We start from the raw sequence: 71035 nt of genomic DNA, 5'->3' as shown, positions 1-71035 counted from the left end.
CAGACATCACCGGCAACAACGTCGCTTATGGACACAAACCCATCGTCACTGGCAGGACTGGCAAAAAGTGCTCTTCACTGATGAATCGCGGTTTTGTCTCACCAGGGGTGATGGTCAGATTCGCTTTTAGTCGAAGGAATGAGCGTTACACCGAAACCTGTACTCTGGAGTGGGATCGATTTGGAGATGGAGGGTCCGTCATGGACTGGGGCGGTGTGTCACAGCATCATCGGACTGAGCTTGTTGTCATTGCAGGCAATCTCAACGCTGTGCGTTACAGGGAAGACATCCTCCTCCCTCATGTCGTACCCTTCCTGCAGGCTCATCCTGAAATTACCCTCCAGCATGACAATGTCACCAGCCATACTGCTTGTTCTGTGCGTGAATCCTTGCAAGACAGGAATGTCAGTGTTCTGCCATTGCCAGCGAAAAGCCCGGATCTCAATCCCATTGAGCACGTCTGTGACCTGTTGGATCAGAGGGTGAGGGCTAGGGCCATTCCCCCCAGAAATGTCAGGGAACTTGCAGGTGCCTTGGTGGAAGAGTTGGGTAACATCTCATAGCAAGAACGGACAAATCTGGTGCAGTCCATGAGGAGGAGATCAAATCAAATCAAATCAAATTTATATAGCCCTTCGTACATCAGCTGATATCTCAAAGTGCTGTACAGAAACCCAGCCTAAAACCCCAAACAGCAAGCAATGCAGGTGTAGAAGCACGGTGGCTAGGAAAAACTCCCTAGAAAGGCCAAAACCTAGGAAGAAACCTAGAGAGGAACCAGGCTATGTGGGGTGGCCAGTCCTCTTCTGGCTGTGCCGGGTGGAGATTATAACAAAACATGGTCAAGATGTTCAAATGTTCATAAATGACCAGCATGGTCGAATTATAATAAGGCAGAATAGTTGAAACTGGAGCAGCAGCACAGTCAGGTGGACTGGGGACAGCAAGGAGTCATCATGTCAGGTATTCCTGGGGCATGGTCCTATGGCTCAGGTCAGTTGAAACTGGAGCAGCAGCACAGCCAGGTGGACTGGGGACAGCAAGGAGTCATCATGTCAGGTAGTCCTGGGGCATGGTCCTAGGGCTCAGGTCCTCCGAGAGAGAGAAAGAGAGAAGGAGAGAATTAGAGAACGCACACTTAGATTCACACAGGACACCGAATAGGACAGGAGAAGTACTCCAGATATAACAAACTGACCCTAGCCCCCCGACACATAAACTACTGCAGCATAAATACTGGAGGCTGAGACAGGAGGGGTCAGGAGACACTGTGGCCCCATCCGAGGACACCCCCGGACAGGGCCAAACAGGAAGGATATAACCCCACCCACTTTGCCAAAGCACAGCCCCCACAACACTAGAGGGATATCTTCAACCACCAACTTACCATCCTGAGACAAGGCTGAGTATAGCCCACAAAGACCTCCGCCACGGCACAACCCAAGGGGGGGGGGGCGCCAACCCAGACAGGATGACCACATCACTGCACTGCAGTACTTAATGCAGCTGGTGGCCACACCAGATACTGACTGTTACTTTTGATTTTGACCCCCCCTTTGTTCAGGGACACATTATTCCATTTCTGTTAGTCACATATCTGTGGAACTTGTTCAGTTTGCGTGTCAGCTGTTGAATCTTGTTATGTTCATACAAATATTTACACATGTTAACTTTGCTGAAAATAAACGCAGTTGACAGTGAGAGGACGTTTCTTTTTTTGCTGAGTTTATTTGGAATAATGAAAGGGGGTTGTCTCTTGCTTGCTGGGTTCTCATTTGATGGGTCAAAGCGCACTGGGCTCTCCTCGTCATTGACGCAACAGCAGCTGTCCCACCTGCAAAATAAACCAGCAACACAACTAGATTGTTGTCATGTCCTATGCTATACAGTTATAGAATGTAATACAACTTGACTATGTCCTTCCCTGTCCATCCCCCTCCCCACCAGTGTTCAGCCTCCAGGACCTGTGTTGCCGCTCCATCGTCTCATGCACCCCCGTCCACCTCATTGACAAGCTGCCTCTCCCCGTGGCCATCAAGTCCCACCTCAAGTCCTTCTCCATGGCCAACGGAATGAATGCTGTCATGATGCATGGACGCTCCTACTCCGTGGCCACCAATGCGGCGGGCGGCAGCGGCGGCCTGAGCGGCAACAACAGCAGCAGCAAGGGAAACAGTCTCAAACGCTCCAAGTCCTTTAAACCGCCTCCGAGCCCCCCCAAGACTAGTAGCAGCAAAAGTAACTGTAACATCACCTAGTGAGGGGCAAAGGAGGAACTTCTGAGGCCTCCCATTGGGCTTAATGCTATCGCTGTATGGGGCGCTCAGGGTTCCCAATTTGGAGATGCATAAATGCACAACAGGAACTGTAAGAGCTGTGAGGGAGTCCAATATGGCTTTCACTCTTTCATAGCCCCCCATCGCCATCTTGTGGGTCGCTGTTAAAACCCACAGCTACCACCCACTGTGACCAGTAGAGCTCGCTAGCTTGTAGTCCTAAAACCCGGAAGTGAGTTACCTCTGGTTCGTTCAGCCTTTCCTATGGGGAAGGAATGGGGTTTGGGGATAACCTCTGACCTTATTTTCAGTGTTTAACACAGGCTTAGGAGATCTTATACAGTACACTTTGTTCTATGAGATAATATCAGTCAGTTAACATGACCTTTATTCATGTGCTTTTTTTATTACATAAATGCTTCAAAATTCACAAAGTGACATTAGCTGATGAAGATTATCTCCTAGAACAAAACAAACAAGATCTCCTAACCCTGTGTTTACCACAGACCTTATTTTCAGTGTTTATCTAAAAACTACAGTCATTTTCCCCATAGGCTTTGTTCATCGAACCGTGGCGGAGTTAGTGCCTACAAAAAGACATGACTATTTCTCCATACAGCCTCTTGGACTTCAAGCTGTGACTTCATCACTCACCTTACTGTCAACACTACAAGAGAGTATGAGGACTCTGAACAGATTCACTGGGTATATTTAAGTCAGGACTTATTGTACATACGTGGTAATAGGTCAGCTTGTTTTCCAGCTGATTTTTTTTGCACTGACCTCTTACGTGATTTGTCTTTAATGTTTTGGGAGTTTGTGTTTGGGATTGTGTTATTATGCCTGTCCGTTGACTTTGTCCCTCTTCAATACTTATAGCCTATGTCTGGGTTGTGTTCATTAGGGCATGCGATGGAAAACGTTTTGCAGGGGAAACCGAAAATTTGAGTTTTTTTTTTTTCTTGAACAAGCTCATGTTGTCCTTTCTTGTTTGTCTTTTTTATTTTTATTTGCTGCTTACTGAACATGACCCTGGTTTGATATGGCTCAGAAACACATTGAGTGATTATTATTTTCAAATCTCACACAGATTTGCCAACAAATGTAAAATATTGAAAAGGCAGCTAATTTTTTACATTTTATTATTAGCTCTCTGCACTCTGGCAAAGTATTTGTGTGTGTCTGTTTTAATGATTTTATTAGGAAGGTTAGTTAAGAACAAAGTCTTATTTTCAATGACAGCCTAGGAACAGTGGGTTAACTGCCTTGTTCAGGGGTCGAACGACAGATTTGACCTTGATTTGACCTTGACAGCTCGGGGATTCGATCTTGCAACCTTTCGGTTACTAGTCCAACGCTCTAACCACGCGGCTACCTGCCGATCATCCATCTGTTGGTCTTCTTCTGTGTGTTGCTCTGTCTGTTGACTTGGGTCCTTGTCCTGTTTGGCACCAGAATGTATAACACCAGTCTGGTCTGTGCTCATATGATTGATTTAAAAGCAAATGGGGTCAAGCTGTTATAGCAAAGAGTCATTGTAGATTACACTGGTTTCATTTCAGAATACCGTAATGGGTGCAATATCAAACTGCTCTCCCTCACTTTGCAGTTTAAAGGTATACTCAGCAATATGACGTAGATGCAGAAAGTAAACCGCATGGGGGGGGACTTCCATAACAACTAAGCGTGAGGCTCTACTTCTATGCTGTTATTGTCCCGTGGCTACCAGGCTGTGAACAGTGTGAAGTGAAGTGTGAGAGTGAAGTCTTGCATCATGATCATCTCTATATCTGCCGTGCTGCTCGTGGCAATGTCATTTAGCTGAGTCTACCTTTTAATGCTGATCAGAGAGCCAATGGTGTGTTGATCCAAGTCTGTTTGCTCATTCATGGCCCTTTGCCCTGAGTGACCCTATGAGTAACCAATAGGTGCCTGGCTTTTTACCGGTATCATGATTTATCTTGAAGTATCAGTAGGATTTTTGGGGGAATGCCGCAAAGGGCTAAAATATCTTTCATCTGAATCACTTTGAGGAGTGGTTATGTTAACTTGTGACTTACTAACTTTGGACTCCAGTAAACTTAAATGTATCCACATAAAGCAAATTCCATACAGGCTTAATAAAAAAAAGTTCATATTCACAATTATATTTATACCCATTTGTTTGTAAATAATATTCTGTTTTTTGTTGTCTTATATTTTTGTAAAGGACAAAATTCTTAGAATGTATTTACAGTGAGACATTCCCTATGCTCACTGCAAGAGAGAGGAAAACCAATGCATGACATTTCTCTCTGTTTCTACGCCCTTTTATTAAATAAAAGGTCAAGGAAAATAATCATTATTCAGGGTATTATAAGCACTACCTGTATGTGGTATAAGCTGCTGAGTTGATTGTAAGGATGATGAACGGTTTTGCAAATAAATGTGGCTGCATAGTTGCCATGGAAATTAAACTGGTGTACCTTTTTATTCAAAATTATTTATTACTGAATAACTGTATTGTATACTTTTGATTAGTTGATTAAGTTGTGTATATTTAGTACTTACCCTACTCTTCCTGGGAACCAAACAGGAAACAAACGCAAAACACAACAAATAATATACACTGCTCCAAAAAATAAAGGGAACACTAAAATAACACATCCTAGATCTGAATGAAATATTTTTATTAAGTACTTTTTTCTTTACATAGTTGAATGTGCTGACAACAAAATCACACAAAAATTATCAATGGAAATCAAATTTATCAACCCATGGAGGTCTGGATTTGGAGTCGCACTCAAAATTAAAGTGGAAAACCACACTACAGGCTGATCCAACTTTGATGTAATGTCCTTAAAACAAGTCAAAATGAGGCTCAGTAGTGTGTGTGGCCTCCACGTGCCTGTATGACCTCCCTACAACGCCTGGGCATGCTCCTGATGAGGTGGCGGATGGTCACCTGAGGGATCTCCTCCCAGACCTGGACTAAAGCATCCGCCAACTCCTGGACAGTCTGTGGTGCAACGTGGCGTTGGTGGATGGAGCGAGACATGATGTCCCAGATGTGCTCAATTGGATTCAGGTCTGGGGAACGGGCGGGCCAGTTCATAGCATCAATGCCTTCCTCTTGCAGGAACTGCTGACACACTCCAGCCACATGAGGTCTAGCATTGTCTTGCATTAGGAGGAACCCAGGGCCAACCACACCAGAATATGGTCTCACAAGGGGTCTGAGGATCTCATCTCGGTACCTAATGGCAGTTAGGCTACCTCTGGCGAGCACATGGAGGGCTGTGCGGCCCCCCAAAGAAAAGCCACTCCACACCATGACTGACCCACCGCCAAACCGGTCATGCTGGAGGATGTTGCAGGCGGCAGAACGTTCTCCACGGCGTCTCCAGACTGTCACGTCTGTCACATGTGCTCAGTGTGAACCTGCTTTCATCTGTGAATAACACAGGGCGCCAGTGGCGAATTTGCCAATCTTGGTGTTCTCTGGCAAATGCCAAACGTCCTGCACGGTGTTGGGCTGTAAGCACAACCCCCACCTGTGGACGTCGGGCCCTCATACCACCCTCATGGAGTCTGTTTCTGACCGTTTGAGCAGACACATGCACATTTGTGGCCTGCTGGAGGTCATTTTGCAGGGCTCTGGCAGTGCTCCTCCTGCTCCTCCTTGCGCAAAGGTGTAAGTAGCGGTCCTGCTGCTAGGTTGTTGCCATCCAGGTTCTCCTCCACGTCTCCTGATGTACTGGCCTGTCTCCTGGTAGCGCCTCCATGCTCTGGACACTACGCTGACAGACACAGCAAACCTTCTTGCCACAGCTCGCATTGATGGCCCATCCTGGATAAGCTGCACTACCTGAGCCACTTGTGTGGGTTGTAGACTCCGTCTCATGCTACCACTAGAGTGAAAGCACCGCCAGCATTCAAAAGTGACCAAAACATCAGCCAGGAAGCATAGGAAATGAGAAGTGGTCTGTGGTCACCACCTGCAGAACTACTCCTTTACTGAGGGTGTCTTGCTAAATGCATATAATTTCCACCTGTTGTCTATTCCATTTGCACAACAGCATGTGAAATTTATTGTCAATCAGTGATGCTTCTTAAGTGGACAGTTTGATTTGTGATTGACTTGGTGTGATTGACTTGGAGTTACATTGTGTTGTTTAAGTGTTCCCTTTATTTTTTTGAGCAGTGTACATAATACCATGTCACCTGTTTCTGCCTCATGCTCCTGCCCTATGAGCCGTTCTGGCTCCTGCCCCATGAGCCGTTCTGGCGCCTGCCCTATGAGCCGTTCTGGCTCGCACCTACATAATACATACATACCTACATAATACTGTGCAAATTACAATACAAAATATATAAAAAAAATATGTCTCTCTTCACAGTCCCCGTTGTGCCATAATGTGATCTTTTATCTGGTTGTATTGCTAGCTTGAGTTTTGTGGTGATATTATTGGCTATTCAAAGCTTTGGCAATGTCAGTGCGCGAGCGGTGGGAATTTTTTGTTTGTCTTTGTCCTCTCCGACCCCTTGGCTGTCGGTATCAAGCTCAAGTGAAGTAAAACGGTGGGGGGTCTGAATTGATTAGTCGCCCCGGGGTTATTGGCTCCGCAGCCCCTAGCTCGCGGCCTCTCCGCAGCGGCTCTGAATGCCGGCGGTCAAAAGTCACGCGAAGGTTGAAGGGTCACGTTTAATGAAAGCGAAGGGAGTTTGCTTCTCATAGCCCTTTGAGCCGTGTGGAGACAAAGATGAGTCACACACCATTGAAAATGTGTCGCTTTACGTCTTGCCACCTGACCGTGGCATCTCTGAGCTTTGTGTGAATGATGGGTGTAAACTGACCGACGTGTCTAGACTTCGACTTGAACACAACCAAACGTAAACAACATGTTTCTATGCATGCACTATCAGTGTCAAGTTGCGCATATTTCTTGCGCGCCTCCTCAAAATGTGATTATTTCTCATTCAAATAGCCTATCTAGTCGTATTAATCCCACATTTAAAAAGTTGTCTATGTTCATGACATATTCAATATTTAATATCAACATTTTACACGTTCTCGATAAACTAGAATTACACCATAGTCTACTCATTGCGTAAAAGTCGATTGCGTAAAAAACGGAATTAGACACTTATGTCAACTTATTTATCAGTGTGCATTTATTTTATTTGTTTTATTTCACCTTTATTTAACCAGGTAGGCCAGTTGAGAACACCTTTATTTAACCAGGTAGGCCAGTTGAGAACACCTTTATTTAACCAGGTAGGCCAGTTGAGAACACCTTTATTTAACCAGATAGGCCAGTTGAGAACACCTTTATTTAACCAGATAGGCCAGTTGAGAACACCTTTATTTAACCAGGTAGGCCAGTTGAGAACACCTTTATTTAACCAGGTAGGCCAGTTGAGAACACCTTTATTTAACCAGGTAGGCCAGTTGAGAACACCTTTATTTAACCAGGTAGGCCAGTTGAGAACACCTTTATTTAACCAGATAGGCCAGTTGAGAACACCTTTATTTAACCAGGTAGGCCAGTTGAGAACACCTTTATTTAACCAGGTAGGCCAGTTGAGAACACCTTTATTTAACCAGGTAGGCCAGTTGAGAACACCTTTATTTAACCAGATAGGCCAGTTGAGAACACCTTTATTTAACCAGGTAGGCCAGTTGAGAACACCTTTATTTAACCAGGTAGGCCAGTTGAGAACACCTTTATTTAACCAGGTAGGCCAGTTGAGAACAGGTTCTCATTTACAACTGCGACCTGGCCAAGATAAAGCCAGTGCATGGGTTCACTAGCAAACAAAAAGTACCTCCTGTTAGGAAACTTCTCAATCAATGCCCATTTATATGAGCATTATGAGCAACACTTCTAGAGTTTTTGTCTGGACGCATGAAACATTGATGGATTTCTCACCGGAATGTTTGGCCCAGTGCATACTGTTGTTGGGACAGCTTGACAACACCGCCCTATCAAGATTCCTTTGATGTCTTTACAATGTTTGTCCAGTTGCTTAGCGCATGGTGCTGCTTCATAAAAGTTTCAGACACTGGACAACCATGGGGGCGGTCAGAGGCGCTGCCCTTCCTACCTCTAGTCACACCAAAACCGATATTGCGACTCTCTCTCTATCTCTTTGTGTAGTGAGTTGACTCCGCACGCATTGGAAGTCAGCGTAGATATAGCCAGATTTTTTTTGTTGTTGTTGCAGTTCTCTGTTTTAGTCTAACGGTTTTGCGATTTTTATCACAGATGTTATTTTTGTCCTCTTATTCGAGGCTACTTGTTGAATCAATGTACAGCGCAGAGGGAGATATTTTTGTTGGACAATGGTTTATTCATCTGAAATTTGAGAACCGTTTCTCTTGCGTGGCGAGCGACAAATTGGCACTTGTACCCAGATTGGTTACGCACAAACTGGATGGCTGCATTTGAACAAAATGGAGGTATTTTCCTGAGGGGCTGCACGGAAGTTATGGAACTTGTTGATGGATGACTTTCATGAAAGTTCCTTTTAAAATGAATATATCTTCCCTCAGCTGTCGAGGGGTTGGGGGTGGAAAGAACGTGGACACAAACCAGCCAAAAGCACTTATATACCCAAAAGGACTCTTATCAGGACGCGTTGGTTGGTCCTCTCTTGTGTTTTTGGTTTGCCTCTGCGTCTTCCCACAACAGACGTGGAGTGCAAGTCTAGCTGGTTCCAAAGTGGAACATCCAGGAGTTTGTCCCAACAAGCTGAATGCTAACCTTTGGGTTGATGCACAAAGCACCTGCGAACGGGAATGTGAAGTTGACGAGGTGAGGCATTTATATGTATTCAATATTTAATTTCACAATCCATTGTCTGTCATTTGTTTATGACGAACTTAAACAGTTGTAAGGAAATGTGTTATACTGTGTGACTACACATCCATTACATTTTCTTTTTCTTTTATTAGGCCTACCACTTGGTGTTTGTTGTTTTTAAATATACTATGTATTTTTACCTCAGTAAATGCCTGTTGTTATTCTCCAGGACTGTGCTGGCTTTGAGAAATGCTGCACCAATGTGTGTGGACTCTTCAGCTGTGTGGCCGCCCGTTTCTCTGATGGCACCCCTGCTCAGCCGGATGGCCAGGGCGGAGGAGAGAAGGGCCCCGGCGGCCAGGGCTCCATCGCCACCTGCCAGGGCTTCATCTGCAGCCAACAGGGGGCCACCTGCGACATCTGGGAGGACCAGCCCATCTGCAAGTGCCAGGACCACTGCGAGAAGGATCCCAGCTTCACCTGTGCCTCCGACGGACTCACCTACTTCAACAAGTGTTACATGGATGCTGAGGCGTGTACACAGGGTGTGACACTAACTGTGGTGACCTGCCGGTTTCATCTATCTGGGCCTCAAACAAGTCCACTCCCCCAGGACACAACAGCCAATCCGACGCTGACGTCCTTCCTGGAAGACCCCATTCCCCCAACGCTCTTCTCCAACCCCAGCCACCAGTCGGTCTACATAGGCGGCACGGTGAGTTTCCACTGCGATGTAATGGGTGTCCCGCGGCCCGTCGTGACCTGGGAGAAGCAGAGCGAGCGCCACGAGAGCCTGGTAATGCGGCCCGACCGGATGTACGGCAACGTGGTCATCACCAACATTGGCCAGCTAGTCGTCTACAACGCCCAGGTGTGGGACACAGGCATCTACACTTGCGTCGCCCAAAATGCAGCTGGTGTCCTCCGTGCCGACTACCCTCTCTCTGTCATCCGTCGGACCGAGGACGACATCTTCTCAGAGGACCCCGAGATGGCGGGAATGCCCATGGGGCCCCCATTTTCGCCCGCCGACTGCCTGGCGGAGCTGGACCGGCGGGAGTGCTCTGCCGAGCGCTACGTTGACTGGTATTACGACGCCGAGCAAGGTACCTGCCTGGCCTTCTCCAACGGGGGCTGCGATGACAGCCGCAACCGCTTCGAAACCTACGAAGAGTGCCAGGCATCCTGCCAGAGGGAGGGGATGGGGATCTGTTCCCTACCTGCGGTCCAGGGCCCCTGCAAGAGCTGGGAGGCTCACTGGGCCTGGAACTCCCTCTTGAAACAATGCCAGGCCTTTGCTTATGGCGGTTGCCAGGGCAACAGCAATCGCTTTCGATCCAAGAAGGAGTGCGAGGCAAACTGTCCGCAGTCCAAACGACGAGTCTGCAAAACATGCCGGGTCAAAGGTAAAATCGTCCCGAGCCTGTGTCGGAGCGATTTTGCCATTGTCGGTCGATTGACGGAACTGATCAAGGACCTCGATTCTGGGATCGCCCGGTTCAGTCTAGAGAAGATCCTCCGCGACGAGAAGATGGGCTTGGCATTCTTTAACACCCGCCACCTGGAGGTGACCCTGGCTAAGATGGACTGGAGCTGCCCCTGCCCCAACATCACCATGGAGGAGGGCCCCCTATTGGTCATGGGGGATGTACAGGACGGCATGGCCGTGATACACCCCGACAGCTACGTCAGACCCATCTCCGATAAGAGGCTGAAGAGGATTCATGAAGTCTTGGAGAAGAGGACCTGTGAGATGCTGCAGAGGTTCCGGGACTAGGGGCTCTATTCGATTCGTATCTCGGAAGTTCAGCGTTGCAGTGCGATTTAAAGGCAATTCTCCCGCATTAGAGGAGACTGCATTCACGGTAAACACTGCAAATGTCGGCTCAATAAGAAATGACCTTCACATTTCTATCACGCAATCTAATGCTTCAGCGAGACAGATTGAATAGAGCCCTAGAACTGATCACCCCAACTTGGGCTGTTATAGCAAGACTAATATACAATGGCATAGCCCTACAATGACATTTTCTGAAATGGAACGCACCCTACAGGTTGTGAGTAACTCTTGGGTGGAGTTTGTGCCATGATGTCCTGTATCAAATTACAGTGCATTTCTTTCTGACACTGTTTTCATTGTCCAGAAAAATCAAGCACTGACTTTTCAAACAATGCCAATGTTGTACATAACACAATCAAATCGAGATGTGTAAATACCATTATTCAAATAGGTTTATTCAAATGTAATGTTTCATGTGTAAGATAACTTGTATTCAGTGTAACGTGCCGTACTGTTTTCTAGTGATAATTCTATGCTGAAGTGGTGTAATGTTTCTCCTTTTTTTGAAATCCCATAACTTCAATGCATACTTCTTAAAGGTAAATTAATACTCCAAGTTGATTGAAAAAAATGTAATACTTTTTTCCTACACTTTTCTGATGTGGGTGTCATGCAAAAGCACCTTCCTACAACAATCCTATTCATTTTAATCAATAAAAGCGAGTGCCATACATTTTGAAGTTACCAAACAGATCACCTATGAGGAAATTACTTGTGTAGATCGGAGCTGGAAGGTGAGGAAATGATTGGATTTGGCATTGATTCAAATAAGGTATCAGTTCAGGTTCATTTTCAACCAAGTGTTAAATATCCATTACTGGTCATGTTATACCCTGTACAGACAGGAGCGCGATGGTGCATTTGTGATGTTGGAATGGAACCCCAGAGAGGGCAGTGGACTTCACACCAGACTCTCCTTCCGGAACAGAAGGCACTTGTTGTTAGCTGGCATGTCAACCTAACGTTACAATGACAAGAGAAAGTGGTTATAAGCTGACATCACAAAGTATTTCACACATTTTGAAGTAAGAAATGGGTCATGGATGTTTCAATGTGGCATCTTTTGCTATTTGAATACATTTGGTCTGACAGTTAATTTAACATGTTTGTGTTACTTACGCAGATCATTGGGTTTCATTCACATCGTTATGAAAATCCTAAATGACTGATATTTGGAGTATCGCTTCTTACCATTTTCTCCAGGAACAAGCCACTCCTCTCTGCCACAGACCTGAGCAGGGTGACGTCCCTTAGGCCCCACTCTGGATTTCTATAAGACATCAACAGTTTGAGTTATTTGCTTCGATAATGTGTGGTCAAATAGCAGATATATTCAGATTCCGGCATTATTGTAGTTCTCACTTACCTCGACCTTAGACTGAGGTCAAAGTCGATGTTGCTTTGTGGAGTGATCTGTCCATTTAGCGCATAGGGCTAGAGAGACAATATTAGAAGACGTAAGACAAGTTCATGAGGGCAATTTTTCACAGTGAGTTCGAAATTGGACTCCCTAAAAACACACCACTTCGATACAAGTGGCTTTTAGTAGCAGTTTAGGAGAGCATGTTCCCTAATCTTAACCTAATTCTTCTCACTTGCTACGTACATGTTTGAAACCTGCTGCGTAGGTTCTGCTAACCTGCAACGAAAAGGTATATCAAAGTTGCATATTTTTAGGGAGTCCCAGTTCTAAATATGGGAAATACACAAATATCGCTTCCAACATCCTTTCTTCTACATGCTTATTTACTGCCAACATCAGGTTGAGGATATAGTCAACACTGCTTGTAACACCATTATAATATACCCCGTATGTCAGCAGTACTCCTTGTGGTTTCAGGATGGTTCCCGCTCCTTTGAACAAACCCTGTGGGTAAAAACATAACATCACACGATAATGAGTAGTGTAATAATGACTAGTTTGCAATAAAAGTATCATGTATCATCGGTTAGTGGACCATTAACTGTGTATTTATAAGAGCATCTGTATAGACAATATGTAGGCCAAGACAGTATTCACCTCAGTGCAGGCCATTGGGGAGATATGGATCATGTTGATGTTGAGTACCAGGTCCAAGGACTCGGGCTGGATCCCACCCCAGTTTTCACAGGGTAGAGAGGCGTCAAGGTGGATGGCAGGCTTCACGTTCGGCAGGTTGTGATGCGCTCTGTATGCGTCTATACTGGTGGCGGGGACAAAATAGATAATTCTCATTGTAAGCATCAACAACAAATAATAGCTGCTGATATAGGCCTAAAGAAAGAGTTAGGCCTACTATTATTATCAACATGAATTCCTAGTAACCTATTTTGAATAACAGTCAGCTTTGGATTTTGGGAAAAACAACTCAGATCTGGAGCTGAACCGTTATGCCTAACGTTACCACATTATGTATTAATTTGCAAGCTAAAAAACCTCTTTAAACTCACCTGGCTAAAGATTGTCGGTCAAATTCTGACGGCTGCCAGGTAATATTTCGTAATCCCTGTGCGAAGTGGGTGACATGTTGCCCCGTACCAGACGATATCTCCAGTGCATTCAACGGTTTCGCCGTATCCACACTCTCACGGAGCACCGCAAGGATGGGTTCCTTATTTCTCTCGGCGGCAGGTGCATTGAGCATTTGGGCAACTCCTGGATACACTCTCCGCGCTAAAAGATGCAATTGTTTCCACCACTCCAGTTGAACTAGTTGGCTGTGCAAGTTAGTCACAACAGAGCTCTGAACAATATCGCCTCAGGACTATATCAATAGTAATCGACTTCCGCGATGTGTCGCGTAATTAACACGTCACCCGGCCTAGTGTAATAACTGCAACGTTATAAAAAGCTGCACAATGTGCATTTTTCCTGAGATTGCAGTACCTTAGGATGGAGTAGCAGGGTGATTCTTCAACTACAGGGCACTTCTATGTCCTCTTGGTACATTTTGTGAATTTTATTTTAAAAAATATACATATATATATATTGTTGTTCTTTAAGTATTATATTAAATTCACACTACAATCACTCCAGATTTTTTTAACACCTCTCTGTCAAGTATTTTAGCAATTTTTTGCAATTTATACCTCAATTTCACTGTTTTGCCCTTGTCCCTGACGCAGATTTTTGTGCTTCTACTATGTTTTGCTATTAGAAATCATTAATAATTACACATTATAAGGTTATCTACTCGAGAAAGAGTCAATTAAATGAAATATATATCAATATTTATTGTGAGTATGCCTTTATACTGTTTTTTTTTTACACAAAAATGTCCACCACTGGGGGCAAATTCCTCATTTAATAATGTTTTTTCAAGATAATGTTAATTTAGTTACCATGGAAACGTATTGGGCCACTGAAGCGCATGACTGCAGCAGACAATTGTTCCTGATGTGATGTCCAGAAGTTGAAGAAAAATCTAGGTAAATATTGCTTGTGTAGAGAATGTTATTTATTGTCAGCCATTTCCAAACAAGCTATAATTGATTTAATTCGTGGTAGAATGTAGATGTTTTTTGTATATTTGATGTATTTAGTGTTAGCTATATGTTAGCTGTAATACTAGCCAAAGCATGCTGAGCAGCCTGTCATTTTTCTCCAATAACTGTAGAAGCTCATTTCCATCACAGTCATTTCGATCACAAACTTAACTGTGGTGGAAATGACTAAAGTCCATTATGTTATTAATTGTATTTTTATTTTATTTTTTACTTTAGGCTTATATAATAATGTTATAAATGACTTTATTCTAGACAAGCCTCCAAGGTGTGCACAAGTTGAGAACTTAAGTAGTTAGCCATTAAAATAATAGATATATTAATTGTTTTTAGAAGATGCCACATAAAACAGCACAGAGGACACAGACATAGAAACAAAATAAAAAATGATCCTATATGATACCAGTAACATCTGCAAAAAGACAGGGAGAGATACTGGAAGAAAAAAGAGAAGGGAGAAGTGAAATCTCTCTCTGAGCTTACAAAGTGACAACAAAGAAGTAAGAGATGGCAATGAAAATGCAACCAATGGAATAGAAGACAGACTTTAAAGAGAACAGTTGCAATGGGAGACCAACCTATCAGCCAACACACCACCTCAGTCACCAGATGACTTGCAGCCAGAACATGAGGCCAACATACCTGCTCTTGCCTTATCTGCCCCTGATGCATGCCCTGATACCCCTTCCTCATTGTCCTCAACAGGAATGAGAAGTCGAATAATTGCTGCAAGGAAAAAGGTTGGAAAAGGTTGCTCAAAAACATACAAAGATCTTTGCATGGCAAATGTCAAACTTGATAAAGCTTCAAGGAAAGCTGAGAAATACCAAAAAAGGTATGATCAACTGATGAAGAAAATGGAGAGACAAGATTCCCCAAAGACAAAGACAAAACAGCTAATGGCGGGAACTCCGAAGAACTTGAGAAGGATTTTATTGTTTCAAAATGCCATCATTGCAGAGTTAAAGCCAAAGTATTAAAAAAACGTGCATTGCCAAGGACAAACAAGTGGCTTCAAAAATGCTCAGAGGCAACATCCTGAGAAAGTATGGCCTGGCCAAAGCCTCAAACAGACAATTTTGATTTTCAGCAAAAGCAATGAAGGCAAATGAAAACAGATCAACAAGTCTTCAATACTCCAGGAAAAAGTAGTGGAACAGAATTAGCACAGCCACAGAAGAGAAAACCACTCGATTCTATCAACGGGATGACAACAGCAGAGCAACAACAGGGGGAAAAGGACACACTAACGAGGAACAAGAAAAAAAAGCAGATGCGCTTCTTTTCAGACATTTAAGAGGGAATATTCAGAGATTAAAATGTCCTACTATGAATTCTGCAAAATATGTCCTCTTTTGGGTTGTCAAGCCAACAGTCCAAGATGGGGACACATGCCTCTGCAAAACCCCACGCCAACCTCCAGTTCATGTCAGACAAACTACAGCATCACAAAGGGATCAGCTGCAGCAACATTGAGAAAGTTATTGAGTCTTTGTGCTGTGAGAACCTGAAGAAAGAGTGCGTGTACACAGAGTGCTCCCTTTGTCAAGCCAAAGAGCATAAAACATCTGACTTTGATGTTGTTGAGCAGACAATGGTGGCTTGGTTGGGAAAACAAAGCTGAAGAGAGAGAAGAAGAAGAACAACAATTAGGGAAACATGGAGAAGTTCACAGTGCATTTGACAGTAAAAGAAAGGGAGTGTGGCACTGCAGATTCTACTGGAGGACTTCTTCAAAGGATTGAAAGAGAAGTTGGGGAAACAGGTGTACAACATTCGACACCAATACTCCAAACTGAGAGAATTAAAAGAGAATCTGCGGAAAGAGGAGATCATCGTGCAGATTGACTTGGCAGAGAACTACCTGTGTAAATACACCAGTGAAATCCAGGCAGTTCACTTTGATGATTCTCACAATCAGGTGACCCTCCACACCTGTGTTGGATATACTACAAATGATACAGTTCCCCTTTGCTCACTATTTTATCAGGTGTTGAATTCGAGGGGATGCCCATTTTAGGAATCCCTGTAGGAATTCCTACCCTATTTCATGAATAATCATTTGATATTTCATGTGTAGGCGTCTATGGCAAAGTAAGTCTACCATCTCATTTAAATTACTGCACCGTTGGCGCTAGGAGCACAAGCATTTCGCTACACCCACAGTAACATCTGCTAAATATGTGTATGTGAACAATAAAATTGGATTTGATTTAAATGTGGGTTATGAAATAGTGAGATGGTGATTATTGTACTTGCCTTTGAGTCATGGTATTGAAATTAAGACTTGAAAACTTCAAAAGCACCTATAAGTAGAAGAACAGTTATTGCATTAAGACAATAGGAAATCATTCTGATGTTTGCTTCTCTTTTAAACAATGTTGGTACTACGTTGGTAATGGTTAGTTCTACGTTGGTAATGGTTGGTATTACGTTGGTATTGACATTCACAACTCCCTGTTTCTATTGCAGAACTCAATACAGGACTATATACATGTAACCACAAACTGCTTGTCATCAGCACTGAGTGATTTCCACAGTCTTCATGTCCTCCATTTTGGCTCTGTACATTGTCCATGTGTCCCGGTGCCGTGCCGTTAGTGGACCCCTGCCTCAGGGGCGGGAAACTGAACGCTCCAGTTCTGGGTTCAGACAGAGGAAAGTCTGGTTCTTATCGTTATTATTGCTGTTGTTACTAGTAGTGGTGGTGACTACCGACTCGCTAAAGATAGTGTCTGAGAAGACAGAGTCTAGGTTGAACGGGGTGCCAACGAAGAGGGATTCCTGGCAGGTGGATTTGGGCCGATCGGTGGCTACCTCTGGGTCTCTGGGGGGTTTGCTTGGTGGTGGTGGTTGATTATCAGTGTCTGGTTCTTCTGGATTGTTCTGCTTGTTCTGCTGGCTTATTGCGATGATCTCCTTTGAGACATGACTGAGTCATGGTATTGAAATTGAAACCTGAAACCTGAAATGTTGTGCTGGCTACATCATGTAGATGCTCTGTTACATCATCAGCAGTGAGTGGACAACTCGGGGGAAACGACTGGCTCCACACTGCAGCCTCTCTGATGTTCATATATATCACAGTACAATGTTACCTGAACAAAAACTCTACTACATATGTGTGTGGAGCCTCAGTCATATACCATTGAATTGGCAGAAAGGATTGAGCCTTCGTCAAAAATAATAGTATTTTCTGATTGTTCTTGGTGAATGTCAGTTTTGTTTGATAAATAACAGACAATAGGACTCAAGCGTATATCAAATTGTCCTTCTGTTTGTCTAACCATCATATAATGCCTATAGCCAGAACCGTGTATTGTAATAGAAGACTGCCTGTACAGTTCTTTAAATTCTCTATTCGTAGCATCTTTTTCTGAGAGCTCTATTTCACTCAATAGTCGAATATGGTGAAAAAAAATTATTGTTTTCTGAATGCTTTGTACACATGTGCAAGTGTGTGTACAAGGCACTGAACTGGAGAGATAGGGCAAAATGACTATAGGCGCGGGTACGCCTACACTGCCCAGGTGAGGAAAAGTGCAGGGCTGAGGACACTCATTTCTGTGACAGTGCGCACGTCCTGCGCTTTTACGCACGGTCTCTTTGCAGTAATGCATAAACGTTGTTATGGTGTTATGACACTAGATTACTCTATATTTTATAATCAATTAAAAATAAGAAATTAAACTTGTTTACATTTTGTTTATGGCTATAGCTTGTGGTAAAGCGAATTAGAATTCCATTCTGATTCGAAACAATGTGCAATGACGTGTTCCATCTCTATGCGACCGAGAGGGTCACAATGCCGACGCTTCACATGGAACTCCAGAACCCAAGAGATATGTCCAGAACTCTCAATAAATCGTCAGTTCTTGATCGACAAACAACGAGAGAGACAGCATTATTATGGCAAGCTTTTCATTCATCTTCCCTGAAGATAGACGTTGTTCCATTAAGGACAACGAAGTCAATTCAGGTATGAACAATAACGTACATTTCCGTCTGTAAATACAAATATTAATTGAAGGTGTAATTCCTACTGGAAAGGAAATAAAAACAACATGGAAGATACGGCTTTAGGGGTTTGTTGTTAGTTACCAAACAATGTAACCATGCGAAATGAAGTTTTCCAGCTGACAATGGTTTTATTTTGGCCAATGAAAATGCTTTATGTCCCAATTATCTCTCTCTCTTCCACTCAAAATGTGCACTTGTTCACCTCCCTTTACTGATTTGAAAGGAAATGACTGGTTTATTAAATATGGCTAAAACTCTACCTAGCCCCTACTAGCCGAATGTTTTTAGATTTGTGGGAAGTGGTGAATGAGTGCACACTTCAGCAGAAATGAGATGTTATTGGGATGCATGAAGAATATGAAGAATGCAATGAAGAATATCCCTTAATTGTAATGCTGAAATCAGTTTAGTTAACCCTGTGTTGGTGTTTCTGTCAGGGTGGATGTCAACGGTGACCCAACTCAACACCCTTGGTGGTCCAGAGTCAGAGAGTCAGAAAATTGTTCAGAGCTTTGCAGAGGTACTTGGTGACAAGTACCACTACGAGAATGCCATCGACAGCTCTCTGCTCTGGACTGTTGGGTACACCCCCTACATTCCCCCAGCTCTGAAAGGAAGAAGCTTCCCTTCTGTCGAGAGCTTCTTCCTGGATGAGTGGGAGCCACTGACACTCCTGCAGACTTCTCAGGTTCTGTCCACCAGTGTTTCCATCGAGGAAGACAACCGGATCCAGTCTGCTGCAAGCCTAGTGTCTCAGCTTCTGTCTACCAGTGTTACCATCGTGGAGAATGACCTGATCCAGTCTGCTGCAGGCCTAGTGTCTCAGGTTCTGTCCACCAGTGTTGTCATCGTGGAGAATGACCTGATCCAGTCTGCTGCAGTCCTAGTGTCTCAGGTTCTGTCCACCAGTGTTTCCATCGTGGAGAATGACCTGATCCAGTCTGCTGCAGGCCTAGTGTCTCAGGTTCTGTCTACCAGTGTTTCCATTGAGGAAGACAACCGGATCCAGTCTGCTGCAGGCCTAGTGTCTCAGCTTCTGTCTACCAGTGTTACCATCGTGGAGAATGACCTGATCCAGTCTGCTGCAGGCCTAGTGTCTCAGGTTCTGTCCACCAGTGTTTCCATCGTGGAGAATGACCTGATCCAGTCTGCTGCAGGCCTAGTGTCTCAGGTTCTGTCCACCAGTGTTTCCATCGTGGAGAATGACCTGATCCAGTCTGCTGCAGGCCTAGTGTCTCAGGTTCTGTCCACCAGTGTTTCCATTGTGGAGAATGACCTGATCCAGTCTGCTGCAGGCCTAGTGTCTCAGGTTCTGTCCACCAGTGTTTCCATCGTGGAGAATGACCTGATCCAGTCTGCTGCAGGCCTAGTGTCTCAGGTTCTGTCCACCAGTGTTTCCATCGTGGAGAATGACCTGATCCAGTCTGCTGCAGGCCTAGTGTCTCAGGTTCTGTCCACCAGTGTTTCCATTGTGGAGAATGACCTGATCCAGTCTGCTGCAGGCCTAGTGTCTCAGGTTCTGTCCACCAGTGTTTCCATTGTGGAGAATGACCTGATCCAGTCTGCTGCAGGCCTAGTGTCTCAGGTTCTGTCCACCAGTGTTTCCATCGTAGAGAATGACCTGATCCAGTCTGCTGCAGGCCTAGTGTCTCAAGTTCTGTCCACCAGTGTTGTCATCGTGGAGAATGACCTGATCCAGTCTGCTGCAGGCCTAGTGTCTCAGGTTCTGTCCACCAGTGTTACCATCGTGGAGAATGACCTGATCCAGTCTGCTGCAGGCCTAGTGTCTCAGGTTCTATCCACCAGTGTTTCCATCGTAGAGAATGACCTGATCCAGTCTGCTGCAGGCCTAGTGTCTCAAGTTCTGTCCACCAGTGTTGTCATCGTGGAGAATGACCTGATCCAGTCTGCTGCAGGCCTAGTGTCTCAGGTTCTGTCCACCAGTGTTTCCATCGTGGAGAATGACCTGATCCAGTCTGCTGCAGGCCTAGTGTCTCAGGTTCTGTCCAGCAGTGACGCTAGAGTGAAGGATCGTGATGATTCCACACTGAGAGACTCCAACCAACCTGAGGTCCATGTGGCTGATGTCTCAACCAAGAGAAGTAGACTAGTCATCACTGTTTCTATGTTTTCAACCGAGAGTTGCAATGCTTCGGTCCATGAGGTTGATGCTATTGCTACCAGCCTGGAGCACCCGGCTGAGAAAATGTCTACCTCTACCGCTGATGGCCACATTGTTTCATCCACTGCTGTAGCCAATCAGAAGGAAACAAGGGGCGGATTCGTCTCATCTCTACGGAGACTGTTCACAAGAAAGAGCAGGATGCCTGTCAGTAATACTTATATACTTATATAGTGTTTTGTACTGTAATATGTTATCATTTATTAACTATTGTTATTCTAATATCCAGTGTTAATGGTTGTCTTTAAAATATTTTTCTCTGTTGTCTACTTGTCTGTTTTTCAGGCTAAAGTGGCTTCCAAGAAGGAGCACATTCACTTGGTTGACCGCCTCAATGCTGAAGTCACCCACTGAGGACACTCACTCACTGCTGAAGGCATCCAGAATGATGCTTCTGTTTCTCCTCAACGCCACCTACACCCCTGCCCCTCTCCCCCACACCAAACCCTACCAGGGTTGGGGTGAATTCCAGATATATTCAGTCAATTCAGCAAGTCAACTAAAATTCCAATTCCAATTGTTTCTCATAGGAGGCAATGAGGTAAATTTGAATTGCTATTGGAATTTCAGTTTACTTACTGAATTGACTGAATTGAAAATGAATTGACCCCAACCCTGATCCCTAAGCCCCCACCCCATCCATTTCTATCTTCAGTAAACTTTGTAGAATTTTATTTGAATGTGTTTTGGATCTTCATTAAAACCCACAATACATCTCTAATGAGGGTCACTCATGTTACACATCTAGATTTATCATCAAATATCATAGAATTCAACAACAAATGCAGTGGTTTAGCAGTTCAACTTCAGTACTTGTCAATGAGTAACTGCACTGTGACCTTCAGAAACATGTAACATTGTGGAAAAACTGAAAACTTTTGCTGACATTCAGTTACAATGTAACTACACTGAACAAAAATATTAGCGCAACATGTAAAGTATTGGTCCCATGTTTCATGAGCTGAAAAAAAATCCCAGAAGTGTTCCATATGTACAAAAAGGTTATTTCTCTCAAATGTTGTGTTTACATCCCTGTTAGTGAGCATTTCTCCTTGGCCAAGTTCATCCATCCACCTGCCAGGTGTGGCATATCAAGAAGCTGATTAAACTGCATGATCATTACACAGGTGCATCTTGTACTGGGGAAAAAAAGAGGCCACTTTAAAATGAGCAGTTTTGTCACACAACACAATGCCACAGATGTCGGAAGTTTTGAGGGAGCGTGCAATTGGCATGCTGACTGCGGAAATGTTCACCAGAGCCGTTACTAGAGAATTCAATGTTAATTTCTTTACCATAAACTTTCCAATGTCGTTTTAGCAAATTTGGCAGACCACACCAGGGGCTGAGGAGTATTTCTGTCTGTAATAAAGCCCGTTTGTAGGGAAAAACTCATTCTGATTAGCTGGGCCTAGCTCCCCAGTGGGTGGGTCTGGCTGCCAGGTGGGTGGGCCTATGCCATCCAAGGCCCTCCCATGGCAGCACCCCTGCCCAGGACCTAATTAATTTATTTCAATTGTTTGATTTCCTCATGTGAACTGCACCTCAGTCAAATCTTTCAAATTGTTGCATGTTGCGTTTATATTTTTGTCTGCACATTTTCTTGAGAATGACATGCGTTCTCACTCATTACTTCTAGAATCAGAAATGAAAACAGACTCAACGTAATATATTAAAGGAATGAAAAGGGCTTTATTCAACGGTGGCTCCTGAAGTCCCTGCACACATTTACATTTACAAGGTTCCATCTTCACTGAGGACAATCTCAGTATCGGATTTTAGCAGAGACAATGAAGCAGAGACAATGAAAAGCAAACAAATAAACAAACTGAACAAACCAAACAAAAACTCAGTCCCCACATGATATGTGACATGACACATGACCCGAAGAACCATATTGGTGCGTTTTTCCTAATCAGATGATTACTGATTGTGTTTGTTATTATAAGTTCACTGTAATGTCCAACGTTCTGAACTAACATGGTAATGTAATGTACATGTTGTCTACTAGTCTGTATGTGATATCAACACTCTGGACAGAGAGCTATGGTTTTTCGGTTGAAGGATTTATGTGTATAACTAGATCTACTGTATGGGACAACAAAAAGTACATACGAATAGGGAGTTTAAGCATTTGTAGATTGACACGGCCTATTAACACAAATTAAAACACAAATATCAACACAGACTTATATAAACACTAATAAAAACATAATACTGAAAACTTTTGTCAAACAACAAAGGAAGATTGTCAATGTGCTTTTTTGAAAACAACAACTTATTCCCTAAAAGTACATTCTATTTATATCTTTATTTGGACTAAATATAAAAAATCTGTACATTAGAGAAACAAGTATAGTATGTGAATGTGTCTTTGTATGTTTTCAGTTCATCTTATCATTATATACAGTCTATAATCTCAGCCCAGAAACAGAGATCTTATAATACTGTATTACATAGTGTTATAATGACTTGTGAAAAGTGCCTACAACCAAAACATCACTACTTCAAAAGAACCTATAAGAAGAAGAACAGTTATTGCATCAACACAATAGGAAATAATTATGTTTGCATCTCTTTTAAACAATGTTGGTACTACATTGGTAATGATTAGTTCTACGTTGGTAATGGTTGGTACTATGTTGGTACTGACATCCACAACTCCCTGTTTCTATTGCAGAACTCAACGCAGGACCGTATACATGCAACTACAAACTGCTTGTCATCAGCAATCAGCACGGAGTGATTTCCACAGTATTACTCTCACAGTCTTCTTGTCCTCCATTTTGGCTCTGTACATTGTCCATGCGTCCCAGTGCCGTGCCGTTAGTGGACTCCTGACTCAGGGGCGGGAAACTGACGTTACGCTCCAGTTCTGGGTTCAGACAGAGGAAAGTCTGGTTCTTATCGTTATTATTGCTGTTGTTACTAGTAGTGGTGGTGACTACCGACTCGCTAAAGATAGTGTCTGAGAAGACAGAGTCTAGATTGAACGGGGTGCCACCGAAGAGGGATTCCTGGCAGGTGGATTTGGGTCGATCGGTGGCTACCGCTGGGTCTCTGGGGGGTTTGCTCGGTGGTGGTGGTTGATTATCAGTGTCTGGTTCTTCTGTATTGTTCTGCTTGTTCTGAACCTGATTAACCGTGTCCGTCTCCTGATTCGGGCTCCCATCAGATTCCATGATAGGTAAGGGATCTACCTTCGCCATCACCCTAGAGTCACTGTTGACACTGGATCGTCGCGAGGAACCCTCGGCTGTTGAGATGACGCTACTGGCCCGGGGTAGAGAGGCAGGAGACCATGGCCCTCTCAGACGCGCCTCCTTCCCCAACGGGGTGGAGAAACAGTTGAGACACCCAGACACCGAGGAAGATTCACCCTGGACGTAGAGCACCGTGGTCGGGGACATGGCTGAGGCTCGGGTGGTGATGGTCTCCGGAGCTTTGTTCAGACCTAATCCAGATCGAGGTAGTACGGCTGTTTTGGGGACATTCCCATCGGAAGGGCGCTGGGGGGCTCTGCTGCCGCTGGCGCACCTCCTGAGGACACTCCTTCTGGGCCAGGGGTCCTGGGTGCTACCCACCTCCCTCCCCCTACAGGGAACTGAACCCTGGGTGTTTGCTATGGCAATAGGTGAGGAGTTCTTTACTCCTACCCTCTCTCTGTGTTTGTTGCTGCTGGTGTGTGTTAAGGAAGTGGATCGCTGCTGTGTGTGTGTGGTCGGCGAGGGGTTCTGCCGTGTGTGTCGGGGGGTGGAGGTATCGCTAGGCGGAAGGCAGGAGGAAGAGGAGCGGCGGGATGACGGAGGCGGCTGGACCGGACTACTGCCGTTGGACCAGGGTTCGTTGTCTAGGCTGAGGCTGAACTCTCCACTGCTCTGGCTCTGGGCACGGCTCGGCACGCCATTCAGACCTGGGGGAACCGCAGAGAGAACGTCTCTTTAGGTTACACCAATAGCAGGCTACACTCTTGATTACAACTGTCTGGAAAATGTATGCATTTTCACAGTGTATTATAAACATTTTCCATGTCAAATAAACATAGCATAAGTGACAATACAAGCTAGTAAATGCATGTAACATTATTTCTGCCTATAGAGGGCAGTATTATCAAGCTGTTCAGACTAATGCCTACTTTGAGCAAAATAAGAGATTCACTTGAAAAAAGGCCACGGTAACAGATATTGATGTATTCTTAATTTGAACTCCTTATACACCTGCATACATTAGTCTGCATCCCAAATGGCACCCTAATTCTCTTTATAGGGCTCTGGTCAAAAGTAGTGCACTGTCTATTGAACAGGGTGCCATTTGGGAACCCTCAAATAATGAGTTAGCGGGATGTTGCTTACCGCGGTTTTGTAGTTCATCCCCGTCGTCAAAGTCAGCCGCCACAGCACTGTCATTACAATCCTTGTCTGTGCAACACAAAATGGCAGGGGACAGAAAATGAGACGACACTGTATAGGGTATCCAGGAGCGAGGAGGTGTTGCGGTCAAACTGGTCAGGTTAAAAGCAAGAGAAGCATATGGGAAGTGGTAGTGTTCATTCAAACAAACGGAAATGCAGATGTATGAAGCAACACATCCCTATAGAGACGTTGTAGCTCAAACCCCTTGGCAAATGTACCCTTGTAGCATGATTCTTAAAACTAGCAGATAGCAGATGAAGATGTCAAATGGAAGGACGTAATATGGATGGTGGAATCACTCTACCTGTCAAACATCGCTCATTGCCATCAGTGGCAGCGGCAGCAGCCGTGGTGGTGGGATAAAACAAAGGAGTGGTGGTGGGCTGGTGTTGATGGTTGATGATGGACAAGATGGTGTCGCTCATGGATGAGGTCATAGACTCCTTCCTGGATCTGTCATTTGTGACCCCTGACCCCTCTAGCTGCTCAGGGTCCTCAGACAGGGTTGAGGGGTACACCAAGTCATTCAGTTTGTCCAGGTCATTCAGGGCTGGGGGTGGAGGTGGAGAGAGATGACTTGAGTTGCCTCTGGTTAATGGGGAAGTCCTATATTTTCTTTCCCTTCCTGTCTTTCATTCAAAGGAGAGAAGATTCTACATGCTTCACTTGAAAAGTATGACGTTGATCAATAACTACGGTTTTAGCCTCACAACCTCCGCCAGAGTCTTCCTGCCTTCCAGCAATGTGGTCCTGAGAAACTAAAACATTCTGCAGTACCAGTGTTCTGCAATGCAGCATTCCCCTGACCTCTTGGGCAACTCTGCAGAACTGCATGGAGAACAGAAGAGTGGCGGATGCTTATGCTAACAGCGAGAAAGAGTGGGTATGGGTATCAAAATTGCAATATATAGCAATATTATGGCTGAACTCAATCATAGGAAGGATGCCAAGCTGCACACTTTGCAGAACTCTACACGTAATTCCAAGAGTATTGTCTCGGAGGATTTCTGCTGCATTCATTAAAACAATGGTAGACTAAAGAATAAGGTAAAGCATAGTTCACTAGCCTGGGTCCCAGATCTGTTTGTGCGGTCTTGCCAACTTCGTATGGAATTGTCAATCCTAAGAAGTTGGCAAGACAGCACAAACAGATCTGGGACCCAGGCTAATAGTTCGCTAATGATGAGAAAATAGGCAGGTTGCAGCCAAGATGAGGTAGTCACGAGACATCGACCCATCATGTTTCTTACACACGGAACGACGAAAGAGGGACTTGACTTTGTCCTTATCCTTCAGTCTGTTCCTCATAAGGGGAAAGATTTTCAGAGTGGACACTTCACAGTGTGGGACAACAAGGGACAGGGGAGGGAGAAACAGGGGAGGATGGGGGGGGGGGGGGGGGGAAGAACACGTTAACACACACAAAACAGACATGGGGATAGACAGAAATAGACAAAACACGAGTTTGGCCTTATTGAGGGAAGGATCCACATAAAGAAACATGCAGACACATCCGTAGTGCAACACAAAGTAACAAGTGTTTCTGCATGCACTGTCTGTCATAGAAACCCACGTATACTACACAGCCCTCAAACTACACTCTGGCCCTCCAAGCCAGTTCCACTGCATTTTTTAATTGTTCCCCTCTAATCAGGGACTGATTTAGACCTGGGACACCAGGTGTGTGCAATTAATTACTATGTAGAACAGAAAACCAGCAGGCTCCGGGACCTCGTAGGGTCAGAGGTGAGTTAGCCTGCTATACAGGGTAGATACAGACAGAGCGGCCCTACATCTTCCCACTTCAGAAGTCAAGTGTGTATGATGATTTCCTACCCAGGAGACTCCTATACAATGGCACAGCAACAGATGAGCTTCCAACAGATTCTTTTTATTCCTTCTCATAGATCTCTGTGTAAAGAGCCTGGGAGGCGGTTCTATTTTGATACAAATAGGAAGAGTCTGTCTTGTAGGGCCGTCAAATAAAGATGTAGCAATTGAGTGACTTCTGTCTCCCTGTCCAATCAGTGGTGGCTGGGGGAGGTTCCCTGCAGTAACTGGCTCCGCCCAAATCTTTCTGTTCTATCCCTGATGGCCGTGGCTGCGGGGTTGGCCGTGGCGGGGGAAGGGGCCTAGCTGTCGCTCTCTCTTCTTGGCCTATAGCTCGTAGCAGGGCGGGTGGGCCTGCGGTGATGGTGGAGGGTGATTGGACAGCCTGTTTCTGACTGGCCTATCAGGGCTCTCAGACGGGACCAATGGGAGGGGATAAGGAGGTCATACTCACTGCTGCTCCTCCGGGGGGAAGTGGTGGACCCACCCGAGCCGTCCGAACCCACGAAGGAGCCGTTGTCCTGGCAACAGGAAGCAGAGGGGGAGGTGGGCGGGAGGGCCTCGAAGGAGCCGGAGCGTGTGGGGGTGAGGGAGCGATGGTGGTCAGAAGAGGAGGCGGGGCCACAACGCTCGCGGCTCCTCGGCTTCATCAGCTTCCTCATCTTCAGGGCGATCCAGTTCCCACGCCTCGGGAAATATAATAGATATGTTAAAATCGATATAGAATAGGATAAACTTTATTATCCCTGATGGGAAAACTGTCTTAAAAATAAATAGGTAAAACTAACTAATACTGTATCCAAACTAATACATCTTGTCACTGTCAAAGTTAATTGATTTCCTCTCCAAACGGCTCTGTACCTCCATGGGGGTGAGGGGTCATAGAACTTGTACTGGTCCATGATCTTCTCCTCCAACTTCTCCTTCTGTCTCCTCAGCTCATTCAGCTTGTCTCTGAGAGAGAGGAGAGAGAGAAAAACACAGAGAGGTAGCATCAACAGAAGAGGTGTCGCTGCTGCAAAGATGGCTGGTGTGTTTACGTCTCAGAATAAACTCTGACTGAACTGTCTCAACCGTCACACTGTCGCACCCGGCACCTTTAAACACCATCAAACCCCAAAGTCGTATTTATTAGGCAGCAAACTGAAAGAAAAAGGACTGAAACAGTGAGGGACTACATGTACTTGTCCAATAAGGAACTCTCATTTCCATTTCCCGTTGCAAAGCGTTTTCCGTTGCATGCCGCAATGAATACGACCCAAGTTAAAAGAATGTGAATGTTATATTTCCATACTTTCCTACATATTACACATAGCTTAGTATGCCCCATATGTCCAGAAGATAAACTCAAAATGGGGGAGATTTATTCCATATAGGCCAATGTTTACACTAGCAGAGAGAGATGATTTTTTTTTAGGTCAGTCAACTTTTTTTCTAAACTGGCACTACAGATGGCAGACGACATCAATAATCCATGCTCTGTCAAACTCAGAGGCCCAGTGGTTTTGGTGCTCTAAATATGATGGGATGCACTGTGTTTTTGGTGCAACGGTGCTCTATAGCTGAATCAATGCCTTTTGTTTTGTGCTGCTCTGGAATGCCTTGTGTCCTATGTGAAGCCCATTGTTTTAGCATAATGAGAATACATTCCATAAGTCGATCATTATGAGAAGAACTATACTGTGGCTGTAGCTACTATTGTACAAACTCTGCTCTTATATACTGCAGATATACTGTACAGAGTCTGATGCTTGTGGTAGAACATCTATTTCACTTGGTTCAGTTAACTTCTAATTCAGTCCATTAACCGCAAGTTAGATTGCAAGGGGTTAAAGCTCTACGACTCGGCATTCAACCAGATAGACGGGTCCCTTACATGTGCTGTCTCTGTTCTACGTGGAACAGGTCCTTGCTCTCCATGGTCTGTTCTAGCAGGGTGCGGTTCTGCAGCATCAGGGTCTGGATCTGGTCCAGCAGGTGCCGGTTCTCCTCCTCCAGGTTCCCCTTCAACTGACTCAGCAGCTAGACACAAGAGCACATAGTATATGTCAATGACTTCTTTAATGATAGAATCACTACAACACATCAATCTGGCACTAAAACTGCTTTGAGAGCAAATGCGAATGCGTATATCCTCACATAGCCTCTTCGTATAGTGCTTGGGGAATACAGAATCCAATTACTTTGCCAGCAATTCTGTAACGACCCTGGGTTAATAAGGGTGGAGAATCGACTTTGCCACACGAGCATTCTTCTGTGGCACAGTCGACGGCGCACTGGGCTTCGGGTCAGAAGGTGGAGGGTTCGAGCCGCACTCCCCGACTGTTTCATTACAATATGATCAACAACACCTTCAACTGTACAGCATATTGGATATGTTATCAAGTTTGATTGATTAAAATGGATGCTTTTAGGTAAATATATTTTTAATTATAACTAAAATTAAACTGGATGGTGAAAGTATTATTAGAAACTGGGTGGTTCGAGCCCTGAACTTTGATTGGCTGACAGCTGTGGTATATCAGACCGCATACCACGGGTATTTTACTGGTCTAATTACGTTTGTAACCAGTTTATAATAGCAATAAGGCACCTCGGGGTTTGTGGTATATGGCCAATATATCACGGCTAAGGGCTGTATCAAGGCACTCCACGTTGCGCCATGCCTTGAAAGAGCCCTTAGCCGTGGGTATATTGGTAATTTACCAAACCCCCTCGAGCCTTATTGCTTAAATATATCCTTCATACCTCACACTGGTTGGTAAGCTTGGTGCTGGTGATGTCTAGCTGTTGGTACTGCTCTCTGAGCTTGCTGAAGTCGGACTCGAGCTTGGTCTGCTCCAGCTTGGTGCTGTTCAGCAGGGTCTTCATGTTCTTATGGTCCGCCTGGAGCTCCTCCTGATCCTTCAACAGCTGACGGTACGTCTGGTTCAGCCTGGGGGCACATAGAAATATACATAGAAGAAACACTGAGAAAGTAAGGCGAAAACATATTGATAAGAACGACAGTTAGACAAGCAAAGTTCTCTGAATTCTAGGTAAAAGCTATCGGCCTGTAACTATCTTTATTGTGAGCTTATGTGTGTGGTGAGCTATGCTGTGTGTAGAGGGAGTCTTTGTCATCTTTAGGATATGATGTGTGTGTGTGTGTATGTTATGCTATGTGCGCCCCTCACCAGTCCTTCTCATCCCGGAGCTGTCGACACTCTGAGGCGGTGGTCCTGTGCTGCTCCTTCTCCACAGACATCTTGTCCTGCTCCTCTCTCAGAGCCTTCTCCAGACCCTCTAGTTTGGCCTTCTGCTGCAGCAGGGATTTGTACCTACAGCAACACACCATCGTGGTTATTTAGAGAGCTTTCCTCTCGGTTGCTGTTTTCATTGTTGTTGCATGGATGGGAAATGAGTGTCACAGCCATTGATGAGTGTTTTTGATAAAATATGAACGGGTAGAACCTATATACTGTAGTTCTAAAATCCACATGATTTTTCAAGATCCATTTGACTTGGTGGCACAACAGATATCCTCATTGTTGCACAAGAACATAAAATAGCTACACAAAAAAAAAAAGTACTTTTATGTTGAGAGGTGGAATTTAAGCAACCATTACTCAAGCATTCAAATGGTATATTATGAACCATGATATATGGTCTCTGGTCCCCTTCCTCTACCTGTCCTCCAGCGTTCTATGCTCCAGCTCCAAAGTGCGGTGGGCGTTCTTCAAACAGCCCTGTTTTCCCATCAGGGCCTCGTAGTCCATGGCTTGTCTCTCGTGCAGAGCTGCCAGCCTCTCGTGGTCCCTCAGGAGCTGGTCGTGCACGCCGCGCAGCTCCTCGCGCTCACGCATGGCCACCTCCTTATCACCCTCGGTGCTGGATTGTTGGCATTGGAGCTGAGCGTTCTGGGCCAGGAGTGATGCACTCTGGGAGTTCAGAGTGGACTTCTCCACCTGTGGATGGATAGGCGTGGAGATGATTATTATGCATGAAAAGGTTGTAATTCAAAGGTATGAGTTTATACTGTATAAGATGAAATACTACTCATACCATGTCTGAAAGGACTCTATAGGAAGTGGTTCACATTTAACAAATCAACTAAAGTTGCATTCAAACTGCTTCAAGTAAACACCAGCCTTACAGTATCAGGTTCTACTAGAATGGCATTATAGGAGGCAACTTGAGTGGGGTCTGTCCTAGGTATAAAAACAAGATGAATCCAATGCAGAATGGATATCTGCACACAGATTTAACTTCAAAATAAAAGTACTAATTTCAAAATAAAAGTTCATATTTTGGAAGCATTAAATCAGTGTGTGGGTATTTCTGTATTTTGAGTATCTTATCAGTATACTAGGAGTATATTAATATCTCAGGAATTTTGCTCCTCTAACCTGCAGGTTAGCGTTGTGTGTCTGGAGAGCCGTGTTGTTCTCCTGCAGGGAAGCGGTCTGTCTCTGCAGGGCCAGGATCTGAGCCTGCAGGCCGTCTGACTGGGTCTCCAGCTGTCTGAGCTGGGCCTGCAGTGCCTGACGCTCTGCCTGCAGTGTGGCATTCTGCAGTAGGGGAGGAAAAGAGGGACAAGTCAATAATACATAGAGAAAATGTGAAGCTGGTGTTGATCCATAGTAACAGTCTGGTTGAGATTAGAGGTCGACCGATTATGATTTTTCAACGCCGATACCGATACCGATTATTGGAGGACCAAAAAAGCCGATACCGATTAATCGGCCGATTTTTATTTATTTATTTTATAATAATGACAATTACAACAATACTGAATGAACACTTATTTCAACTTAATATAATACATCGATAATATCAATTTAACCTCAAATAAATAATGAAACATTTTTAATTTGGTTTAAATAATGCAAAAACAAAGTGTTGGAGAAGAAAGTAAAAGTGCAATATGTGCTATGTAAGAAAGCTAACGTTTAAGTTCCTTGCTCAGAACATGAGAACATATGAAAGCTGGTGGTTCCTTTTAACATGAGTCTTCAATATTCCCAGGTAAGAAATTTTAGGTTGTAGTTATTATAGGAATTATAGGACTATTTCCCTCTATACCATTTGTATTTCATTAACCTTTGACTATTAGATGTTCTTATTTTTTTTTATAAAAAAAAAATATGTTTTACCTTTATTTTACTAGGCCAGTCAGTTAAGAACAAATTCTTATTTTCAATGACGGCCTAGAAACAGTGGGTTAACTGCCTGTTCAGGGGCAGAACGACCTGCACTTTAGTATTGGCACTTTAGTATTGCCAGTGTAACAGTTTAGCTTCCGTCCCTCTCCTCGCTCCTCCCTGGGCTCGAACCAACGACAACACCCACCCTCGAATCAGCGTTACCCATCCAGAGCAAGGGAAACAACCACTGCAAGGCTCAGAGCGAGTGAAGTTTGAAACACTATTAGCGCGCGCTAACTAGCTAGTCATTTCAATGCTTGACGCACAACGAAGAGCTGCTGGCAAAACGCAACAAAGTGCTGTTTGAATGAATGTTTACGCGCCTGCTTCTGCCTACCACCGCTCAGTCAGATACTTAGATACTTGTATGCTCAGTCAGATTATATGCAACGCAGGACACGCTAGATAATATCTAGTAATATCATCAACCATGTGTAGTTAACTAGTGATTATGATTGATTGATTGTTTTTTATAAGATAAGTTTAATGCTAGCTAGCAACTTACCTTGGCTTGCTGCATTCGCGTAACAGGCAGTCTCCTTGTGGAGTGCAACGAGAGAGAGGCAGGTCGTTATTGCGTTGGATAGGTTAACTGTAAGGTTGCAAGATTGGACCCCCCGAGCTGACAAGGTGAAAATCTGTCTTTCTGCCCCTGAACGAGGCAGTTAAACCCACTGTTCCTAGGCCGTCATTGAAAATAAGAATGTGTTCTTAACTGACTTGCCTAGTTAAATAAAAATTAAATAAAGGTGTAAAAAAATATATTAAAAAAATATATATTTCCGGCTGTTATGAAAACTTGATATCGGCCCTAATTAAATCGGCCATTCCGATTAGTCGGTCGACCTCTAGTTGAGATGGATAGCATTTGTATTAACGTGACAATGTAATGTAATGAAATAATGAAGCGTCTGCTAAATGACTAAAATGTAAATTAGGTTTGATTTCTATCATCCCATAATCATTATTGGGAGGCCTTTAAACAAGGCAGATGCATGTCAGAAAATATAAAAATTGAATTAAGAGCATCAAGTTTAGTGCTTAGTCACAACATGATGACACAATGTTCTCCACTCACGTTCCTTTCCACTTCGATGAGGCGGTCCTTGACCCTCAGCAGCTCCCTGGTGGCCTCCTGGCTCTCCCACTGCCATTCGCTTACCGCCCTGTCTCTCTCCCTCTGAGGGGTGGGGCTACGGGCCGCATGCTCCTCCTCCTCCCTCTGCAGCAGGGCTTCGTAGTTCAGACGTACCTGTAGGGGGTCAAGATCAAAGGTCAGATATTGCTACTGAGCGAGGCCATTTTTTAACTTCGGACTTCAATATGCTTTGACAAAGAATTCCAATGTAAAAGTGAATGAATGTAGACAAGGTATAGTTTCCCTTTGAAACCGAGGAACTTTAGGCCAGACTCACAGTCTTGAGCTCTTGACGTAGCTGCTGGTTGAGGGTGGAGGACTCCTGCAGACGAGCCTCAACGGCAGCCATCTTGTCTTCTTTGATCTGCAGGGACCTCTTCAGAGACGACTCCAGCTCAGACTCCAACATCTTGAACCTACTGGGGAGAGGGAAATAAAATAAATGGAGATTTAGAACAACACGTGGGGGAGGGACAAGTAGACATATTTTTCTGTATTTTGTCACTGGTTGTAATTGATTTCCTTGAGAAATAACTCACCAATCTATTGTCATATGTATAACACAGCCATTCAAACTTAATTGAAGATTTGTGTAACTATCACTGAACCTGGTTTGTGGGGGGTAGACTAAATCAGTTGCATGAACCTCGCTGTGTCCAGTGTTTTACCTGTTGTCTGGAGTTTCCTCGTCACTCTGTGGTGATGTGTCCTGGTTGAGGACTCTCATCTCCAGCTCGTGGGCCAGCCTCTCCAGCTCATTCTCCCTCTGCTGGGTCTTCAGCTTGTCACTCACCAACTCCTACAGAGGAACGACGGTCAGACATATCCGCTTTTTGTATCATCACACATTTCAGTTCAGTGACTCCTCTTGCTGCCATGTAAAGCTCTTGTGACCAATTACTTATTTATCAATTACCTCTTTATCAGAGAGCTGTTAAATCAAAAACAATTTATATATATATATATATTTATGCCATGTGATCTAAATCTCCACGACTTCAAGCTCACTTATCTTGATTTTTCCAAAAGTAAAATCTGTCATGTCAGGCACACTGAAATACATGAGTATCACACATAAGAAGCTAATGCTGATCTGAGTGGCTTCACCTCTCTCAGGGTGACCAGGGCCCTCTGGTTGATCGCTCCCTGCTTGGCCAGCTCTCTGTTATCCCTCTCCAGCCCCTTGACCCTCTCCTCCACCTCCTTCAGCCTCTCCACCTCCTTCCCCATCCCCCTGTTATAATTTCATAGAAATATAAACCATTTATCAGATGCTTTAATCCAAAGCAATTTACAGTACAGTCAGGGCACACATTTGTGTATATTGTATTGTATATGAGATACATTTGTATACGAGTGCATACTTTTTTATACAGTTGAAGTCGGAAGTTTACATACACTTAGGTTGGAGTCATTAAAACTTGTTTTTCAACCACTCCACCAATTTCTTGTTAACAAACTCTTGTTTTGGCAAGTCAGTAAGGACATTTACTTTGAGCATGACAAAAGTAATTTTTCCAAAAATGGTTTACAAACAGATAATTTCACTTATTTCACTGTATCACAATTCTAGTGGGTCAGAGGTTTACATAAACTAAGTTGATTGTGCCTTTAAACAGCTTGGAAAATTCCAGAAAATTATGTCATGGCTTTAGAAGCATCATATAGGCTAATTGACATCATTTGTGTCAATTGGAGATGTACCTGTGGATGTATTTCAAGGCCTACCTTCAAACTCAGTGCCTCTTTGCTTGACATCATGGGAAAATCTAAAGAAATCAGCCAAGACCTCAGAAAACAAATTGTAGACCTCCACAAGTCTGGTTCATCCTTGGGAGCAATTTCCAAACGCCTGAAGGTACCACGTTCATCTGTACAAACAATAGTACGCAAGTATAAACACCATGGGACCACGCAGCCGTCATACCGCTCAGGAAGGAGATGCATTCTGTCTCCTTGAGATGAATGTACTTTGGTGCGAAAAGTGCAAATGAATCCCAGAACAACAGCAAAGGACCTTGTGAAGATGCTGGAGGAAACAGGTACAAAAGTATCTATATCCACAGTAAAATGAGTCCTATATCGACATAACCTGAAAGGCCTCTCAGCAAGGAAGAAGCCACTGCTCCAAAACCGCCATAAAAAAGCCAGACTACGGTTTGCAACTGCACATGTGGACAAAGATCGTACTTTTTGGAGAAATGTCCTCTGGTCTGATGAAACAAAAATGGAACTGTTTGGCTATAATGACCATCGTTACGTTTGGAGGAAAAAGTGGGAGGCTTGCAAGCCGAAGAACACCATCGCAACCGTGAAGCACGGGGGTGGCAGCATCAACTTGTTGTGGGGGTGCTTTGTTGCAGGAGGGACTGGTGCACTTCACAAAATAGATGGAATCATGAGGCAGGAAAATTCTGTGGATATATTGAAGACATCAGTCAGGAAGTTATAGCTTTGTTGCAAATGGGTCTTCCAAATGGACAATGACCCCAAGCATACTTCCAAAGTTGTGGCAAAATGGCTTAGTACAACAAAGTCAATGTATTGGAGTGGCCATCACAAAGCCCTGACCTCAATCCTATAGAAAATTTGTGGGCAGAACTGAAAAAGTGTGTGCGAGCAAGGAGGCCTACAAATCTGACTCAGTTATAACAGCTCTGTCAGGAGGAATGGGCCAAAATTCACCCAACTTATTGTGGGAAGCTTGTGGAAGGCTACCTGAAACATTTGACCCAAGTTAAACAATTTAAAGGCAATGCTTCCAAATACTAATTGAGTGTATGCAAACTTCTGACCCACTGGGAATGGGATGAAATAAATAAAAGCTGAAATAAATAATTCTGTCTACTATTATTCTGACATTTAACATTCTTAAAATAAAGTGGTGATCCTAACTGACCTAAGACAGGGAATTTTTACTTGGATTAAATGTCAGGAATTGTCAAAAACTGAGTTTAAATGTATTTGGTGTATGTAAACTTCCGACTTCAACTGTACATGTGATCCCAGCGGGAATAAAACCCAAAACCCTGACGTTGCTAGCACCCCGATCATACCATGGTGACCATTAGCATCATACCTGTTCTCTCTCTCCAGACTAGCCACCCTCAGGTTGCTCCCGTCCAGGGTAGAGTCCTGGATCTCTGCCTGTTGCCTCAGCCTGCGGTTCTCCTTCTCCAGCCTCCTCTTGTCTCTCTCCAGGCAAGAAGCCTCCTGCTCCAGGGTCTGCTTCTCCTGACCTAGCTGCTCCATGCGCCGCGAGGAGATCCTCAGCTCCTCCAGCCCAGCCTGCAGGATCTGGTTCTCAGCCTCCAGCTCGTGGACCTCGGCCTCCAGCCGATGGAGCTTCCGGCCTGGAGTAAGTGGATGGATGTATGGATGGAAGGGTGTGGGGGTGGGGTGGATGGATAGGTGGTTGGATGGATGGATGGATGGATGGATGGATGGATGGATGAATGGGCATGTGCGTGGGTAGGTGGATAAAAAAATCAAACAAATGAATCACCAATCATCAATTATTAGGTTTGCCGGCATACAGAGCACAAAAATCAACAAGCAAATGGATCCCTGAACAAATAAAGCGCATCACATTGCCCATTCAATGCCCCTGTATCTAACGCAACAGAGTCAAACGCTACAAAGAGACAGCAGTACCACAACATTCTCCCAGAAGACCAACCTGTGTTGTCCAGGGCAGCCTGAAGCCGCTGGTTCTCTGTGTCCAGGGCTCTACACTTCGCTTCCAGACGCTCTGTGTGCTTCGTGGATGAAGAGGAAGCCCTCGTCTGCAGCCCCGTGCTACTGTTCTCCCGACGTGGACTCTTGTTCTTAGAGCAGGGTGAGGTATCACGAGTCAGAGACACTGAAGCGCCTGGTTGAAGGAGATTGCGGGTGTTGTCTTTAGCTTCTGCTTCCAGGTCAGCCATGGGGTCACTCAGATCACAAGACTCTCTGTCTTCGAGTTGGCCTTTCTCTTGCTTCTGAAGGTCCATCTTCTCCTTGAGGGTCTCTCTCTCTCTCTCCAGTCGGTCAATCTCTCCTTCTAGGTCAACCGACACTCCGTTGCACTTTGGGTCCCTGTGATGTGATGTGTCTATGTCAATGTCACAATCCTCTTTGATGACCAATTCAGACTGCTCCCAGGAGGTGTTGTCTAAACTGCCAAGGTACTCTCTAACCACCTCAGCCTAATAAACAAGGAAACACGGCCAACATTTTCACATGGAAATAGCACCGTTCACTGCTATAGTTCAATAGAGTCGCCGGGAATCCGAATGTGTGGGTTGATGGTTGTACGTGTATTGTGTTCATGTTTGTGTCGTGGTGCCTGGCTAGTTACCGTGTTTGTGGGTCGCTGGCCGTCCCTCCACGTGTGCTCATGGTTATGGTTGTGCTGCGGTCCCAGGCTGAGGTCAGCAGCTCTCAGTTCCTCTATGGTCCTGAGCAGGCTTTGGTTCTCTCTCTCCAGCCTCAGCAGACGACTCCTGGTCCCCTCAACCACCTCCTCACCCAGAGACTTCTGACCTGAACACAACCATCAGACCGAAAGGATGACAGGAATACGAACTAACTGTTACATAACCTCCACTGTGAACAGACAGGTGAGATAATGACTGACTGACTGACTGATATGACTGCCATATAGAATAGCCCATAACGTTAGAATGATATTTCACATGTCACTTCTCTTCCCATAAGTACCACAGCTCCCACAGGGCAGAGGAAGTGGGTAGAAAGAGTCTGTCAGCCTTTACCCTGTGAGTTGTCGGGGCTCCTGGACAGCTGCTCCAGCTCCCATCCCAGGTGCTGTGACTCCTCCATGCTCCTCCTCTGGGCCAGCTCCAGGGCCAGGTTCTCCTCCTGCAGCTCCTCCATGCGCCTCCTGTCCACCTCCTTCTCCTGGGAAGGGCCGAGAGAGAGAGAGAGAGGACGAGGGGGAGATGACGTTGTTATTCTAAAGATATTCAACTTCCTATTTCTCGATCTGATCTTCGTTGAACGTATTACCTTTTGACCACGGCACACACATGTCCCCAACATAATCCAAGCATGTATGATCCTCTTAGTCCATCAACCTGTTCCATCGCATGTATCTTCCAATACACATCCTCCCCTGCACTAAGACCAGTCCCTTTCCCATCCTTCCCTTAACCTTTAACCTGTTTCCCCTCAATGTTGATATTGACCAACGTTTACATACATGTAATCCACTGCATAATACTCCATGTTTTCTACCTGTTCCATGACGTGGACCCTGGCGTTGAGCAGCAGACTGTGTTTCTCTAGCTGGTGTAGTTTATCAGAGCGGGCCCTCCACCCCTCCAGCTGCTGCTGCAGTACAGCCTTGGTCTCCAGCAACACAGAGTTATCCTCCTTCAGCTCCTACAAGATGAGACACAAATCAAGGCTGTTACAAACATAGAAACCCCTGTCTGGTACATGATAACAGCAGATTAATGTCAATTGTTAAATGATGAAATACGTGAAGTATTGTTTGAGATCTAGCTAAGTTTTTTGCAAAGTACGATAACAGTCATTTGTAAAACCTTAACAATTGATTTGAAATATTAGTAGCTGTGGTGCTTTGCATTCTGAAACGTTCTGATATAAATTTAACAGTGGACAAAATGCACATTTGAAGGTAAAACCGTATTTTGTTTTCATTGTGGCTGTTGATCATGCTATAGTCTGAGTATTGAATGTGTTTCTCCGTACGCTACCATACCTCCACTTTGGCCTTGTAGAACTCCATGTTGTGTAGCTTCTCGCGGTATCGTCCCACCTCGCTCTCCAGCTTGTCAGCCCTGATGGCCCTCTCTCTCAGGGCATCCAGCTCGTCACGGTACGTACGGGCTGACCGGGCCTCCGCTAGCAACACAGAGTTCTGATACGGACACCGACACGGGAAAGGGTTTTAGCATACATGGGACACCGTCGTGAGGTAAATATACGGACACCGACACGGGAAAGGGTTTTAACATACATGGGACACCGTCGTGAGGTAAATATACGGACACCGACACGGGAAAGGGTTTTAACATACATGGGACACCGTCGTGAGGTAAATATACGGACACCGACACGGGAAAGGGTTTTAGCATACATGGGACACCGTTGTGAGGTAAATATACGGACACCGACACGGGAAAGGGTTTTAACATACATGGGATACCGTCGTGAGGTAAATATACGGACACCGACACGGGAAAGGGTTTTAGCATACATGGGACACCGTCGTGAGGTAAATATACGGACACCGACACGGGAAAGGGTTTTAGCATACATGGGACACCGTCGTGAGGTAAATATACGGACACCGACACAGGAAAGGGTTTTAACATACATGGGACACCGTCGTGAGGTAAATATACGGACACCGACACGGGAAAGGGTTTTAGCATACATGGGACACCGTCGTGAGGTAAATATACGGACACCGACACGGGAAAGGGTTTTAACATACATGGGACACCGTCGTGAGGTAAATATACGGACACCGACACGGGAAAGGGTTTTAACATACATGGGACACCGTCGTGAGGTAAATATACGGACACCGACACGGAAAAGGGTTTTAACATACATGGGACACCGTCGTGAGGTAAATATACGGACACCGACACGGGAAAGGGTTTTAGCATACACGGGACACCGTCGTGAGGTAAATATACGGACACCGACACGGGAAAGGGTTTTAGCATACATGGGACACCGTCGTGAGGTAAATATACGGACACCGACACGGGAAAGGGTTTTAGCATACATGGGACACCGTCGTGAGGTAAATATACGGACACCGACACGGGAAAGGGTTTTAGCATACATGGGACACCGTCGTGAGGTAAATATACGGACACCGACACGGGAAAGGGTTTTAACATACATGGGACACCGTCGTGAGGTAAATATACGGACACCGACACGGGAAAGGGTTTTAGCATACACGGGACACCGTCGTGAGGTAAATATACGGACACCGACACGGGAAAGGGTTTTAGCATACATGGGACACCGTCGTGAGGTAAATATACGGACACCGACACGGGAAAGGGTTTTAGCATACATGGGACACCGTCGTGAGGTAAATATACGGACACCGACACGGGAAAGGGTTTTAGCATACATGGGACACCGTTGTGAGGTAAATATACGGACACCGACACGGGAAAGGGTTTTAACATACATGGGATACCGTCGTGAGGTAAATATACGGACACCGACACGGGAAAGGGTTTTAGCATACATGGGACACCGTCGTGAGGTAAATATACGGACACCGACACGGGAAAGGGTTTTAGCATACATGGGACACCGTCGTGAGGTAAATATACGGACACCGACACAGGAAAGGGTTTTAACATACATGGGACACCGTCGTGAGGTAAATATACGGACACCGACACGGGAAAGCGTTTTAGCATACATGGGACACCGTCGTGAGGTAAATATACGGACACCGACACGGGAAAGAGTTTTAACATACATGGGACACCGTCGTGAGGTAAATATACGGACACCGACACGGGAAAGAGTTTTAACATACATGGGACACCGTCGTGAGGTAAATATACGGACACCGACACGGGAAAGGGTTTTAGCATACATGGGACACCGTCGTGAGGTAAATATACGGACACCGACACGGGAAAGGGTTTTAGCATACACGGGACACCGTCGTGAGGTAAATATACGGACACCGACACGGGAAAGGGTTTTAGCATACATGGGACACCGTCGTGAGGTAAATATACGGACACCGACACGGGAAAGGGTTTTAACATACATGGGACACCGTCGTGAGGTAAATATACGGCAAAAGTTCTCTCAAGTGGGGAGAGGAAAATGCTGGGAAGTAGCTCCTGTCTTAAAATAAATCTACAGTTTAAACAAAACTATCTACACTGTGTTTATACATTGAAGATTAAAGTCTTTGAATTTCACTGAATGTATGAGAGGTTTCCCTGACCATGTAACCCAGTTGATGTAGAACCATGTTTTAGGCATGGAAATAAATAAGAAATCTCTCTTTCTCCTTTCAGGAAAACAGATTTAGGAACTCAGGAGATCAAGCTGCAGCTTTCGTACTGTTGTAGAAAACAGTGTTGAGGTGTAGCCACTGTCACTAGCTAAGCACTAAGGCTTTATCTACACTAAAGCATAGTGTACATTCATCTGAATAATCTCTGATAGAAGTAAGGATACTGTGTGTCATGTTACTGAGGGTTAGAGAGGAGGTCCATGTGTGTGTGTGTGTGTGTGTGTGTGTGTGTGTGTGTGCGTGCGTCACTTCTCTCTACCTCCTGTTGAATCCTCTTGAACTCAGCCTCCATGTTCTCCAGCTCCTGTCTACAGTCCAGTACCTGCTCACTCTTCTCCTCTCTGAGTGGGATGGAGGGAGGGAGGGAGGGATGGAGGGAGGGAGGGAGGGATGGAGGGATGGAGGGAGGGAGGGAGGGAGGGAGGGAGGGAGGGAGGGAGGGAGGGAGGGAGGGAGGGAGGGAGGGAAAGAAATGGAGAGGGATGGTGTAAATATGCAGAGCTTTTCTTAATGATGCCGCACAAACGCATGCACGCCACACGCACAGTCCCGACTTCTACCCCCCATCCACTCAGACAGATACAGTAGGTCAAGTCATACAGCCATTATATACAGCTCTTGGAGAAGACATTTAACATGTTCAATTTAATATTATATAAGAGAACCCTTTGAAGAACCCCTTTTGGTTCCCTGTAGAACCCTTTTGGGACCCTTTTTTTTTAAAGAGTGCAGATAAGGGATGCCTGGCTCCTGCTTGCTTGGCCACATTCCACCACACACTGCAGCACCCACTCAGTGGTCCCATGCATGACCATCACTTCCTCCACCTCCAGCTTCTCTGGGAAGTAGCAACATACTGGCCAGTACTACGGCATCCCATGCATTACTATTTTTTAGAACCCTAGGAGAAAAGCTTCTCTCGTACATGTTTTCTCACAAACCTATCACTTTGTTGACATCAAATGTGCACTACAACAAAAAGCTATTACATTTCTAGGAACAGAACAGATAGTGTTGGGTTGCATTATGAGGATACTGTACTGCTGTACAGCCCGGGGGCTTGAGTCAGCATATCCCAGTTAGACAATGAAAGCGATAAAAGAGAGAAGAGGAGGAGAGATGGAGGGCTGAATCAGGTCTGGGGGGTGGCAGAGGGCGAATGTGGGACAATGGCGATGCAAGGCCCTGGAGGTTCATGCCAAGGCAGGCCAGGGAGAAAATCTGGGCCAAACTATCCCCAGACACCTTCTCCTGTATCCGTTCAGGAAGACTCTCTCTCTCTCTCTCTCTCTCTCTCGACCGTTTGCCTTGCCTCACAGCTCAACTGTTTAACCTCCAAACATATGTGGAGACAACCTGAGAGAAAAAAAAAAGCACTTACAGAATTAGCTTTCAATGAATTCTTAACAAAAGAGTTGGTCTTATTCATGCTATTTCAAATGTACAGAATATAAAACAAGGAATTAAGGTGCCCTAGGGTGCTTTTGAGTTATTTAAAGAATGCTTAAATACAGTATATCCTCTAACGCTGGGTTAGGGAAATGACATATGTATCCTCTAAACACAATGAGCAGTTGGGTGGAAGATGACTCAGAAAGTCCTGAAGCAGTACTGCATTACTGTTGAAATGACAGATTGTGCCTTTCAAATACATTTATGCTTAGCCTGCATTCGAGATCTGTTTATGTTGTCTTGCCAACCCCATGGCTGTCATTGTCATGCCCAGGTTACTTTATGACCACTGAGTGGGAGGGTTGGGACTGGGAGTGTCCTTATCTGACTACTCACAGCTCCTGGCGCAGCCGTCTGACCTTGGCCTTGGAGTCGGCCAGCTCCACAGACAGGTGCTGGTGGGAGGCCGCCTGCTGTTGCATGCTGGGACAGTCACTGGGGGACTGGGCGCTGGGCGGAGAAGGTGACGGGGTGGACTCTCTCTCCTGCATTAGCTCTAAAATAGTCTGGGGTGGGGAGGAGAAAATAACAGAGGGAGGAAAGATTAAAATAGGACAGGAAATGACACTCCTTCTCCTGTCATTTCAAGTGCAACTTCCTCCCTTTCAAGTTCCTTCATTTCAAGTTCCTCCATTTCATCACAGATCAATATAAAAAGTCAATCAGTAACTACTGCTATAAAAGCCTAGTAAGACAATGCTCAAAGATATTCCATTGAAATACATTATCGTCAAATTACAGAATATATTATGGCACAGCAATATCTTGTATGACTCAGCAAGGTCAAACCTATAAACACTGTGCAGTGTGTCAACAGTGGCCCCTACCTCCAGCTGTGTGTCTCTCTGGCCCACCCGGGCTACATAAGGATAACATAACACATTCATAACCCTTCATAACCCCTCCATATCCCATTTATAACCCCCTACCTCCAGCTGTGTGTCTCTCTGGCCCACCCGGGCTACATAAGGATAACATAACACATTCATAACCCTTCATAACCCCTCCATATCCCATTTATAACCCCCTACCCCCAGCTGTGTGTCTCTCTGGCCCACCAGGCCTACATAAGGATAACATAACACATTCATAACCCTTCATAACCTCTCCATAACCCATTTATAACCCCCTACCTCCAGCTGTGTGTCTCTCTGGCCCACCAGGCCTACATAAGGATAACATAACACATTCATAACCCTTCATAACATCTCCATAACCCATTTATAACCCCCTACCTCCAGCTGTGTGTCTCTCTGGCCCACCAGGCCTACATAAGGATAACATAACACATTCATAACCCTTCATAACCTCTCCATAACCCATTTATAACCCCCTACCTCCAGCTGTGTGTCTCTCTGGCCCACCAGGCCTACATAAGGATAACATAACACATTCATAACCCTTCATAACCCCTCCATAACCCATTTATAACCCCCTACCTCCAGCTGTGTGTCTCTCTGGTCCACCAGGCGCCTGAACAGGGTCTCCAGGTCCTCAGCACAGAGCTCGCTGGCCTCCAGCCAGTGGAGGTCCAGTACACTGTCCTGACTGTGGGTAACCTGACCAATCACAGGGAGGAACAGAGAGTTGCAGTCACAATGATTTACAGAACCGTAGGTTGGTGAGGACGGGCTCGTGGTAAAGGCTGCAGCAGAACGAGTGGAATTTGATCAAATAAATCAAACACATGGTTTGACGCCATTCCATTCACTCCGTTCTCCCTATATATGTACCTCAAAGCAGTACGTGGAATGATACTGTACATAGGTACCACTCCATAATAAATTACCCTAAAAACATGTTAGTGTGTGTAGTCAAGTATAGTGAAATATTATGCAGGTCTTTTAGCAATGTCTATGTGTGTTATTAGACACATCCTCTAATGTTGCGAAACACCCAGCACATGTGTTTCAAATGACAATGTTTGGACCATGTTATTGGCAACCAAGTAGGAGTGCCTCTGTGACTAGATTGGCTACAATGGAAGACTGGCAATGCAATGACAGTTTTTCATTTTACATTGCACACTGTTCCCAATAAGCGCTTGATGATCGTGCTGTGTAACAGTGACAGAACACTGTGTATTGTTGTCACGCAGACAAGACAACACGTGCTAGAACGTTCCTTTGGTATTCGTTCCTGGGGAATCCGAAAGCCTTTTCATTTAGTTTGCATTGCTCGTGACCTGTTCAGAGTATGTAACATCTAGCACACTGAATCAGGTGATTCAATCCCTGGTCCTATCACACTTAGGGTACTGTCCAGTTATATGGTCAATCCCTGGTCCCCTATCACACTTACTGTCCAGTTATATGGTCAATCCCTGGTCCCCTATCACACTTACTGTCCAGTTATATGGTCAATCCCTGATCCTATCACACTTAGAGTACTGTCCAGTTATATGGTCAATCCCTGGTCCTATAACACTTAGAGTACTGTCTGGTTATATGGTCAATCCCTGGTCCTATCACACGTAGAGTACTGTCTGGTTATATGGTCAATCCCTGGTCCTATCACACTTAGAGTACTGTCCAGTTATATGGTCAATCCCTGGTCCTATCACACTTAGAGTACTGTCCAGTTATATGGTCATCTGCAGCAAAGAAAGATCTAAAAATTCTCCAAATGGCTCCTAACAGGGCAGCCAGATTCTCTTCATTGATCTAACTGTATGAATATTATCCAAATGCATCAGAATCTCTCATGGCTTCACGTTCAAAACAAATTACTATCCAGTCTTCTGATTTTCTTTAGGAATGTTCTATTTTTTAAAAACACACTGCATTTTTCAGTCCAGTTATTACATACTAACAACACGCATAACCACCAAACCAGACAGGCAAATTCAGGGCAGCTAAAAAAACCTAACCCAAGGACAAATCGCCTTAAATCTACAGTTTGATATTGAGCCATAGCTGAATGGAACTCTTTACCAATCCATATTTCTCAGGCAAAAAGTAAATCCACCTTCAAGAATAAAATAAAATAACATCTAATGTGATAGACCATATGACTGGACAGGAAATAGAAAGCATCAACTGAATGTTAAATGTGTTTCCTGTCAGGTATTTGAATTGTCTGTATTGTCTACATGTTGAATGTTTGTGAAGACTTGATTGTGATTGTTTGTAAATGTCTTGTTAATTGGTGTTGGACCCCAGGAAGATTAGCTAGCGTTACGGTGTTAGCTAATGGGGATCCTAATAAAAATTACAAAATGACCTATGACCTTAAATTCCATGTGAACTTCTATTACTTGGGGGAAATAATAACGTCATTTCTAATATTAGCTAAATACAATGTGCTCCTAAATAAATACATGTGGGATAAATGTGATATAAAAGCTAACCATGTAGTCCTTTGTAGCTCAATTGGTAGAGTGTGGTGCTTGTAATGCCAGGGTAGTGAGTTTGATTCCCGGGACCACCCACATGCCAAATGGGTTTATTATGTTGTTGTTAATTACTAAAAGCCCGGTGGTTATATAGGACCTTTAACGGATTATTGTAAAATGAATGTTTCTAATGCTTTTTTAAAAAGGATCATTATTTAAATCACAACACAGTTTGGTGCATGTTGTTATAAACAGTTTGCAAATGGCTAGCCTGCCCTTATCATGTCCTCGATGACTAATACTTCCACATAAGAGAAACATGCATGTTACTGAATGTGGAACAAGCTAGCCTGAGTCCCAGATCTGTCTTGCCGACTCCACTGCTGTCATTGTCACGCACAGACCAGGGACAAGCGCAACGTGGAACGAGATACTCTACCTCTTGGATATGAGCAGCTATTGCTGCTTTCGTGTCAAAGTCGAGGGTCTGGATGCGTTCGATGTACTCCTCTTTCTTCTCACACTGAAAACACACAGTGGGTATAGTAGATTAGGGTCTTAATGAGTGTGTGTAGCCTAGCCTGGGGGACGGACATCCTGTTGGTGAGGTGAAACAGGGGTCCCCCTCAAATCCTCAATTATGAGCCAGCTAAAACAACATCTTTCCATTTGAATTTCAGACAAATAAAAGCAAGCAAACACACACAACTACACACACAGTGACACACAACTACACACACCCCTCCAACTCCTCCTACCTGGACAGCACATCCCAATAAGAGAAGAAGTAATTTCTTCATTTCCTCCAAACTTTGCTCTGAGGAGAAAACCCCCAAAATACAACCCTTACATTAAATTCAGATTAAAGGAGATTCAGATGTAGTCTAACTTGATGCAGGCTGCTGTGTTAATTTGGGTCACTCATCAGGCCAGAGCCTGTCACCAAGGCTAGCACATCTATCAGACTGATGGTGTGCTATTGAATTACACATCTGCTGAAGATACAGACAGCAAAGGCCCTCAAAGTTTGTCTTATAGGAGTTTTGAGGTCAATTTATAGGGCAGCATTGCAAATTAACTGGTCTGGTTTGAGTTCAGTTTACTCATTTGAATAATTATATTATGTCATGGTATGTCATGGACAACAAATGGAAGGATGATACTGCAAACGCTAAGATGGTGTCAATCATCTTACAAACTGTACTTAACTATGCAGCACAGATACAGTTGGTATTTCTAGTCTCTCAACAGACGTGTGTGACTGGCAAACCAAGTCTACAGGTAGGTTCGTCATCTGACCACTTACTCATAGAAGGAAAAGAATCCTGCAGCAACAGGAAATGTGAATTATTGTGTGGATTATAATTTATGAACATTTTTGTAGGGGTTGATAAAAATGTTGGGGAAAATCAAGTCGGACATTTTAAGTGGATATGACCAACTTTAAAAGCCTTTTTAAACATTGAATACAATAAAAGTTTGACATTTCCGGCAACAACAGGGTGATCAAATGAAGATGCTACATCTGTGGAACTATAGTACATCACATAGAATTCCATGGCCACCGGTAGAATTCAAAGGGTGTACTGTTCTCTCTTTGGGTTTCTCAACAGAATGTAAGACGGTGTGGGCATGGTGGGCAAACACACCACAGTGAGGAGTCCTGCCAAGCAGCAACACGCTGGGTAAGGGCATCATGATCAGCTGCCTCAGAGTCTCCTAGGAAAGAGAGAAAAGGGGGGATGAAAGAGGGAGTATGGGTACAGAAAAGGACAACGAAAGAGTGAGACAGGAGGACAAAAAAAACACTGTTGGGATCTGGCCAATGCTATCTGAATGAGTAGGGTTGGGATTGTATAGTCAGGCATTTAAATATGTCGACTTGGTGCCAACAGACGGAGAGGGACCAGAATGGCTGTAAGAAATGGCCAGTTTCTTTGGTGCTTCTTTATGCATAACCCTTTCAGCCTATAATGCCAGTGGTGCCAAGGCACTTTCCAGTCTGGGGAATTGTTGACCAGACCGGAGTTCAAATAAAATATTTGTATTTTCTTTCAAATATGTAGCACATTTTATTTAGCCTGCGTCGAGTGCCAGGTGGGAGGGGTTTGCACTTTAGGGACTATTCCATTGGTTCCAGGGTAAGCTCAATCGAGCACAGCGAAAGTATTGGAAAGACACTAAATACTATTTGAACCCATGTCTGTTTGTTGGTCACTACAGTGGCTAGCTAGGCTAATGTGGTGTGAATGTGTAATGCAGTGTTTAATTTCCCATTGGGAAAACCAGGCCCCCTCTTCAGTTCAGGAAACAATTAGTAAAGTCCCTACCTAGTAAGAGAGTTCCAGTCTGGCGAGCCATGCAGCTGTGATGCAGTAAAATCAACCACTGCCATCCAACCAACCAGTAAATTTTTCCAGTGACCGCGACCCATTTCCAGTGAGGAATGTTCAAGGGACTGGGCTCTGGGGTCACTTTGATTTCCCCCTCGAGCTAAAATCTGATTATGAAGTGAAGTCAATTTTTCTGACTGCGGTTTATAGCAGAGTTGAGATAAAATCATCTCTTCAACCAGTGATTGGTGCACTACACACAAAATAAGACTTGGATAAATTTGACATAGAGATTACAGCTGCAACGTTGCAGCTGAATATGACAAAAATAATATATCTTTAAAACTCCTGTCACAAAATGCACAAATCTAAGACTAACACAAACTAGGCCAATTCCATCCCAAAATAATTATGTTTAAATATGACAGAATTTGAATCTGTCCTGAAATTATAGTGTCTGGGAAACAGACTCCATTTAATCTTTTGATCAAGCATTGTAGCCTACATTACTGCAGAGAGAGGAGAGCTGCCGTCTTCATTTGCCATCTTAGCATACCTCCCAAATTGCAATCCACTCCTTTTTGAACGGGGCCCATAGGGAATTCTGAGGGGAATTCATTAGATATCTTGATTGTTCTTGGTGTTTCTTTCCTGTTTTTTTTTTTTTTTGCTGAGCAAGAATTAGAAGTGATTGAACTCTCCCTCCGGAATCCAAATCAAACCCTTGGGAAAGTAGATTGCTGGTAAACACACCACAGACCCTTTACGTATAAACTACGACAATATCATTTCAAAAGACTATCATTCTTCATGTATTTTTCTAGATGATATACTGTAATGACACACTGTGTGTGCTGTATGATGATGGTTTGTACAAATGCATGCCCTGTAAATAAATACACACTAGAATAATTGTGTTTCATACAAACAAACTAGCTACATACATTCGGTTTCAAAATGATTTCCATACTGGAAATATAACAATATAAAGTATGTCTCGGGGCTATCACACATTCACACTGTACTATATATTCTAACCCACTGGAAGAAAACCTTAATTCTCTATTTCCCAATCCCTACTGATCTTATGTCTGTATAATTGCTCTGTTTTTACATCCAAACCGCAGCATTAGACAGATAGACAGTCGTGACTGAGAGGGACTCTCTCGCTCTCTGTCGTGATCCCACCCAAATGGGTCATTCCAAAGCCTTGTAGGTCTGGCACAGGCGTTACTGTAGACTGCCTAACGACACACACTGATGGCACAGGCATTACTGTAGCCTACCTAACGAAACACACTGATGGAACAGATGTTTACATGATGGATGTGGTGATATTTAGGGCAGTCGTCTTAAGAAGAGCCTGGTTGACAGTCTGGTGGGTGGCCTGGTGGCCGACCAGATCAGGCCAGGGCCGTGGACCAGATGTGCAGAGAGCTGCTCTCCTCACTTAGAGGGTATTAACCCTTCCCATCATGCATTTCTTGAGACTGTGAGTGTGTGTGTGTGTGTCCCTTCCCTAGAATGAATGTGGTTTGACTTGCCAATCTTTCAAACTCAAATGTTCCACACAGTATAAAAGGGAGGAATGTTTAATGGTGGAAACTTAACTAAGAGGGAACATCCATAACTGTAACTCACTAGGTAATAGGTTTTGATTTGACGGATGAGAACGGTCAGGTTCAGAATCCTCTGACTGGGGTCGTTGTTCACTTTGTTGACGCTCTGAAGAGTCGCTTTGGGATTTCTGAGGAGAATGAAAACATTATAATAACGTTATAGCAACTTAATTACAACAACGTATTTTAGCTACAGCCACAAAGATGGTAAAGTGTTACCCGTGTGATTTCTGAAGGAAATGAAATGACATTAAATATAAATGCTATTTCTAAGATGTATTAGATGCTATTTCTACAGCCAAAGAGGTGGTGAGTTATGTGGTAAGCCAGGTGCTATAAAGATATAGTACATCTGACTAAACTTGACTTTAACTCCCATCAAACCTGCTTCTAGCTCTCTCTGTTTCTCCCTCTTTTTCTGCCCCATTACATCATTCCCTCTGTCAGGCTCATGGCGTGATGAATTCACAGCCAAATGGTAGCTGCTCTCTAGCCATAGCATCAGCCTGCTCCACTCTAGCCTGGTCCAAGATCTGTTTGCTCAGTTTTTCTAACTCCTATGGTCCTTGACACGTGCGAGTTGGGAAGACAGCACAAACAGATCTGGGACCAGGCTAGCAACACTCCACTCTAGCACCTAAAAGAGCCCTCCTTTCACTCATCCACTCCCTTCCCAGCCATTTCAATTTCCCCAACGACTGGCAATCTGACTGACACAGTGACCTAAACCTATTTGGCCTCAGCCTCCTGTGACAGGTAGGATGTACCCTGGTATCTGTCCATGGCTGTATTCATTAGGTAGAAAATGGAAGCAAACATTCCAAAACAGGGAGGGACTACCTGAACTGGTCCAATAAGAAACACATATGTTCGATTCCCGTTGCAAAATGTTTCACTACTGTGAGCCCTAATGAGGATGACCCCACAGTCTCCTGTAGGTCTCTGAGCCACTACTGTCTCCCTCCCTGCCATCTGTCTCGCTCTCCACATAAAACTAAACACTATCAACAAGCCCCTAATCCAGAGGGTCTCCATGCAATCCAAGGGATTATCCTAAACCTAACCCACCGGCATGCCCCAGCATTGTGTGTGTGTGTATGTGAGTGTGTGTAATTAATGCGTGTGGTGTGTGTGTGTATGTATGTATGTATGTATGTGTGTGTGTGTGTGTGTGTGTGTGTGTGTGTGGGGGGGGGGGGGGGGTGTATTGTTTTTTAGCCAGACTGTGACAGACGCTCTTATCCCCAAGAAGACAGGATATGTATATTTGTTTGAACCTCTAGTTATTTGGGTCCCTTCAAACAAAACACATTAGTCCTAGAAATTGATATTACACACCCAAAAAGGCATGTACCTCGGGTTCAGAACTAGGCTATGTCTACCCATAATAAAAGCTGTTCTATGGGGTTATAGTGCCTTTTCATTGGACAGCCTGGGTCTAACAAACCCCCCCGCCACACTGATGACTGTCTGTCAGAGGGGACATCAGTTTGTGATGATTAGGTGGGTGATGATGATAATTCTCCCAGCCATAAGGTACCCCAACAATAAGCTACTCGGTAAGCTCTTGAAGACTTCCTTTAAGACTTTGATGGTTATGGACCTATTTTGTCCCAGATCTGTTTCGTAATGTCTTGTCAACTTCGTCGCCGTCATTGTCACATCAGCAATGGGACCTGGAAAGACGGCACGAAGTGATCTGGGACTCAGACTCGACCTTTTCTGGAAACCAATTAGAAACGTTACAGTACATATTCTTGACCGAGACAGACAGACAGACAACAATGAACTCCTTCAGCGCAAGTAAGTGACAGCATCTAGTTAACAAGAACTTCAGCAGCTCTGTGCTGTATTAGTAACAGCTGTATCCACTAGCCAACATGCAGAAACAGACAAGAACACAACTTCATTCTGAAAACACGAAATTTCAGGCAGAATGACCCTGACCGACCCAGCACAACTTAGAGTTCTAAAAATAGCATTCCTAAAATGCAGCTAAATTCTGAGAGGACTGGAGTACAAACAAGTTAAGTGTTATATCACTTTGTACAGAATGGAGTCAAAATGGAGTCAAAACAGCCTGGTCCCAGATCTGTTTGTGCTCCTCTTAACTCCACTGATGTCATTGTCACACCAAACATGACCACTACTGACAAGGAGTTAGCATGATAGCAGAGAGACTGGCACTCAGATTATAGTCAAAATACAACCAAGTTAAATAGCCTATTATTATGTAACTTCTCTCCTTATTAGCATGGATGATCACAGCAACATTGTGAGCAACACTGTAGCTTGCGGTCAGATGAACAGAAGCGGGTGATAAACCAATCATTGACGTGGGCTACTGGGTCAAAATGTGTCAAATTCCAGCTACACTAACTGTTTTATCTGGACAGTGCTGCTCATTGGCTTGGATTAGGCTACACCAGGCCGGCATAGAGCCAACTTCCTTATTGGCTGCAGTGCATAGGGCAAAATGTGCAACTAAACAAAACAAAAACAGACTAAACTTACATTTGAATCATGATCTTGTTCAAAATGACCCCATCCAGTAACTCGGAATAATCCAATGTCATGTTCCCATCGTTTTGCCCAAATGTCTTCACCTAAACAAAATAATAAATAAAAACAGAATGATTTGCTTATTAATAGGAAAATCAACGCCACGGACATTTATCATAGCTACATTTTTAACATGCAGAAGGGTACTTACCCAAATGACAAGCGGGCTGAGCATAAATTGCTCCAGATGGGGAAGAAAAACCTCGCTTGCCATCTTGATCGGTGTCCTTGATGATTGATCGATCCTTATTCAGCAAAGCATATTGGATTTGATGATGACTTCTGTAGACGTCAAAAGAGAGATCGTTTGCTTGATAAACTGAGAACACTCTTTATTCAAACATTCGCCCTATCCCTAGAGGTGAATGAAACGCAGGACACAGCCACTGTCACCGTGGGAAAGCCTGCAGCATTTCTTGTGGTCGGCAAAGATCCCGTCGCTTTAGTAAAACTATTTGAGAATTCAAGTAGCTCCCTGCTGCAGCCGCAGTGAGACTGCATAATAACCCCGTACGCACTTTTGTCGCTAGTACACAAACTAACATGCTACATCATTTGTTTTGAAAAGGTGTCGATATGTAGCCGTGGACACGCATTGTTCAAAAAAAATTCCATTGGCATTTCCCCCGCAAATGTATTATGTCACCTACATCCCTTGGAAGATCCATTCCCTGCTGCTGCAAAGGCATCTGCAGGCAGTCAGGTGGCACATACCTAACGTTACCTCCCTCTTTCTCTCCACTCCTCACTCTCTTTCCCGTACAAAAACACATGCACGCGCGTATCAGTATCTACCAGCTACAATTTGACGTTCTGTTGCGGGACACTCAACCTACGAGTGACGCAGTGCCGGGAAAGTAGCTACACTAAGTGTGCAAAAAAAGTTACAATGATCTCTCACTCTGAATACATCGTATCTGTGCACCGGTCCGTATCTGTGTCATGACAAAACGAGATTGATAACACACTAACCTCAGTCAAACCATCGCACATCCCTAATGGCACCATGTCAAATAATCCCGAGTTGGTGCTAATCCGCAGGAGCAAAAAGTGCTAATAGAGCTGTCTAAAATATCTTTGACCTTAATCTGTTGCCCTGACAACGGCACCCGCCCACCCCACCCTCTCCATCCCCTCCTCTCCTCATCGCTGGGAGGACGCAGGTCCCTTTTCATCACAAAGCGACTATAAGCAACACAGGGATAATGCTAAAGCCACGCAACTCTTCACTAGAAGAAGCAGGAATGGAAAGCAAGTTTCCCATTCCATATCACCACCATAGGCTACATAAAGGCTATTCCCTTATAACAAAATACAATTTGGACAGAAAAAGAGTAAAACATTGTATAATGCAAGTTGAGGGGATACATAAACTGCAATCCAAATCCAAACAAAAAAACTATCAAACGATAGGCCCCATTACATGTTTATAACAATATACCACACGACTAAGCCTAGGCTGTAATTTCAACATGAATAGTCTATAATAAAACTTACTAAAAATGTTGATATCAAACTTTGCGGTGAACATACAACTAACTGAACATGAAAAAGTAATTATCATCTCTCATTGAATCCATTTACACAGTGTCAACCCAGAGCCATTTGATATCCAATATAATACTATAGCACCATCGTGTGTTCAAAATAAGTACTACCACACTCCTGATGTTGCTTCATGTGGTGCCCGGCACCAACGCAAGGCACGTGCCCCGGGCCCCCGACCTCCAGGGGGCCGCCAACCAAATTATTATAACACAACTTTTTCTTGTTGGGGGGGAGGAGCTTATGATAGCAAAATCTGTAGAATTGCAGGAAATGATCTATAAACTGCTAAATTCTTTCTCAGCCTCATGGCAAAATGTGTAAATAGTAGGTAATTTACTTTAAAACTGCAACATTTTCTCATAGCCTCATGACAAAATGTGTAGAATAGCATTATAAAACATAGATTTTAGGTATGAAGTTAACTGTCCCCCCCCAAAAAACAAACAAAAAAACCAGCCCTGATGGGAATAACAGCCCTGATGGGAAAAGTAAGCCCCATGGTTCATTTTCCTACACTTCTCCCCTTTACTAGGCCGAAGTGGTGGCCATTATATCCTTTGTTTTCTGCTACTTCCAGTTGGAATTGTTTCAGAACAGTGGAAATAAGGACGAGGTATCGTTTTTATTACAGTCAAGTATAAAATAAGGTCACATTATATTATGAATCAACAAGGCGAAACTGTATCATAAATATATCATAAATATAGTGTACATTCCATGTATGTTAATGAATCATTCCTACTTACATAAGCCTACTGGCTTCTGTATAATGATATTCTTCTGTTCTAGGTTAAATTATCCTCTTCTCCTTGAGCGTGTATGTGTACTGAGAAGGGGGGGGGGGGGGGGGGGGGGGGGGGGGGCTGGGCATTTTGGGAGTTCCCCCAAAAGGCATGCCATGCAATTGCACACAGGTAACATCCTACCAGTTATATTGTAATTTGTTTATATGACAATAAGTCTAGAAAGAGAGGTCGTCTCCATGTAAGCATGTGAAATATAAATAAGGCAAAGCATTTTATGTTTACTATGATTTTTTTAGTGGTTATATAGATTATTAGAAAAGGTTAAAATACTGAGGTATTCTTGTCAAACTGAATGCATAATCCAACAATACAAAATGCATATATACTTCAGTGTGTGTAAATGTAGAGGTCCTGAAAGAAATGACACCATTAGAATAGTCGTTTATGTTCGACCTCCATGCCGCTCATGCGTATAATAGTGCATATAATGGTCCACATAACCAGATTTGTGCATCTTCAGGGTAATCCATATTTGGCCGTCATCAAACATGGGGTGCATTCATTAGTACGCACCACAGCAAACCGCAGTAAAATGTTTTGAAACAGAAACATTTTTGCTACGAAAACGAGAGTTTCATATTGGACAATTTTAACTCGGTCCCACCCCCTTTCGGCCTGTTTGCGTCCGTTTAGCTCCTAGTGAATACACCCTTGTTTCATGACAAGTTAAAGGGAAAGTTGTGCTGATAGTTTATTAATAGGGGTCGTTAGACTCATTCCAGGTCTCTTTGCCCTCCTTGTTATCCGTCAGACTCTTGACCTCTGGTTGTTGTGGAGGTTGCTGTATTTGCTACCCTCTGGAGTCCTGTTACTGGCCTGTAGGGTTTTAGCGTAGTGCGAATGCCAGTCTCTCTCGAATACAGCCTTCACCTGTTCCAGGATTGTGGCGCCCCTCTCCTTGAGAGTTTGTGTTGGTTTGATGACGAGTCCGGTCCCAGCGTTATAGACAAACTCACTCCCCACCCAGTCGTGATTACCTGAGGAAATAGAGGCAACGCACATCAGATATCATCCCATTGTGCCCTGAGCAAGGTACTGCATTCCAAACTAGCTCTAGGGAGTGCTGAATTGTGGTTGACCCTTTGCTAATCTCCAAAATGTGTGTGTGTGTGTGTGTGTGTGTGTGTGTGTGTGTGTTTGGGGGGGGGGGGGGGGGGTTAAGAGTAAAGGATAATATGTCTTCTCCGTATAAATATTTTTGTATAATCAATGATACAGTAGATTCCCAGTGACATCTGGATCACTGACCTATGTACACAGCACTGTCGGTCACCATGTACTTATTGTGGTTGATTCCTGGTTGACTATTAGCCATCTGCTCCCTCCTGCTAAAAAACTTCTGCAGGAATACAAGATTAAAGTCATAAAACCAAATTGATATCCACCGCAACAGAAGCAATGCTAGTGCACTGTACGTCTTCAAGTTGCTTTAAAACTCTATGAGCCATCATACATCTGAATTCCTGAGCCACTTTATTCTGAAAGGAATATTACAGTCCAAGATCAATGGTTTTAGAAGTTTTAGAAGTAGTCAAAAGTACTCTAATGTCGAGATGAAGTCACTCACACCCTTGATTGTGTAAAACCAGCTACAGCACGTGGTATTTTGGAGTGTAATATACAGTACATCTCTTTAATAGGCATTTCACAGTCTTTCTTTTCCTTCACTCACCACTTCTAGGGAGCAGTTGGCCAGCTCCATGCACAGTGACTCGAGGGACATCACGAAGTTGAAGGTGAGCGGGTGGGTCTGCTTCCAGAAACTAATGAGCATGCGAACTTTGACCCCTCGCAGGACCACAGCCTCACGTATCATCTCATCGATAGGAGACCAGTATCTGTGTCGATGGAAGGGTCACAAAGTCACAGGAAATGAGATGCACAGCAGAGGACCACTGGGTGTTAGAAGAACACTTTGAGCCACAATCCTTCATGTGTGTTTCAGCCAATGGCACCCCTGCCACTTGGTTTGCTACAAAGCGGAGGGTTTGGGCTCTCAAATTCATAAATCAAGGCACAGATGCAAACTACGGCTGCGCTCAGATTGCAGATTGCAGAAGGTATAGCTACAGCTTGTATGACATATATTATGTCATTGGTCCCACTATAATGAGCACATTGTGAAAAGATGAATAGGTTCATTATCGGATATTGTGAAGCATCACCTTGAAACTAAAGACCCTCCAGACCTTCTGGTGAGTAGGGGAAGGTAGTCTGTGACAGAGATGTAGATGAACAACTTGGCCTCCTGCATCACATGCTGTATGACATCTATGTCCTTGGCCCGATCCTTAGGACAGAAGAGGTCAGGAGAGGTCTGAGGAGGGAAGGAAGGAACCAAGAAAGGAATCATAATTAAGATGAGAACACACATTCAAATGATTCAATTTGACTTGTTTTGATTGCAAGTTATATTAAAGACAGTCAACTGTTTCAATAAGTAGAGCTTCAGCATTTCATAGCTTCACTTTATTACTGCCTTCTATGTGACAGCCTTTTAGCCTGTATTTCACACTTTCAAAACAAAGATTATTTTCCAATTTCCCATTTCCTACATTTTAAGCAGTCTCAATATTTAACATAGTCTGAGATGTGGGGGGGGGGAGTAGCAGGCGAAACGAGGACGGACATAACCCCAACATGCGTCATTGTCAGAAGTGAGCTGAGGGGAGCGGAGGCAGAGGAGGAGGGCAAGGTTTTGCCAACAGCAGCATCACAGTAGGACGCCGTACCATCATTACTTCCTGTTATGATGATGAATGTGTTCTCTGTAGCTGATCAACACATCATCCCTAGGGGGATGGAGAGATTCATTACTGTCAAATTAGACGCTGACGCGTCCAACGGAGACGTTTCATTTGTTTCTCTGCGTAACATTTACATGATTAATCACCCGGATGGGTGTCGGTTTAATAATTGATAAAGCAATCTGTTATGGGTGTTATAATGTTTTGTAAAGATTTTGTCCATCTAGTTCAGGACATTCTAGGGTACAAGAACCTTTTGTAAATATCAGCTGCATGGTCAAGTAATAATATGTCTAGTAAAACTGCTTGTGGGTAGTTATGGTTAGGGTTAGGGCTAGTTATGGTTAGGGCTAGTTAGGGTTATTTAGGCTTAGTTAGGGTTATTTAAAGTTAGTTAGGGTTAGGGTTAGTTATGGTTAGGGTTAGGGCTAGTTAGGGTTATTTAAAGTTAGTTAGGGTTAGGGCTAGTTAGGGTTAGGGTTAGGGCTAGTTAGGGTTATTTATGCTTAGTTAGGGTTATTTAAAGTTAGTTATGGTTAGGGTTAGGGCTAGTTAGGGTTATTTAAAGTTAGTTAGGGTTAGGGTTAGTTATGGTTAGGGTTAGGGCTAGTTAGGGTTATTTAAAGTTAGTTAGGGTTAGGGTTAGTTATGGTTAGGGTTAGGGCTAGTTAGGGTTATTTAGGCTTAGTTAGGGTTATTTAAAGTTAGTTAGGGTTAGGGTTAGGGCTAGTTAGGGTTATTTAAAGTTAGTTAGGGTTAGGGTTAGTTATGGTTAGGGTTAGGGCTAGTTAGGGTTATTTAAAGTTAGTTAGGGTTAGGGTTAGTTATGGTTAGGGTTAGGGCTAGTTAGGGTTATTTAGGCTTAGTTAGGGTTATTTAAAGTTGGTTAGGGTTAGTTAGGGTTAGTTAGGGCTATGGTTAGGGTAAATTAGTGTAAATTAGGGTTAGTAAGGGTTATTCTACTCCATTTCAACAAGAGTGAAAAACATAACTCCAAAACTCCTATAGCAAGACAATGTTATGGTTTGTAGACCAGTGGTGGCTGGTGTCACTATACATCGGAGGACAGGCTCATTGTAATGCCTGGGATGGAAGAAATGGAACGCAGCCCGTACTCCGATTCCTCCCTCCACCAGCCTCCCCTAATCTGCTCTATGTAATACACAGTACATAACAAAGAATCCTCACCGACACATAAGCGGTAACCTCTGTATCATTGAGGTACAGCGTTACGGGGTTGTCCTTGCCGTAGAGGGCCGTGACTCTCTTAGACCAGATAGAAGGGACGTAGTCTCTGTACTGGAGCTGCCAGTAAAAGGAGAAGACCCTATGGAGGTCTATAGCCAGACAGCTGCAGTTATAAACCAGCACCCCCAACTCCTTCCTCTGTGGAGAGATGCAGGGAAGAGACGGAGGGAGAGGAAGAGGCAATGTGGTTGACAGTCTGGTTATTAAAGGGAGAATGAGTGTGTTGACTGGACGGCTGAGAGACTCCTCAAACACACTAGTTATGTGCACTATAAGTGAATACTTGTCTGATGAAAACATTGTTTGTTTCAGTGTTTGTGGACTATATACCTGTTTATTTCAGCTGACAAAGACTGCTGACAGCTCATTATTGCATGTACAGGACCTTGAGAAATTTCTGTTCTCTGCTGACATTTCTGCTAGAGTGTGTAGATTTCTGTTGTCTTGCACTGTGTGTGTGTGTGTGTGTGTGTGTTGACTCCTCATTGGCCAATATGTTAATTACATTCAATGGGAGTTCTACCACCAGCTGGCATTACGGCATGAAAGTGCCAGGTAATCACTTCTCTAATCACTAATGGACTAGATCAGGGTTTGCCAAACCCAGTCCTGGGGCCCACCCTGGGTGCACGTTTTGGTATTTGCCCTAACACCACACGGCTGATTCAAATAATCAAAGGTTGATGATGAGTTGGCTATTTGAATCAGCTGTGTAGTGCTAGGGCAAAAACCAAAACATGCACCCAGGGGGGACCCGGGACCGAGTTTGGGAAACCCTAGTCTAGAACTGGTACCTTGGACAGTGATCGCCAGTCCATGCTGGCACTGCCAATGAACACATGCTTCCTATCAACAACCCAGAAATTGGAGTGCAGTCCGCCTCTGGTCAGAGCTGACATATTCACAAAGCGAACCTCGGCACCTGCAGGGGGAAAATGAAGTCAGGGAAGAAGAATACTTTATTCTCCATTTTCTTGGAGAGAATGGAAATGGGTCTTTTTGCTTAATCAGCCCAACTCCAAGGGATTGGAAGCACAGGGACGGCCTCAGTGTAGAACCCCAGGAGCAGTTTAGAAGGGAGCAGTACAGTACCTTGCTGAAGGGCACAACCTCCAGACAAACATTTAGGCTTCTAAAGCCCTGTTTCTATTGTCCCCTTAAATCACGGCCACATTCGAGAAGAAAGGCCAATGTGGCCTGTGGCTGACAGAAAGACGTACAGGCAGCCTTGGAGGCAGGAGGCAATTTGACAAGGAAGCAGTTAAGTTGGATCCATTTGCACATTCATGTTGTTTGACCTTGTGGACTCAAGTTTGCCGGAGAGCTCAAGGAGTGAGAGTGGAGCTCATACAGTGATGGATGTTGTATAAAATGTTGTATAAACTGGGTGGTTCGAACCCTAAATGCTGATTGGCTGACAGCGGTAGTATATCAGACAGTATACCACGGGTATGACAAAATGTTATATAAAGTGCTGTATCTGCTTTCCTTAAGATAAATATGAGACACTGTAGCCTACAGATGTAGGGTCTAAATTTGAGGACGTTTGCTACAGCAGGAAAATAATCCTGCAGCAAGAGGAAATTTGAATTATTATGTGGATTATAACTAATGGACATTTTTGTAGGGGTTGATATATTTTTTGTTAGGCCAAATCAAGTCTGAATTTTCAATGTGGAAATGATCCATTTTTAGAAGCCTTTTAAAAACTCAAATGCACTACAAGTTTGCATTTCTGCTCTGCAGGAAAATTCTCCACAACAAAATAGTTATTCAATTAAGCTCTTACATCTGTATGCATAATTGGGCAAACACAGTACTATAGGCCATCAATGAATAACACATTGCTGTTTTTAAATATTATGTGGAGTGATATGAATGAAGTGTCACTTACCATGCTCTGTTAGTTTCTGCAGTTCAGCAGAGTCTGTGAGACTGCTGGCAATCTTCAATTTAACCTCCCGAATCTTGAGGTTGAGCAGTCTCTGGAACAGGAGCTGGCCCTGAGACATAAAAGGATATGTACAGTATGACTGTTATTATTCCCTCTGCTCTGTGAATGTCCTTATCCAAACTGTTGCAGGTTTTGTGTGGCTTAGTATCAATTTCTGCTGCTGGGCGCAATGCTGATATAATGGAATAGCACTTTGCCAAAGTAGAGCATTTGTAGAACGGTCCATAGTTTTATAGTTTGCGATATATGATGATGAAGAAGAAGAAGAAGTAGAATAAGATGAAGGAGTGGCATTATTGTTACATGATACCTGTTTGCCAGAGTTGGGCCATGTCTCTTGGTCCCATGAGTTGAGGTTCCAGACGGGAGATACCACCTCCACTGAGTGCTTGGCCTGGTCCAACAGGCTGTTGAGACCTGTGGAGAGGGGCACGTGGGTTGTACCATCTACGGAAAGGGGGAGGTCCTCCGGAATGTTCTCCACAAGAACAATGCTGTTGAGAAAGCATACAGTTTTAATCATACAAATCACGTACATCATTTCAGATCTCTGAAATCGATGATGCAGACATCTAAGACCTATGTTTATGAAAGCATCTTAGAGCCTTGGAAGATTTTGACTCCTGTCAATTCTAATAATGTTGTAGGCGTGTAGATTTACTTGTTACAGATAGGTAGCCCTGCTGACTGTTTTGGACCTTTGTAATGACTTTAATTTAGCTAGCGCAAGTATTTGGTTCTGGGTTCCTTTATTATAGTTCCTGTACCTCTTACCGACAGTGTCTGTTACAGTTCTCTTCTGTGATTCCGTCCTCGTCCTCCCCCCAGACGTCTACAGCGGAGAAGGTGAGAGCCACCAGCACAGCGAAGCAGCACAGCAGAGCAAAGATGGCTATGCACTTCTGCTGAGACTGGAAGACAGGGAGGAACACACATCATGATCATTAGACACCAAATGGAAGAAAATAGAATGAAATATGGATGACTAAAGTGGACTTCTGTTGGGACCGAAAGACAGAGAGACAAACACAACACATCAAATCAGGGTTGTGTTCATTAGGCAGCAAACAGACTGAAACATGGACGGACAGCCTGGACTTGTCCAATGAGAAAGGGTAATACTTGTTTTCCATTGTAAAATAATTTAAAACGTATGCCCTAAAGAACATTATCCACATCAACCCATAAATGCACCTCTCATCTGTCCCCTGGTAATTTGTTTACATCCCAGATTATGACTAATAGAAATGCAGCCAAGGGAGCAAAACTGACAACAAACCGTTTTTTAAAAGGAACCTCAATGGATTTATTAAATGCACCTCAATCTCTTCTTTCCTGACTAGGACTAATCTCAGCCAAGAAGCAAAACTGACTTGATGAACTATTGACAAGTCCATTAGGTCTCAGGAATTAAACAACAAGAAAATCATCCTTCATTAGATTTGTATATCAATCATCAATACATTTGAATAGCAGTCAGGATTTTACGAATCAATAACCCAAATAGAACGTCATTGTACTGTGCAGTCAGACATCAGATGTGACAGAGGAAGGCAATGGTCCATATTTAAAGCAGGCATTGAGTGCGTCTGAGCCGGACATTGGAAATAATCAATTCTCATTGGAGGCTGCAAAGCACATTTCCTCGGCTGCAATCCTCCGGTGGCTAGCTCCAGGCATTCCAAATGAATGGGCTGAGAATGGACGATGCTAGCTTACGGTCTAATGCTAATTTATTGAATATTGATGGTGGATGTCCTATTCTAGAGATCCTGCCATCCTCCAACACACGATGCAGTATATGCTGCAGTGGAACACTTGAGTTTAGGTTGGAGAGGCTGTTATAACGCTCCATTGCATGGCATTTAAAAACAAACTATTAACATTTTTATATAGTGTCACATTTTGACTTGAGGACAGCTGAACTAAGCCCCATTTCTTTGATAGTCACGACACTTGGCAAATTGGTTCCTCTTGAGTTGAAATCATTTCAAATACTTGACCTGTGTACAGTATACAGTAGTCCTAAAAATTCTCAGCCACAAAGGGTGATCAAATGAAGATCCTACATCTGTAGGGGTCTTGTACTATATGGTCAGTTTTGAATGAGGATGGAGGGATCACAAGTCATTGATGAAATGTGCGTTTGGTCCATGGATTCCTTTTCCCTGGGGATCAACTCACACACGGCCAATATCTCTCAAATCCTACTTTATGCTAAGAAAAAGCTGAGGGGACAAGTGAAGTGGAACAGTCTTCCTGTAATGAATAATCAGGGAGAAAAGGTGTAGATTCCCACACAGAGTATGGCAGGTGTTAATTTTGCCTTCGTAGAAGGCAGGAATCGCGGTCAAAGGCAGGCAATGGTCATAAAAAGGCAGGAGCAACAAAAAAAATAGGACTGAAGGCTATAACTGGTTCTCACAAACGAGCTAGGAACACGCTTAGTAGAGTCAGAACAAACAATACCTCACAAAGGCACAAACAGAATGAACTGAACTAAATAAGGAGCTGATGAGACCAGGTGAGTAACTAACACAGGTGAAATCAATGAACAAAAATTAAAGACAGGGCTACGTTCAAGAACACAAAGAAACAGGGCTACGTTCAAGAACACAACGAAATAGAACACAAGGTTGACTAAGAAAATAAATACAGAACCTTACACTTCCAAACCAAAATGAAGGCAAATTTGATTCACAGAAAAACAATGTTTAAAGGAAAGAAAGAAGGAAAACACTGTTCTATTGAAGTAAAAGAACAGGGGCTTAGGTATGTAGGGCTTTTCTACAGCTGCCCTACGCCCGCCTGAATTGTTCAGGCGCATCCAGGCTGAAAGGATTTTGATCAACCTTAAACCGGCTACTTTGCTGTATTGAGGCCGTGTACCTCTTTTTGGGGTCTTTTTGTTGTTTGTTAGTAGATGTAGTAGATGTAAATTACATGTTTAATAGTATAAGGGGTGGAACTTTGGTTTCAGAAGTTGGGGGACATCATTATCATAATTTATTTTGTATCATATATTTTTTTTACCCAATCCGATAAACACTCTAAACAGCCTACTCGGAGGCGTCCGCATGGTCCTAAAGTACGCCGCTGCCTCGTTTTGTATCACATTCCAATGATAAAACTGGGAGGACAAAAATGCAAACGCAGAATGTTGGGGGGGACATGCCCCAGTGAGAGTTGCGCCCCTGAGTGTCAGTATCTATTTTATACAACAGTATTGTGAAGACACATCCCCTTGGGGGACAGTAAAGATGAACATTTTCTTCTCCTAGTGGGTTGGATGTATGTAGCTTTAATTGAGGGCCAAGTCAATGTGGTGAATGGTCAGAATTACAGATCTTTCTTCTGACACTCCTGCAATCTGATTCTCTCGGTTGTTTGGCCCTTTGGCACGACTGTTAACGGCGCCTGTATCCATGTTGCACTGTGTGTGGCTGTCACCATCACATTATCTATTCTCTTTCTCTCTTTTCTTCTCCCATTTTGTATTTGAATCAACATCCTCCCTTGGCCCCTGCCAGCTTGTCTACTGTCTTTGGGTGAGGGAGCTTTGCCCTCAACCCTTCTTCCACAACTGTAGTTTTTTAAAGATTCTATGTAGTCAAGAATTTGCCACCATTACAACCAATAAAACTTCTGACAGCTAGATTTAGTATTTTCATCACCATCCCTCTCTGGCCCCTTGTCAGCTTGTTCAGTGCCTTTGGGTGAAGGAGCAATGCAAATTTCCCCCTTTTTCCAGCAGCTTTTTAAAACTTCAAGTAGTCAGACATTTACCATCGTTCACAACCTATGAAACTTTTGCCAGTGAAGCAAAACAAAGACTGGTCGAAGTCAGAAAAAACAATACAACTTTTGACAGCTAGTGAAACAAAAAGTGTCACTCCTCAGCTATAACATGTTGAGAATGGCCAGTCCGCATAGAAAAATATTGTCAAGTCAATTTCAAACCCGGGCCATCATCTACTCTCCGCCCTGTCTGTCTCCGGCGCTCATGCGGAACGAAGGAGAAACAGCCCGGATGCACTTTGCACTCGTCTGTCGCGCCAAGGGAACGAGGGAACCGCTCCTCCCTTCAATTAATTTAGCGGAGTCAAGGACCTCGCCACGTTTCGCTGGTGTTAATACCCATGGGGAAATTCATCCGCAATAAATACAAGCCAGACCTGTCAGACACTATCCCGGCATAAACCCAGAATGACATTTTCTGGTATCATTTTTAATTCCACAGCAAAATGTTATTTAATTATATAATTTAAAAAACACTATTCTCGGTGACCAATTGTATCTGTATGCAACTAATTACAAGTAAAGCCTACTATTCTGGATATTATAATCAACCAATCAAATCTCATTATGATCAAGCATTAAAATCTCAGTGAGAAAAGTTACTCAGCCGAAATGAGCCAGTATGTTCTGTAAGGACATTAACACCCAATTCTGTATAATATAATGAATAATAATATACATAAATCATTCTAAAGAATAAAAAAGGAAGGTGATGAACGAATACATCATTGGTAAATCTCAAACTCACCTTCATAGGCTCCTGTGCCTGTGTAGTTGGTGCTGCCATGAGTCCTTTAAACTTCACACACCTGGTCAACTAACGGTCAACTAATGGTTAGTCACATTAGACATTCTCCAGTCTCAGTGACCTAATAAACCATGACCCTGTCCTCACAGTGTCCCCTTGTCCTCATAATGCTGTTGCTCTGGTCCCGACAGTGTGTGTGATGCGTGGTGTAATCCGAGGTCTGTCCCGGTAAGCCCTGACATGGTCTCTCCACTTCCTCACTGGCTCTTCCTTTGTGTGTTCTTCTACTCTGTCCACAGTGATAGTGTGAACGTGTGCGTGTTTCGATGTGTGTGTGTTGGGATGTGTGTGTTTGGATGTGTGTGTGTGCTCTCTCTACTCCCCTCCACACTGACAGAAGCAGAGGGAGAGATAGAGTAGGAACAGGACTGTGCCCACCCCTTCAGTCCAAACATCCAATGTGAAAGCTCTCTCCAAGCTGAGCCTCCCTCCCTCCCTCCCTCCCTCCCTCCCTCCCTCCCTCCCTCCCTCCCTCCCTCCCTCCCTCCCTCCCTCCCTCCCTCCCTCCCTCCCTCCCTCCCTCCCTCCCTCCCCTCTTCTTCCTTCCAACCCGCTCCTCTCCCTTAATTTATTCCTTCCTACCTGCCCTGTGAAGCAAAACTCAACCGGCAGAAAGCAAATGGACCTTGCTAGGGACGAGAATGAAATTCCCAAACATTCCCACTGGGTACATACCCACATACCCACTGGGCAGAAACTAAAGAAACATACCCACTGGGTATAGGGCAGAAACTTAAGAAACATACCCACTGGGTATAGGGCAGAAACTAAAGAAACATACCCACTGGGTATAGGGCAGAAACTAAATAAACATACACACTGGGTATAGGGCAGAAACTAAAGAAACATACTCACTGGGTATAGGGCAGAAACTAAAGAAACATGCCCACTGGGCATAGGGCAGAAACTTAAGAAACATGCCCACTGGGTATAGGGCAGAAACTAAAGAAACATACCCACTGGGTATAGGGCAGAAACTAAAGAAACATACCCACTGGGTATAGGGCAGAAACTAAAGAAATATACCCACTGGGTATAGGGCAGAAACTAAAGAAACATACCCACTGGGTATAGGGCAGAAACTAAAGACACATACCCACTGGGCATAGGGCAGAAACTAAAGAAACATACCCACTGGGTATAGGGCAGAAACTAAAGAAATATACCCACTGGGCATAGGGCAGAAACTAAAGAAACATACCCACTGGGTATAGGGCAGAAACTAAAGAAACATACCCACTGGGCATAGGGCAGAAACTAAAGAAACATACCCACTGGGTATAGGGCAGAAACTAAAGAAATATACCCACTGGGTATAGGGCAGAAACTAAAGAAACATACCCACTGGGTATAGGACAGAAACTAAAGAAACATACCCACTGGGTATAGGGCAGAAACTAAAGAAACATACCCACTGGGCATAGGGCAGAAACTAAAGAAACATACCCACTGGGTATAGGGCAGAAACTAAAGAAACATACCCACTGGGCATAGGGCAGAAACTAAAGAAACATACCCACTGGGCATAGGGCAGAAACTAAAGAAACATACCCACTGGGTATAGGGCAGAAACTAAAGAAACATACCCACTGGGTATAGGGCAGAAACTAAAGAAACATACCCACTGGGCATAGGGCAGAAACTAAAGAAACATACCCACTGGGTATAGGGCAGAAACTAAAGAAACATACCCACTGGGTATAGGACAGAAACTAAAGAAACATACCCACTGGGTATAGGGCAGAAACTAAAGAAACATACCCACTGGGTATAGGGCAGAAACTAAAGTAGCTGCAGAACTAACAGAATGTTTATGGTATTGATTCAACTGCACCTCCATCCACCCAACATAATCATGTGATGGATATAGGTATGCAGTGTACACAAATACATTATACATATAGTGCACTAAGAACACACACACACACACACACACACACACACACACACACACACACACACACACACACACACACACACACACACACACACACACACACACACACACACACACACACACACACACACACACACACACACACACACACACACACACACACACACACACACACACACACACACACACACACACACACACACACACACACACACACACACACACATCAATTGATGTCATAATAGTATGTTTGTTTTCTACACCCTACAATTCAAGTTTCCTGCGTCATAATAATTGAAATTCAATCACTGCGCTTAAGGCCATCAACATCCATAACATCTCTCCACCAGTCCAGTCCCCTTTCTGCTCTAGTCTACAGTCTACAGAGGAAGATAAAACACTCTTGCACTCTGCAGTGCACAAAAGTGCATTCAAGGCCGCAGTGAGGAAGTGAGGAAGAATCAAGCATGCATGAAACTAAACCACTTCCAGCTTTCTCCTCACCTCTAATGTCTCTTTTTTTTATTCACAGGGAAACTTGGCATGGTTTAACACTAGCGAAGACTGAAGAGCATATGCTACCTACTGCAGGAGGCATAGGGGGTTGGAGCCCATAGGGAGAGAGAGAGAGAGAGAGAGAGAGAGAAAGAGCTGGTGCGGAGTGGAGAAGTTTAGTTAAAGTCAATTTACCTCAAACAACCTTGGGAGTCTGAGTAATACTTCTTTCACATCCATCTCCCCATCTTGACCCATCTATCTCTGCTAAGCGTCTGAGATCTCCTCCATAAAGTGGAGAAACTTGTCAGACTGACACTCTATACTAGCCACTTCAGGGATGTTCATATACACTAACCCAGCCTGCAGTATAAACAGCCGCATCCTCAATAGACTCAATTAAAGGAAGGTACAAGAGGAGGCCTGGAATCCAGGCTACATCCTCAATGACATAGAATATGAGAACAGGGCTTGACTCCTGTTTCAATACAATGTGAGGAATTGTTGCTTCTACTCTACTGCCAATTAAGTGTGTATAATGGTAGTTACAGGATATGTGCTGGTTTCTCATGCTGAACTAGAGCATGCTGGAGGGATAATGTGATTAGGAACCCCACTGGGCTCTATGACAGAGAGAGAGGTGCCCTCTGGGTGTCACCCTCTGACTTGAGGAGAGAGAGAAAGAGAGAGAGAGAGAGAGAGAGAGAGAGAGAGAGAGAGAGAGAGAGAGAGGGAGAGAGAGAGAGAGAGCGAGAGAGAGAAGGAGGGAGAGAGAGAGAGAGAGAGAGAGAAAGCAGGACGGTGTGGACAGGAAGGGTCGAGTCGTGTCCCGAGAGGAAGAATGTTGCCAAAGGTGGGTGCACACGCTGGAACACACACGTTTCTAGATATAGTTGATGCCCAGAAACCCCCACCATAGTGGTGTACTAAGAGCTAAGCTACGCACAGCTAAACTACGCTTCATCTCTTCTCCGGCCTGGGTCTGGCCACAGTACTTCGTCCACATCACAAGATACGTTTTCTCTTGCCAAACATCGAGGGAAGTATCTCCTAGCATGGCGTATCCAACCTTGGACAGAGGCAACCTCTATGTCCCCACATGGAGGGAAGTATCTCCTAGCATGGCGTATCCAACCTTGGACAGAGGCAACCACTATGTCCCCACATGGAGGGAAGTATCTCCTAGCATGGCGTATCCAACCTTGGACAGAGGCAACCACTATGTCCCCACATGGAGGGAAGTATCTCCTAGCATGGCGTATCCAACCTTGGACAGAGGCAACCACTATGTCCCCACATGCCTCCTCGCGGCATGCGGCATGCGGGCATAGGGTTGGCGATCATATACGTTCCAGCGCCAGGCTGAGAAGAATTCCTCTATGGGATTTAGAAAAGGTAAATATGGGGGTAGGTACAAAACTACATATTGTGGATGGGTGGCAAACCAGTTTTGGACCAGAACAGCCCGGTGAAAACTAACATTTTCCCATAAAACCACAAATCTAGCAGGCTCCTGATCTGGATCAGGGACAAGCATTGTGTAAATTGCATCCAGAAAAGTGAGCATAAGGCCGGTGTTGTACGGACCCAGTGTGGCATTGTGATGGAGGCCCCCGTTTTGAGTGATGGCAGCACACATAGTTATACTACCCCCACGCTGTCCAGGGACATTGGTAATTGCCCTCTGTCCTATTACATTTCTTCCGCGGCGCCTGGTTTTGGTGAGGAAGCCAACCTCATCCACATAAATAAATGAATGGCGAATTACATGGGCATCCAGCTCCAATACTCTCTGTAACAGACAAAAGGATATACAGATGAGTAAATAGTTTATGTCTGGAAGTACTGGAAGTAGTGTTGCATACATACCTCTACAAAGTAATGTTGCATATTCTTGACTCTGTCAGAGTTTCTCTCAAATGGCACCTTGTAAAGTTGTTTCATCATCACTCGGTGCCGTTGGAGGATGTGTTGTATGGTCGACAGGCTTACAGCATTGATGTTGTTACAGTAAACAGTACCAACAGCCTGTGTGTGTGTGTGTGTGTGTGTGTGTGTGTGTGTGTGTGTGTGTGTGAGTGTGTGTGTGTGTGTGTGTGTGTGTGTGTGTGTGTGTGCGTGCGTGAGTGAGTGAGTGAGTGAGTGAGTGTCAGTGTAGTATGTGTGAGTGTGTTGGTAGAGTCTAGTGAATGTGCATAGAGCCTGTCAAGGGAGTCAGTGCAAAACAGTTAAGGTAAAGAAATAGTAAAGGGGATCAATGTAAATAGTCCGGGTAGCCAGTTGATTAGCTGTTCAGCAGTCTTATGGCTTGAGGGTTGAAGCTGTTCAGATATCTTTTGGTCACAGACTTGGCGCTTGGTTACTCGTTGTGGTGCAGTAGCAGAGAGAGTAGTCTATGACTTGGGTGGCTGCAGTTTTTGACAATTTTTCGGACCTTCCTCTGACACCGCCTGGTATAGAGGTCCTGGGTGGTAGGGAGTTTGGCCCCAGTGAAGTACTGGGCCGTGCGCACTACCCTCTGTCAGATACGGTGCAGTTGCTCTACCAAGAGGTGATGCAGCCAGTCAAGATCCTCTCAGTTGTGCAGCTGTAAAACATTTTGAGAATCTGAGGGCCCATGCCAAACCTTTTCAATCCAATTCCAGCGCTGATTCATTGCACTGGCTCAGAGCAGCCTGTTCAGACTGTAATTCTCCAACAGGGACGTCATTATCTTCTAAGCGCTGTCTTTGGCCCAGCTCACCCACACTAGAGACTGATTAAGACTACCTCAGCTGTACAAGATGCTACTATTGCAGAGGTCTCATACTGTATACAGTGGAGCTCCACTCAACCACAGAGAGACATGTCTGTTGTGCTACAGTGGTTACAGAGTGTGAGAGTGTGATTTCTCTGTGGAATTGGGAGATACAGATGTAGGATCTTAATTTGAGCCAGTTTGCTACAGCAGGAAAATAAACCCTTAAGTTTGGCATTTCACTTTTTTTTTGCTTAAACGAGAGAAGTTAAACAAAGTTTGGAGCTCGATCGACACTATTTAAAGCAGGCATTGCGTGTGTGTGAGGCGGACAGTGGAAGTAATCAATTCTCATTGGAGGCAGCGAAGCACATTTCCTCGGCTGCAATCCTCCGGTGGTTAGCTCCAGGCATTCCAAATGAATGGGCTGAGAATAGAAGATGCTAGCTTACGGTCTAATGGTAATATATTGAATATTGATGGTGGATGTTCTATTCTAGAGATCCT

General features: G+C 44.2%; 5 protein-coding genes across 6 annotated transcripts in view; 2 read left to right on the top strand and 3 right to left on the bottom strand.

Moving 5' to 3' along the window:
- LOC139424518 (ras-related protein Rab-40C-like) overlaps positions 1-4732 on the top strand; it is an 8860-nt gene extending 4128 nt beyond the window's left edge. Inside the window, exon 6 of the mRNA XM_071176442.1 lies at positions 1948-4732. Coding sequence (XP_071032543.1) covers positions 1948-2258 — 311 coding nt within the window. The 3' untranslated portion in view covers positions 2259-4732. The remainder of the gene's footprint in view (positions 1-1947) is intronic.
- Positions 4733-8576: 3844 nt separating this feature from the next.
- LOC139423795 (WAP, Kazal, immunoglobulin, Kunitz and NTR domain-containing protein-like) lies at positions 8577-10838 on the top strand. The gene is made up of 2 exons (XM_071175428.1): positions 8577-9073; positions 9291-10838. The coding sequence occupies exons 1-2, from the start codon at positions 8765-8767 to the stop codon at positions 10836-10838; spliced, it is 1857 nt and encodes a 618-aa protein (XP_071031529.1). The 5' UTR covers positions 8577-8764.
- Positions 10839-11277: 439 nt separating this feature from the next.
- LOC139423796 (methyltransferase-like 26) lies at positions 11278-13676 on the bottom strand. The gene is made up of 6 exons (XM_071175430.1): positions 13332-13676; positions 12922-13084; positions 12709-12768; positions 12268-12335; positions 12093-12171; positions 11278-11859 (listed from the first exon to the last, which is right to left on the bottom strand). Exons 1-6 carry the CDS (start codon positions 13523-13525, stop codon positions 11803-11805), a joined length of 621 nt encoding a protein of 206 aa, XP_071031531.1. The 5' UTR covers positions 13526-13676; the 3' UTR covers positions 11278-11802.
- Positions 13677-22254: 8578 nt separating this feature from the next.
- LOC139424517 (girdin-like) lies at positions 22255-53278 on the bottom strand. Of its 2 annotated transcripts, XM_071176441.1 has the most exons (30): positions 53215-53278; positions 52642-52772; positions 52443-52534; positions 49951-50056; positions 47626-47695; positions 46735-46793; positions 46416-46499; positions 44082-44201; positions 42979-43148; positions 41450-41531; positions 38878-39036; positions 38388-38534; positions 37907-38051; positions 37492-37676; positions 36832-37339; positions 36232-36505; positions 34260-34386; positions 33821-33951; positions 33430-33571; positions 33093-33266; positions 31217-31378; positions 30498-30775; positions 30005-30148; positions 29577-29763; positions 28705-28850; positions 27690-27782; positions 27283-27515; positions 25303-25548; positions 24939-25004; positions 22255-24499 (listed from the first exon to the last, which is right to left on the bottom strand). In XM_071176441.1, exons 2-30 carry the CDS (start codon positions 52702-52704, stop codon positions 23319-23321), a joined length of 5574 nt encoding a protein of 1857 aa, XP_071032542.1. In that variant the 5' UTR covers positions 52705-52772; positions 53215-53278; the 3' UTR covers positions 22255-23318. The 2 variants fall into 2 exon arrangements, with proteins under 2 accessions (XP_071032542.1, XP_071032541.1); XM_071176440.1 differs by having other exon boundaries at positions 52642-53246.
- A 1363-nt stretch (positions 53279-54641) lies between these two features.
- On the bottom strand, positions 54642-61698 carry LOC139423794 (inactive phospholipase D5-like). The gene is made up of 9 exons (XM_071175427.1): positions 61568-61698; positions 61104-61287; positions 60734-60842; positions 59634-59761; positions 58780-58977; positions 57010-57161; positions 56517-56682; positions 56093-56183; positions 54642-55821 (listed from the first exon to the last, which is right to left on the bottom strand). Exons 4-9 carry the CDS (start codon positions 59736-59738, stop codon positions 55592-55594), a joined length of 942 nt encoding a protein of 313 aa, XP_071031528.1. The 5' UTR covers positions 59739-59761; positions 60734-60842; positions 61104-61287; positions 61568-61698; the 3' UTR covers positions 54642-55591.
- Positions 61699-71035: the final 9337 nt, after the last annotated feature.

This window comes from Oncorhynchus clarkii, chromosome 13 (assembly GCF_045791955.1).
Source record: "Oncorhynchus clarkii lewisi isolate Uvic-CL-2024 chromosome 13, UVic_Ocla_1.0, whole genome shotgun sequence".
NCBI lineage: Eukaryota > Metazoa > Chordata > Actinopteri > Salmoniformes > Salmonidae > Oncorhynchus > Oncorhynchus clarkii.
Note: the sequence above shows the minus strand (reverse complement) of the source record. Positions and strands in the feature narration are given on the sequence as shown.

What these genes read in the sequence shown, in the direction of transcription:
- LOC139423794 (XM_071175427.1), bottom strand. Translation starts at nt 59,738, where the DNA reads ATGTCAGCTCTGACCAGAGGCGGACTGCACTCCAATTTCTGGGTTGTT. An exon ending in ACTGGCGATCACTGTCCAAG is followed by an intron (nt 58,978 to 59,633) that starts GTACCAGTTCTA and finishes ATCTCTCCACAG; the next exon opens with AGGAAGGAGTTGGGGGTGCT. An exon ending in AGGTTACCGCTTATGTGTCG is followed by an intron (nt 57,162 to 58,779) that starts GTGAGGATTCTT and finishes TTCCCTCCTCAG; the next exon opens with ACCTCTCCTGACCTCTTCTG.
- LOC139423796 (XM_071175430.1), bottom strand. Translation starts at nt 13,525, where the DNA reads ATGCTCAATGCACCTGCCGCCGAGAGAAATAAGGAACCCATCCTTGCG. An exon ending in GAGTACTGCTGACATACGGG is followed by an intron (nt 12,336 to 12,708) that starts GTATATTATAAT and finishes TTGTCTCTCTAG; the next exon opens with CCCTATGCGCTAAATGGACA. An exon ending in GCTTGTTCCTGGAGAAAATG is followed by an intron (nt 11,860 to 12,092) that starts GTAAGAAGCGAT and finishes TTGTAACGTTAG; the next exon opens with GTTGACATGCCAGCTAACAA.
- LOC139423795 (XM_071175428.1), top strand. Translation starts at nt 8,765, where the DNA reads ATGACTTTCATGAAAGTTCCTTTTAAAATGAATATATCTTCCCTCAGC. An exon ending in GGGAATGTGAAGTTGACGAG is followed by an intron (nt 9,074 to 9,290) that starts GTGAGGCATTTA and finishes GTTATTCTCCAG; the next exon opens with GACTGTGCTGGCTTTGAGAA.
- LOC139424517 (XM_071176441.1), bottom strand. Translation starts at nt 52,704, where the DNA reads ATGGCAAGCGAGGTTTTTCTTCCCCATCTGGAGCAATTTATGCTCAGC. An exon ending in TAGCTGCTCATATCCAAGAG is followed by an intron (nt 44,202 to 46,415) that starts GTAGAGTATCTC and finishes GTGATTGGTCAG; the next exon opens with GTTACCCACAGTCAGGACAG. An exon ending in TTCCCCCCGGAGGAGCAGCA is followed by an intron (nt 25,549 to 27,282) that starts GTGAGTATGACC and finishes CTCCACCCCCAG; the next exon opens with CCCTGAATGACCTGGACAAA.